General features: G+C 42.3%; 2 protein-coding genes and 1 pseudogene across 2 annotated transcripts in view; 2 read left to right on the forward strand and 1 right to left on the reverse strand.

The window, feature by feature from the left end:
* The window catches only part of LOC118666502 (GTPase IMAP family member 4-like), a 10,051-nt gene extending 7,381 nt beyond the window's left edge, over positions 1–2,670 (forward strand). The window contains exon 2 of the mRNA XM_036328942.1: positions 1,748–2,670. Coding sequence (XP_036184835.1) covers positions 1,748–2,670 — 923 coding nt within the window. The remainder of the gene's footprint in view (positions 1–1,747) is intronic.
* Positions 2,671–14,080: 11,410 nt separating this feature from the next.
* Positions 14,081–18,760, forward strand: LOC118665822 (annotated as a pseudogene).
* Positions 18,761–54,722: 35,962 nt separating this feature from the next.
* LOC118666504 (TCF3 fusion partner-like) lies at positions 54,723–55,487 on the reverse strand. The gene has a single exon (XM_036328946.1). The coding sequence runs from the start codon at positions 55,485–55,487 to the stop codon at positions 54,723–54,725; it is 765 nt and encodes a 254-aa protein (XP_036184839.1).
* Positions 55,488–72,089: the final 16,602 nt, after the last annotated feature.

The raw sequence follows: 72,089 nt of genomic DNA on the forward strand, positions 1-72,089 counted from the left end.
TGCAAATCAAAACATCAATGAGGTTCCATCTCACACCTGTCAGAATGGCTATCATCATCAAATTGACAAATGACAAGTGCTGGAGAGGATGTGGAGAAAAAGGAACACTCGTGCACTGCTGGTGGGAATGCAGACTGGTGCAGCCACTATAGAAGACAGTATGGAGTTTCCTCAAAAAACTAAAAATGCAACTCCCATTGACCCTGTGATCTCACTTCTAGGAATATATCCCAAGAAACCAGAAACACCAATCAGAAAGGATATGTGCACCCATATGTTCATTGCAGCACAATTCACAATGGCTAAGATCTGTAAACAGCCTAAGTGCCCATCAGTAGATGAATGGATTAGAAAACTGTGGTACACGATGGAATACTATGCTGCTGTAAAAAAAGAAGGAACTCTTACCATTTGCAATGGCATGGATGGAACTGGAGAGCATTATGCTAAGTGAAATAAGCCAGTCAATGAAGGAAAAACACCACATGGTCTCACTCACTCATGGATAATAAAGACCATTATAAACTTATGAACAAAAATAGATACAGAGGCAAAGCGGCCTCAAACACACTGTCAAACTACAGCGGAAAAGCTGGAGAGGGTTGAGGGGCAGGAGGGGGGGCGGGTAAGAGATCAACCGAAGGACTTGTATGCATGCATATAAGCATAACCTATGGACTTAAGACACTGGGGTTTAGGGGAGGCCGGGGGATTGTTAAGGGCGGGGAAAAAAAAGGAGACATATGTAATACTCTTTGTAATACCTTAAGCAATAAAACAATAAAAAAAAAAGAAATTATTCTTAGAGACCAAAAAAAAAAAAAATAGATGAGCAGAGACTATCTGAATAGAAGTAGGGAAAGAGCTATGTAGATGATTTGGTTTTTAAGTTAAGACATAGTTATTTTGAAAACAACTTTCACTTGATAAGCTACATATACTGTTCTGTTATCAATTTTAAGTGTTCTAAGAAGTATATATGCCTAACCAAGTGACACTAGAAAATATAACTCTATGAATGCTACCCTGTATGAGTTATTATTATTATTATTATTATTATTATTATTATTATTATTATTGATGTATCAGGGGCTTTATAGTAACTTTAGAGCACTGTCAAATCTTTCTGGCTATAAGTCTTCAACACATTAATTAAAAATAGAAAAAACTTTACTACATTTCTACACTAAGGTGGTAACTTTGAAAGTAAGGTTTTTGTTCTCCTGTGGTTCAGAATCCCTGAGGAGATGGCTGCATATGTGAAATATGAAGGAACACGTTGCCTTTCTGCACATGTGCCCTTTTCTCTCTTTCAAGGGTGGGATGGCTTGAATATAACCCACCTACCTGTCTTCTTAATGGGAAGAAGCAAGGTTCCATTTTGGATATAAATTGGGTTCTTCCCCTATGATGTCCCAAAATCAGATTTTGTATTACTTCCTACATTAGCTTATGAGGAACAGCTACCAGCAGCGGCTCAGAGTTCTCACTTGTGTGCCTTCATCCATGGGCACTTAGCTTCCCAATGTCAGAGAAAGCAGCCCAAGAGATTCCTGAGGAGTGCCCAGCATTCCTCTAGTTCTATAAGAGTGAGTTGAGGCCCAAGGGTTCTACAGACCTTCTGTGAGTTTTCAAAGGACTGGACTCTAGCAGTCAATAGAGAAGAGCACAAATTGGCACAGGCCCTCCAGGGGAAAATGTTGGAGCTAAGTCCTAACACTGTGCCTTTTGTTTCTGGATGTTCCAGGGCTTGGAAACCAAGACCCCAGAGATTCACAACTGAGACTTGTCTTAGTGGGTAAGACTGGAGCAGGCAAAAGTGCCACAGGGAACAGTATCCTTGGAAAGAAAGTGTTTAATTCAAGGCCTGCAGCAAAATCTATCACCAAGGTCTGTCAGAAAGGTAACAGCACATGCAATGGGGGAGAAATTGTCGCTGTAGACACACCTGGCATTTTCGACACTGAGGTACGGGATGCTGACATGCAAAGGGAGATTGCTAATTGCATCCTCCTGACTTCCCCTGGCCCTCATGCTGTGCTCCTGGTGGTCCTGCTGGGCCAGTACACAAAGGAAGAACAAAAGGCCATGGAGAAGATTCTGTCAATATTTGAACCCAAAGCCAAGAGATACATGATTCTCTTATTCACCCGGAAAGATGACCTGGATGGCATGGAGTTCCATGATTACTTAAAGGAAGCACCAGAAGCCTTTCAAGATCTGATGGAGCAGTTCAAGGATCATCACTGTGAATTCAACAATAAAGCAACAGGGGCTGAGCAGGAGGCTCAGAGGGCACAGCTGATGGACCTGGTCCAGCGCATAGTGATGGAGAACCAGGGAAGATGCTACACTAATAAGATTTACCAAAGGGCCGAAGTTGAGATTCAGAAACAGATTCAAGTGATACAAGAAAAATGCAGAGCTGAGCTGGAGAGAGAAAAAAGGCAGTTAAGAGAGGAGTATGAAGAGAAAATCAGAAAGCTGGAGGATAAATGGGAGCAGGAAAAGACAAAGGCAGAAATGGAGTGGGAATTGGCAAAAAGGGAGACCTACTCTGTTTTAAGGCAACAAAATGCCAGAGAAGAAGTTAAGAATCAGAAAGGGATAATCTTGAGAAGATTGAGAGAAATTTGGAGAGACATCTCATCTCTTTTCAAGGAAGATTAGGCTAATAAAAATATGTCTATTATTCCTGAGTATTTTGGGATGCCCTTCCACCATAAAACTCATTCCCCCAGTCAGAGCTCTGTTTCTGTCTCCCAGGCTCTCAGAACTAGCGAGTGTAATACTAGTAAGTTTATTGTTGGCAATTGGTAGACTTTTGCTTGATTTAACAGGGGAGAGACACAGTCTCAATTTATAAAACTCCAAAGCAGAAAGTATGAATGTTCCCTGTCTTCTGAACCCTTTCCCAAACACTCAGAGAAAAGGAGTGCAGGAAACCAATAGATGTTTACCCCAAGCTTTTTCTATATATTTCTAGTAACAATTTCTACTCTAGATTATTTCTAGATTAACACATAATCTCTGCCTGGCTTTTACTCCTTATTTTCCCTTAAGTATGACAATGGTCATTTTACCCATGTGGTTACGAAAATCAATTACTTGCATTACATAAATATATCTAGAGATGCTTATAGAATTCTTTCTATAGGAACACACATTTGTTGAATTATGTTTTTATGAAATTTTTCTTTATCATCTACCCACTGAAGAACAAAAAGTTGTCTGGAAAACAGATCTCTCAGAATGCAACTAATTAAAATGCCAGAAAGAGCAAAGGATAGAGATTCAACAGCTGAGAGAACAATGATTGGAATATTCAGATGTTTCTGTAAAAATTCTTTGACCAACCTCAACGTAAGCACTTTGGTGAATAACTAATTCATTACTTCTTTGAAACTAACTGTTGTCACCAAACCTCCGTCACCCCAACCTTGATTACTTACTGCTAGGTGGATCATCAGCATACTGCTGTCTCTACCCACATGAATCATTTGCTTATTGTTATAACAATAAAACTTTTCTATTCTCTCATATTTGTGCAAAACTGGACTCTCTTTTACCGTAGGAAACACCACTAATCCTATCTAATAATAGACAAACATGATAATTGACCATACCTTCACTACGCTTCCCATTGGCTAATCAGGGCGATATGCAAGTTAACTGCCAACAAAGATGGCGGTTAATTGGCATATATGGGCACAATGCTGGGAGGCAAAAGGGGAAGGACAGAAGAAGCCGCCTGCCACTGACAGTGATCCGAAACCCAGGCGGCAGGCAAAAGCCAGATGGGCCGCCTTTGCCCTGCCCCCCGGCCTGATTGGGGAATCGGGCTGCCTTTGCCCTGCCCCCCAGCCATGATCAGAGAACCGGGCCACCTTTGCCCGCTCCTCTGCCGTGATAGGAGAAGCAGTGCAGAGCAGGGAAGAGGTGGTGCCAGTGGCCGCCTCTTCCCTGCCCCCCCCCCCACCAGTGATCAGTGATCGGAGAAGCTGGGCAGGGCAGGGAAGAGGCAGCCCTGACCCCTATGTAGATCATGAGCACCTTTCAAACTGTGCAGGTAAAACCCGTGAGACTGGGTCCTGGCTGCTACGTGCCGCCATGTAGATCGAGAACACCTTTCAAACTGCAAACCCCATGAGACCGGGTCCTGGCCTCTATGTGCTGCCACATAGATCTTGGGCGACCAGCAGCCGCTGCTTCCCTGCCCCCACCCCCCGCCCCCGCCATTGATCGGAGAAGTACCTGTATTTTTTTTTTCAAAGTACCTGTATTTTTAATCATTTCTTGACATGGTAAAAGAATTTTACATTATGATCCAAGGGTGGTGGGGTGAGGAGAAGGAGCAGTAGAACAATCCAACAAACAAAAAGGGAAACAGAAATGCATGGTGGAAGGGATTTAAAGGGTGGGTGGGGGCATTGCCCAACTAAAATGTAATTGGTTTGTTACTGAGTACTATTCATGGGGAGACAGCATCCTGACTCCTTCTCTTTACAGCATATTGGGAGTAAATATGATGCATTCAGGTGGAAATATGATTAGGAGTTGGAAGACAGACAGAGAAAGAAGTCAGAAATAGGCACTGAGAGAGTTACTGGCTGGCTGCAAATACTGACTCTCCAGTAGTGATAGAATAAAAAAGTGGGGGATATCTCTGGAAGATTCAAGAGATAGGGGGCAACTCTTCCATGGTTTTGACTTGCCCAGCAGATTTCCACATACACACGTGTACATGCCTATGTTTGCATACACACACATGTACACATAACTGACTGCCCTCCCTGGAAGCACAGAAGAAGAAGCAGCCAGAAGAAGAAGCTGCCCACCTTTGGTCCAGGCGCCAGCGCCTGCGGCTGGCTGCAGCCCAGGAGATGGACAAGCCACCCGCCCGAGGTCCCAGGCTGCAGCCACCCAGAGAAGCTGCCAGCCTTGTGGTCCAGGGCGCCAGCGCCTGTGGCCAGAGAAATAGGTTCCTTCTTCTCCTACTGCAGTCATTACTTCAATATTCCCCTTCTGAATTTCTCTCCTGTGCTGCAACCCAACTCCACTTTTCATTGGAAGGATACGGAACGGAGAGAGCAGTGTTAAAAGCTTACATTTTTAAGCTGGTAAGGTTGCTACTTAAACATATAAATGGAAAACTAGAGTCCTTAAGGTCACAAAGGCTACAAAGGACAGGAACAGTGCATGACCTATTATATCCAGCAATCCATATGGGGACTGAAAACTTTGCAATGATGACAATTAGTGAAGATATGAATCAACTAAAATAGTTGACAGGGACAATTCTTCCATCTTTGAAAATATCTACATCAAATCTGTTTAAATAGATTTTCATCTGCCTAATATAACACATTCTGACAAGACCACACCACCACCAATGTGGTCAGTGTTGTGCCGATAAATGTTTAATAACTGAGGGGACCCCCCCCCCCGAGTGCACAAATTTTTGTGCACCGGGCTACTAGTACATCTTATAAAAGCACAGGGATAAATTTCACATTTTAGTAAAATTTTACCATTATTTTGGAGCTAGGCTATGTGTTCTGCTAAGATCTTTCTCCTTTCCTCTATAATTTTCAACCATGTTCTTAACCCCTATGCCCAGCAAATACCACAATGTTCTTGGATTCATTCATTATCTGCTGGTAGAAATTATGTGTAACCAACATTTGTGAGATATTTGTGGTTTCCTGAGAGGGGAACTCCTAAAGGATATGGATAACAATCATTGAAGTCCATCCTTTTTCTACTGGGCATTCCTACCCTAATAAGTTATAGGATTTCCCAAAACACATTTCCATGTTCTACCAAGATGTCTTGGTGTTCATATGCTACTCTCCTGCCTCCACCATGTTGAAATTGGTATTTCCATGCCCTACACCGTTTTGCCTGCAGCAGGACATATACCTCTCCCTTACTTCCCCCAAACACAAATGAGTTTAGCCTAAATTGTAATAAAAGTTAGAAAAACCTGAAGAATAAGAGAAAAGGAAAGAAGCTAATGAATCTTTCAGAAATAGGTGCTCATAAATACAGGTTTGGCTAACGGCAGAATATGGTGCACACTGTCTATTGTTTCATCATTGGAGTTTCAGAGAAAATTATGAAGTTGGAATTTAACATCCTATTGAATCTAAAGCTTCTAGAAGCAAATCTTTAACCAAAGAGCCACATATATATTGCAAGGAAAAGTAAATACAGGTTTAATATGAAAACAGACTTTAACTGCTCTGTGATTACTTTTTCTGTATAAATGCATTCAATTATCCTTACCCTTGTATTCAAATTAATGCTGTAGATGAGGCAAAGTAAAAGGTTCTGCTTTTGAGAAGCTGTGAAGAGATGAGAATCCCATGCACAAAACCCTGAGAGCAGTGTGGCCCATTTGCCTCCTGGGGCAGAAGGCAGATAGGTTTTAATAAATACCATGTATTGTGATTAATACAATAGAAGAGTGAGGCATGTTCCCTTCCCTGAGGAGTGTTGGGAGTTTATACTATTCATCTAGTCATTAACAGTCAGTGATTGTTTGAACTTGATGCAAGATTTTATATCAGACACTGAGAATGTAGGGAAAGTAAAGCAACATCCCTTTAGAGACTGACTTCCTTCACTTAGCATAATGATTTTGAGAATTATTCAAGTTGCTTAGGTCAATAGCTCTTCTCTTTTACTGAATAGTATTCTACCTTATAGATATACCACAGTTTCTTTATAACTTCTACTTTATTTATTCTTATGCCCCCAATTTATTGCTTTAATCTAATTGTATTGGCTAAAACCTCTAGTATAATGTTTAATAGTAGTAAATGGGCATACTTGCTTTGTCCCTCGTTATGCCTTCAGTGTTTTCAGTTAAGTAAGTTAGATACTGGACAACAGGAGTATATGGTATGTGTGTGTGTGTGTGTGTGTGTGTGTGTGTGTGTGTCTGTTTGTGTGTGTGTAATCATATTAAGAAAGTATTTCACAATCCTATCACTATTTTCTTGAGAGTTTTTATCATGAACAGTAATTAATTTTGCAACAGGCTTTAAAAAATCATCTATGTGAATGATCTTATTATTTCTCCTTAACTCTATTAATAAGTGAATGATATTCATTGATTTCCAAATATTGAAGCAGTTTTCCTTTTTTGTTTTGAGTTTCACTTGATCATGATGTATGACATTCTTCATGTAGTTTTGAGGTCTATTTGCTAATATTTCATTTAGTACTTTTTTATTGATATTCATGAAAAATATCGGTCTATATATTATTTTTCCTACTGACACTGTCAAGGTTAGATTATTAACATTATATTTGCTTTGAAAAGTTCATAAGAAAATTTATCTTCATTTTCCATGCTGTGAGACAATTTAAAGAACATTGAACTATCTGGACATTGAAGGTTCTAAAGTATTTCCATGCAAAACAGTATGCCCCTGGTGCTTACTTTGCAGTGTGGCTCATTAAGAGCTTTCTCTAATTCCTCCATAATTATTGTTTTATTTAAACATTATCTCTCTAAAGGAGACAATTTTGGTAATCTGTATTTCCTTAGGAAATTATCTGCTTCCTCCAGATTTCCAAATTTATTTGAAAAGATTTTTTTTTAATTTCTTCTATTTCAATGGTTAGTTCCTCTTTTCATTGTGAATATTTTATTTTTGCCCTTTCTCTTTTTTGCTTAAATAGCTAATTAGTAGTTTGCTTATTTTTTTCAATAAATTAGGACTTTGACTTAAAATTAGGACTAAAGTTTTTTAATGTCTACTGCATTGTTTTTTGTTTTGCATGCTTTTGCTTTCTTTGGTTTACTTTTTTGTACTTTTTCTAGTTGTTGTTTTTTGAATTGGGAGTTTAATTTCTTTTTATTTTTTTATTGTATCAGAAAAGCGTTTGATGCAAAGCATTTTCCTATGATAACTTATTTAAATCAATCCTATAGCTTCTGATATTAAGTGTTTTCATTATTGTGATCTTTAAGAAAGTCTAAAGTCTCAATTTCTATTTTTCTTGTCAAGAAGAGTTATTTAATAGAAGATTCTATAATTTCCAGATAGGAGAACTTTTTTCTAATGTAGTTTCTGGCATTATTACATTGTGATCAATTTGTAGTATTTCCACATTATGGAACTCACTGGTGTTTTCTAATATTTATTTATTTATATTTAAATTATTTATTGACAGAGAGAGAGAGAGAGAGAGAGAGAGAGAGATTTGTCATCCCACTCAATGATGCATGCTTTGGTTGCTTTTTGTTTGTGCTCAGATTGGGAATCAAACCAGCAACATTGGTGTATTGGGACAATGTTTTAACCAACTGGGCTACCTGGCCAAGGCCTAATATTTATTATGATGATCAATTTTTGTGGATGTCACATGTGTATCTGCAAAAAAGTATGAATTATGTTTATTATTGCAAAGAGGATGTATTTTGTATGTATCCATGAAAGATACTGTCTTCATTTTGTTGCTTAATACTTCTGTGTCTTTACACATCTCTTGCCTACACAATTTGTCTTGTTTTAAGAATAGTGTATTAAGGTCTCCTATTATTAGGATATTTTCATTAGTATCTACTTGAATTTCCTTTATTTTATGCTATATGAGTGCACTTGCTGTGTTATGTGGCTCATATATATATTCTTAACTATAAATCTCTGATATAGAATTTGTGAGAGAGGATAATGTGATAGGGAAGTTTTAATTCTATTTTTAATTCCTCTTGATGTAGTAGTTGATTTTGTAGGAACAATCATTTAAACAACTTTTGGGAATGAGTCCCCTAAACCATTAAGTAAATTATTTCTGGTGGAAGAATTTGGAACTCCCTGGAAACAACAGATATGGCGCACTTAAATTTAGGCTACATTTAGAATATACAGAAAAATATAAATTTCTAATTTTTAAAATCTTTTTTAGCCCTTGCTAGTGTGGTTCACTTGGTTGGAGTGTCATCCCTTACAACAAAAATTCGTGGGTTTGATTCCCAGTCAGATTCCCAGGGCACATACAGAGGCAACCTATCAATGTTTTCCTTTCACACCCATCTCTCTCACACACACACGCTATCTCTGTGCACACTCTCTCACTCTGTCTCTCTATCTCTCTTCCCTTCTCTCTATAATCAATACATATATTCTCAGGTGAGGAATAAATAGAAAGAAGAAAGAAAGAAAGAAAGAAAGAAAGAAAGAAAGAAAGAAAGAAAGAAAGGGAGGGAGGGAGGGAGGGAGGGAGGGAGGGAGGGAGGAAGGAAGAAAGGAAGGAAGGAAGGAAGGAAGGAAGAAAGAAAGAAAGAAAGAAAGAAAGAAAGAAAGGAAGGAAGGAAGGAGGAAGGAAGGAAGGAAGGAAGGAAGGAAGGAAGAAAGAAAGAAAGAAAGAAAGAAAGAAAGAAAGAAAGAAAGAAAGAAGAAAGAAAGAAAGAAAGAAAGAAGAAAACCTCTCCTAGTTCCCATCAATTACTTATAGGGAGAAAATACAACTAAAGTTTTAATCATATTCAAACCTGTCCAATGTGATCTGTTAAGGAGTTCCTTTGCATAGTCTTCAGTCTCTCTAATTAGGTGATTTAGAGAGCCATCCCCTCAATCATCATGTGTCTCTCCCTTGGGGCTTGTTAAAATACATAGTTTATGATTTAGGAGGAGTGGGATGGAGCCTGAGACACTGCATTTCTTGGGAGAGAAACACGATGTATACCTTATCTGACATTGTAGTTTGTGGAGAAAGATGGAGTTCTCAGACCTCAGCCTCTGTCTCTCTGCTTGTTGGTTGATGCTTCTTGCCTGCCAGGTCTCTGAAGTCCTCCTGATTCCTGACAAGGAAGGCCACAAGCTGGGTGACCCAGAGGGAATTTCTCAGTTCAGGCAGTGCCCTCTGGGGTGCTCTTTGGTTGACTTCACCACATATCGGCTCCTGCTGGTCTGAAATGCTCTGTGGCTTGTCTGATGGTGACTTTCCTTCAGTCCTGGAATGTGACCTTGAGAGTCAGGCTGCATGTAAGAGAGTCTTCACTGAAGCGCCTTAACACAAAGTTTCAATTTTCATACAACAAAGAGTTTACAGTGGTAAGTTCAGAGCTAAGGTAACTATCCAAAGAACTTTGTTTTCTTTCCCTATCTGCTCCGCCATTCTTGACATGTACTTTTCTCATCTATGTGACAAGATGCCTGCTTCACCTTCAGCCTCATGTCTGAATTACAGATAGAAAGAAGATGGAAATAATGAGACAGAATGACACTTATTACAAAGGCAAAATCAACCGAGAAATCTCCATAGTACTTGGGCTGATCTCTCCTGGGGCTATGGTTATCCCAGCTTCAAAGCAAAGTGTATTTTACATGGGCATTTCACCTTTATAAGCAAGATTGAAGTTTTTTAGGAAGGGGGTAATGGTTAGTCAGCAGATGACTGGCAGCAGGTGCCTTGTGCAACCTAGGGAATTTGCTCCATCCCTCAATCAAGAGCTATCTCACTCTTATACCTATGATGAATGCCTTTGACAATCTCTAAAACAAACTTTTACATAAGTCTCAATTCTTGTTCAGTTTACACATGAGCCAAGGAACGGACAAAAAAATAACCTTAGAGCTTGTGTCCAGTTTAAAAATAATAGTAGTTGCCCTGAGCAGTGTTCTCAGTGGTTAGAACATTGCCTGTGCACTGAAGGGTCACAGGTTTGATTCCAGGTCAAGGACATGTACATGGGTTGCAGGTTTGATCCCAGCCCCAGTTGTGGCCCATGTGGGAGGCAGCTAATTGATGTGTTTCTCACAGCAATGTTTATCTCTCTCCCTTTCTCCCTTCCCCTTTTCCTTCTACTCTCTCTAAAAAATTAATGGAGAAAATATCCTCAGGTGAGGACTAACAAAAATAGATAAATAAATTACAGCAGCCTATAACCAACTATATATTTCACAGAAAACAAAAACTGTTGAGCATCAAATACTGGAAAGAAAGGAAAAGCAACCAAAACCAGATAGAATCTAAAGATGTTCCCATCCTTGAAACAAGAACCGTATAAGGTAACATACTTCTTTTTTCTTGAATCTAGAGCATCGGTTCTCAACCTGTGGGTCGCGACCCCTTTGGCGGTTGAACGACCCTTTCACAGGGGTCGCCTAAGACCATCTTGCATATCAGATATTTACATTATGATTCATAACAGTAGCAACATTACAGTTATGACGTAGCAACGAAAATAATTTTATGGTTGGGTCACTACATGAGGAACTGTATTTAAAGGGCCAGAAGGTTGAGAATCACTGCTCTAAAGTGACAAAAGTTTGGGGAGACATCTGATTTCTCTATTTCCCTGTCTTCCTTTCTTTTTAATTTCTATCCTAAGAAGAGGAAGTGTTCCCATATTTTATGATCTGGACTTCTATTGAATAAAATGTTGTTGCCTATTGTATGAAACCATGGCCTTATTCTGCAAATTAGAGAAGTGATAGAATATAGAGAATCCATTCTACAGAAATACCCAACACTACAAGGCTATTGTACTGGAAAAAAAATCCTATGGATAGCTTTTTAATATTAGAATCTGATTCCTCAGTTTTTTCTCTGTAATTTGTGAAGTATCAGTGTGCATCAGAGCCACCTGGGAGGCTTGTTGTTAAAATACATAGTTTATGATTTAGGAGGAGTGGGATGGAGTTTGAGACACTGCATTCCTAAGTGCTCTTACTGCTCAGGGACCACACTTTGAGGGTGACTACACTGGAGCTAATATCCTGCATATAAAAAGAACAAAGAGGAAATCATGTCTCTAGAGTTCAAGGAATTTTCAAGTGTTACCAGCTACTCCATGGGCACCAAAAACCCTTCTTTTCTTAAGAATTTTGAAGGGAAAGTAGACACACAAAAGTCCAAAATTAAGTAGTAAAGACTGATTGCAAACTCAGGTTCAGCTGCCTTCCACTTCGAAAGCCAATGCTCCAGAGATAGGTGCTGATGTAAGGAAAGATGGTTCATTCAAGTGAAAACATCCTGAGATTGATTATGGAGGACTCACATCCAAAGATCATGTTAGCAATTGGACATGGGCAGGGATTTTTGTAAGGCAGTAGAAGAAGGGAAGAAAAGCAGAACAAAGAAATTGAAAGATAGGTTTTTGAGAGATCTTTTTTGAGTTATTTATTGAGCAAGCCAACACAGTCTTTATAGATTACTGGTTGAAAATCAACAAATACCCCAGAGCTGGCACTTGTGATGGTCAGAGTATGTTTCTTTTAAAGTCAGTTCCTATAATTCTTAAATAAGCAAGCTGTTTATTTGTGATCACATATTAGTTACCAGGTCATCATATACAGAAAAAATGTTACAAGAATGATGGGTGAGTTACAATTCCCCAGTCAATGTAGCATTCTATTTCCATGGAAGTTTCCCTGACTATTCTGTATCAGAGCCTTGGAGAATGAATTTAGTATGAAATGCATGAACTTGTTATGAGATAAAACTTTTAGTTTTATTAGGAGAAGAAGCCTCATGGTGGCAGAATCCTGGTCCCTTTAGTCCTGCCTTTGAAATTTTAAATAATAAAATTTTACATCCTAGAAACTAAGTAGGTAGATTGTTCCATTTCATTTATTCAATCATTCAGTCCTGAGTATAAGTCAGTTCAGTTGAATTGTTGAGTTTCATTTCAGGAGGCAATAATAAAGTTCAAATAAGAAAGGACTCTCAAATTAATTCTCTGATCTCAGAGAGGAGTGAGATTATAATCTTATCTTAAACCAACCGATACTATTAACGTCCTTTACAAGCACCAAATTGCACACAGCCCAAATGGAGGAGATAGAGTATTCCTGGTGTGCACACCTGTTCAATTTTATCCAGTCTTGGGTTTTATTGACTCCCCTAATGACCGTCTCCTTCCTCCAATAAAGTGTTTATGAGAGAGACCCTAGGGAGTTTCCTTCAGATAAGAAACACTCTTGGCAGCTGCTATCAGCAATTATCCAGGAGCCAGAATGTCTAAAGCTCAGAGTCTGCTTTTTTTGACATTAGTGTCTAGAATTATTAAGCAATCAGGATGTTTCCCTGAAGTCACATATTAGTTAACAGCTAATGATTTACAGTAATAATCCTATCTAATAAAAGACAAAAAGGGTAATTAACCATACCTCTGCTACACTTCCCATTGGCTAATCAGGGTGCTATGCAAATTAACCACCAACAAAGATGGCGGTTAATTTGCATATACCAGCTCTGAGTGAAGCCTGAAGACAACATGGAAGCCAAGCGCTACAGAAGGGAGCAAAGTAGAGGCCACTGACACAGTAAAGGAGCCAAGGCTGCGGAGGTGGGAAGTGGGAGGTGAAACCCAGCTGGGTTCCAGCCACAGGAAGCCCTATTCCTGCAGGAATCTTCCTGCAATGGGCCTCTAGTGTTAAAATAATTGTGAGGTGGGTTACAAGTTGAATGGAGACCATGGAAGGAATCAGAGGGCTAATTAAGGAGATTTTATTCTTCTCTCTGGATGGAAAGGAGACCGTTGCACATTAGGGCCACCTGACAACCAAAGAGTCACAGTCTGAGAAGATGACACCAAATGAGTCTGAATCAGCTGGATCCGCCCAAAGAGAGTTTCTTGCTCTGTCTAGAGAATGAAAGAAGGAACCAAAGTGCAGGTCAGATGTGGTCTCCCCTGGCCTGACGGGAGAGAAAACAGTATGATTCCTATGTTTCAAAAGTTAAAAATGATAGCAGAAAGTGCTCAATAGTCCTAAAAGGAGAGAGAATTGTCTGCCTCTATTTTTTGAAAAGCAAAAATAGTAAGGAGTGGTCTCACATCCTGAAAGAGACAAAGCCCTTTGCCTTTTGTGAGAACAGAATTTATGAAGTGTCACCCAGAATTTCTCCCTTCTGGGTGTGGGACAATAAACTCTTTCTTTTTTCCAGATGAACAACAGTCAGCTTGGTGCAGCAATGCACAGGGCTGTCTTTGGGACCCTCCCTGTGACTTTCAAAATCTCCAGTAAAGAAGATAAAGGGTACAGAATGTTTGGTACATGTTGGTATTGTGGAAACCAACTAAAGAAGTGAATGTCAAGTTTACATGACATGGGGTATAATGGACAGAGGACATGATTGGGAACATAGAAGGAAACAAGAGGAAGTGAGCTCAGAAATTTCTCCAAAAGAGCAAGAAAGACTGGGTACTCTCTATGCTGTGGAAATGTACCTTAATCTAAGTTCAGCAAAACTCCAAAAGATAGGGTCACAAACATTTAGTGAGTACCTCATGCACACCAAAAATTTGGTACACAATGGTGAGCAAGGAGGAACCCCATGGCACCCACTATAATGGCAACATACGTTAGTCCATTGAGGCAGCAAGTAATTCAAAGTACAAGTTAATAAATTAATACTTTGTCCCAGACATACCCAGCATCAAATTGTTATAAGTCCTATTGCCCTGTTGGATGAGATAGAAACATTTCCACAAGAAGGTCTTACAAGGTGAATTTCACATGGATTATTCAACTGCGCTGAATCCTCCATTGTAAACAGGGCACCATGGATTGTCCTGTTGAGTTCTCTATATCACAGGGAAAGAAAGGCCTAGAGACATTTTTATTGTGTCTTCTCATATAGGTCCAGGTTAGGGTCTACTGATGGGAGGCACGCCCATGAGATTAAGAACATGGATCAGGAGGAGTATTATCATCAGGCAGTTATTGCAAACAGACAACAGCTGTATGCCGGGGTTCTTGTTCCAGCATCTAGAAGGGTTCAGGAAATCTGGAGAAGGCTGTGCATAGATTAAATAGGAGTCCTGAGACGAAATATAATTTTGAAAGGCATTTGGGGGTCAGAGGAGCTTAGCTAAAGGAGCTAAGTTCTAAGTTCTAAGGTCTAAGGTCTTAAAGTCTAAGTCTCCTTGTCCCAGGACCCCATGTGTTTTATTAACACAACTTGTCCTGAGGCAAGGCAGAGGAGTGGGGGAATTAGCCTATGGCTGTTCAGGTGTTTGACCAGTAGGAGGCAATAACATGTAGATTAAGATGCCCTTTAGCTGTCTGGCAGCCAAACAATTATCCCTTTTCAGGTTTGGGGAAATGCCATCAGCCATTCCCAGATGCAGCCCTGCTGTCATGCTGGAATTGATCTCAGGCAGCTGTGCTTCACTATCTGAGTTTTAATAGCTACATTGACTTCAGTTTTCCTAATCAAGTACTCTGTGTAAGTAGAGGGAGATGAAATGTTTCTAGAAAAAAATGGAGACAAAATTGAAACAGCATCCAGAATAGGAGAAAACATGGTCCAAAAATTCTGGGGCAAAAAGTCGAAGTGACTGGAGTCTTAAGCAGATTTTTCCATTATGAAAGATTTGTGCCATATATCTATTAAAATTATTATCTGGTATATTCAAAATATTTAAAAATATCTATACCATCAATATGAATCCCACCTGAGTTTATAACATTTCTTCTTAGCTTTGAGAAATTTGTTTTGTTTGTTAATCCTCACTTGAGGATATTTTTTCATTGATTTCCAGAGAGAGTGGAAGGAAGGAAGAGATGAGGGAGCGTAGAAGGGAGATTATATATATGAGAGAGACATCAAGTGGTTGCCTCCCAAAGGTGCCTAAACATTGGGGGTAGAGAGAACCTGCAACTTGACCAGGAATTAAGCCCGGGACTCTTCTGTGCAGGGGCCAACGCTCCAACCACTGAGAAACACCAGCCATGGCAATTTGGGTATTAAGGCATATAATATTATTTGGGCTGTGTCTTATATGACATTTCTCACATACCTATAAATAACTATTGCAATTTTTAAAATTTTAAATCAATTACTCTCATATTATTTTTTAAATATAATTTTATTGTAGATAGTATAATAGATATCTCCCATCCTCGCCCCTTTACCTCCCTCCTCCTAGGGCCTGTCCACCTCCCCCCCCCCGCCCCCACACCAGGTCTTCACTATACTATTGCCTGTGTCCATGGGCTATTCATATAAGTATATTACTTCTTTGGTTTATCTCTTCTCGTCCTCCCAACCCCACATCAAATGAAGTATATCAGTCTGTCCCATGCCTCCCTGATTCCATTCTTATTTTGTTGGTCAATATATTTTGTTCATTAGATTACATAAATGAGATCACGTGAAATGTATCTTTCTCCCTTTGGGTTATTTCACTTAGCATAATATTTTTCAGGTCCATCCATGTTGTCCCAAAGGGTAAGAGATCCCTCTTTTTTATAGCTGCATAGTATTCCGTATGGATAATATATCACAGCTTTTTAATCCATTCATCTACTGATGGGCTCTTGCGCTGTTTTGAAATCTTAGCTATTGTAAAATAACACTAGTGTGGATAGAGGAGCACATATATTCTTTCTGATTGATTTTTTGGTTTTTATTTTAGGATATATATCCCAGAAGTGGGATCACTGGTTCAAATGGAAGCTCAATTTTTAATTTTTTGATGAAACTCCATATTGTTTTCCACAGTGGCTGCATCAGTCTGCATTCCCACCAGCAGTGAACTAGTGTTCCCTTTTCTCCATATCCTTGCTAACACTTGTTGTTTGTTGATTTTTTTTATGACAGCCAATCTGACAGGTGTGAGGTGATATCTCATTGTGGTTTTTATTTGCATTTCTCTGATGATGAGTGACTTTGAACATTTTTTCATGTGTCTCTTGGCCATTTGTATGTCCTCTTTAAAGAAATGTCTAGTCAGATCTTCTTCCCAATTTTTTTTTAATTGTATTGCTTGTCTTCCTTTTGTTGACTTGTGTGAGTAATTTATATATTTTACATATTAACCCCTTATCAGATGTATCATTGGCAAATGTGTTTTCCTATTCAGTTGGTTACCTTTCCAATATTCTGGTTGTTTCTTTTGATATGCAGAAGCTTTTTATTTTGATGTAGTCCCATTTATTTATTTTCTCCTTAGTTTCCTTTGCTCTAGGAGATGTATCTGTAAACATATTGTTATATAAGATGTCTGATATTTGATTGCCTATGTTATCCTCTAAGATTTTTATGAATTCATGCCTTACAGTTAAGTCTCTTATCGAAATTTAGTTTATTCGTGTGTATGATGTAAGTTGGTAGTCTAGTTTCATATTTTTGCATTTGTCTGTCCAGTTTTCTCAGCACCATTTTTTGAAAAGACTGCCTTTACTCCATTGTATGTCCTTGCCTCCTACATAAGCTATTAACTCTTAGTAAAGTGAGAATAGAGGGATTATACCTCAATGTAATAAAGGCCATATATGAAAAATCTACAACCAACATAATACTCAATGGGCAGAAACTAAAATCTTTTCCCTTAAGAACAGGAACAAGACAAGTATGTCCACTCTCACCACTCTTATTTAGCATAGTACTGGAAGTCCTTGCCACAGGAATCAGATAAGGAGGAAGTAAAACTGTCATTTTTTACAGATGACATGATATTATACATAGTATATCCTAAAAAACTCCATGAGGAAACTATTAGACTTAATAAATGAATTTGGCTAGGAAGCAGGATACAAAATCAATATCCACCAATCAATGGCATTTTTATACAAAAGTAATGACCTCTCAGAAAGAGAAACTAAACAAACAATCCCCTTTGCCATTGCAACAACAACAAAAATAAGATATCTAGAAATAAACTTAACCAAGGAGGTAAAAGACCTGTACTTGGAAAACTATGGGACACTGAAAAAAGAAATAGAGGAAGATACAAACAAATAGAAGTGTATACCATGTTCATGGGTTGGAAGAATTAAATCATTAAAATGTCTATACTACCCAAAGTGATCTACAGATTCAACCCTGTCCCTATTAAAATACTAATTGCATACTTCACAGAGCTAGAAAAAATACTCCAAAAATTTATATGGAACCATAAAAGACCCCAAATAGCTGCAGCAATCCTGAGAAAGAACAAAGTTGGAAGGATCACAATACCAGATGTCAAACTATACTACAAAGACAAAACATACTGTACTCAAAACATCCTGGTACTGGCACAAGAACAGGCATATAGACCAATGGATCAAAACAGAGACACCAGAAATTGACCCACACCTTTATGGTCAATTAATCATTGATATTATTAAAAGGTCTTGCCTTCTATGGGAAATTGTTTGGTGCCTTCATGGGAGGTTTCATGGTCTTTAAAATTAAAAAAAATAATTTTAGTCTTTCCTAAAAGTTTTCCAACAAAATTTTCCATGAACAATATTTTGTCACCCTTGATAAGGGCTCCTGGGAAGCCATCGTCTTCTCCTCCCTAGGGCCACATGTGGTGCTCCTGGTGACAGAGCTGGGCAGGTTCACAAAGGAAGATGAGTTGGTGGTCAGGCACCTCCAGAAGGTCTTTGGAGTGGGACTCCTGGCATACACCATCCTGGTGTTCACCAGGAAGGAAAACCTTGATGGTGGCTCTCTGGATGAGTATGTGCAAGAGACTGACAACTGGGAGGTTGCCCAGCTGGAATGATTTTTGCCAGGTGCCACTGTGGCTTCAACAACAGGTCAGAGAAGGGGAGCATGAGGCCTAGCTGAAGGAGCTCATGGACAAAGTCTGTGGGAAAATGAAGGCCATCATTCTAGCAATGAGGTTTACCAATTCTCCCAACAAATCCTTCTGCTCACAGAAGTGCAGGGAAGGCAGATAATCAAGGAGTGAAGTTCTGAGGAAGAGCCCAGTGGGGAGTCCTTGGTGGAGGGACTGTGCTGAATCCAGAAGGCATTTGAGGAAACTCACGAAGGTCTCCTGAAGTGGGCACCCTTCTGAGCATATGCTGGACTCTAGAGAGGTTCAGCTGCCTCCTGAGAGCCTCTTTCAGCCCTGTGTCCAGCTTCCAGCCAGTTACTTGTCCTCTCCATTGCATGGGTCATTGACCATTCCAGTCTCCAGGTGGGTGTCTGCTGTAGTAAGAGGATGTGGGTTCCTGAGTTCTCAGCTCCTATCCAGGTCCTTCATCACATCTTTCAGTGCACGTGGACCCTCCCTCCTCTCTAACCCCCACCCCCAGTGTGCTTTCTTATATGGAACCTCACATTGCATTAGCATGGCATTTCTTGAGGTTCTTATCTTTACCCTGATGGAACCAAAGCTTTCTTAGAGCAGATCATGCCTCATTCTTCCATGTGACCCAACAGCTTCCTGGTCACTGAAGTGACTCCTTAAATTATGATAACAAATCAGTGGGATGTGGTTTAAGGAATTTCAAACCTCTTTAGCTAGGTCTATGTCATAAAAGGTACAGACATAGTGAAGTTTAAGATACCTACTGTGTGGGGTGGGTCAGGACATAGCTATGGCTCTGTGGCATGTAGCAAAGAACAGCTTCTGGGCTGGGGACAAGATAGCAAGCAGAAAGAGTGATGGTAGGAACACCCCTTTTACTCACCCCTGAAAGAGGACATTGAATCACAACAAATGGACCTCACAGGAACTTCCTGGTGGGAATGATGAGCAAAATGAACCAGCGTATCCAAGGAACCAGGCCTGGTGAGGAAGGCATACCCTAGACCTGGTTACAGAACATGGAGACCCAAGGGGCTTGGGCAGAGGAGGAGCACTTCCTTAAAGTTGACTTACATTAGAAATGTTCTTATTAGGGCCCCCTCTCATTAATATGTCTTCTGCTAATAATAAAAAAAAATAAAGGTAAATTTCAACCCTGTCTTAGCCTTACTTGCAAACCATTCCCTTTTTACTTGACAGTAGGGAGAATGCATGCATGGGGTCAGTGTCTTTCCTCCGAATGTGGCTCCCAAGTAAGATATTTGTGTCAGAGAGTCTCCACCTACCTTCTTCAGGGAGGGGTGAAAAGTGGAGGTGGGGGTGATAGTGTTGGAAGACATTGAGTAATCAGAGATGCAGCCTCAGTGTTTTCTGGATGTTCACCTGCTGGTTAGAGACCCTCTTCTGTCAAAGGCCCTATCAAGTCCCTGGTCTCCCAGTCAGGAGGCCTTGTCACCCACTTTCCCAATACACAGGGAACCCATAAGAAAGCTGGAACATTTCTTTTGTTGAAAGATTCAGAAAAGTGTCTCAAAGCAGAACAGAGACTTATTTTGGTTTATGTGTAAGAGAGCCTTCATGCTAGAACCGTTCACTTCCCATGGACCAAAACACAGTCCTCATCACCGTTAAGTCTTCATGTTCCCCAAGACCTATGGCAGCATTTTTCAGTTCTGTTCCCATCTTTTACTTTTCTACTCTTTATGAATCAAAGTTTGATTTGATGACTGTGGCTTTGATTTCCTCAATTATATACTTCCTTTGTTATTCTCAGGCATTTATTCTTCTATGTGAAAGTTAAAAACACTTGTTTAATTTTCAGAAAAGAACGTTATTGGCATTCCGGTTGGAATTGTGTCACATCTCTGTATTATGTTTGGGAGAATTGGTAAATACTTCAGGACACTTGAACCGAGGTCATCTTGCTTCTAAGTGAGCAGACTGGCAATTTCAGAGCTATGAAGTAAAAGTTACAACCATCTGCCTTTTTTCTTTTAATGTTTAATAAAATTTACCTGTGAAGCCATGAGGTGCAGAACTTTTGTTTGCTGGAAATTTTTTGATTATTGATTTAATTTTGTTAGTAGTTATTAGTAAGTTTAGATTTTCTGTTTCTTCTTGATGCAGTCTTGGAAAATCACATATTTCTAGGAATTATCTGCTTCATCCAGATTGTCCAATTTTGAGGGATAAAACTGTTCATAGAATTTTCTTAAAATCTTTTGTATTTCTGTGGTGGCAGTTGTCACTTTGCTTCTTTCATTTCTGATTTTATTTATTCACTAGAGGCCCAGTGCACAAAAATTTGTGCACTCGGGTTGGGGGGAGGTCCCTCAGCCCGGCCTGTGCCCTCTCGCAGTCTGGAACCCCTCAGGGGATGACCAACTGCTGGCTTAGGCCTGGTCCCTGGGGGATTGGGCCTAAGCTGTCAATGAGACATCCCTCTGGCAGCCCAGCAGCCCTCGGGGGATGTCCACTTGCCAGCGGGGAGCAGACCTAAGCTGCAGTCGGACATCCTTAGCACTGCTGAGGAGGCAGGAGAGGCTCCCACCACCACCACTGTACTGGCAGCCATCAGCCTTGCTTGTGGCTGAGCAGAGCTCCCCCATATGGGAGCTCACTGACCACCAGAAAGCAGCTCCTGCATTGAGTGTCTGCCCCCTGGTGATCAGTGTGTGTCATAGTGACCAGTCATTCCCAGTCTTTCTGCTGTTAGGGTCAGTTTGCATATTATCCTTTTCCTATATAGAATTGAGGCCTGGTGCATGGGTGGGGGCTGGCTGGTTTGCCCTGAAGGGTGTCCTGGATCAGGGTGGGGGTCCCCACTGGGGTTTCTGGCCAGTCTGGATGAGGGGATGAGGGTTTTCAGGCTGGCCAAGCCCGCTGGCAACTGAAGCTCCCAACCTCTCCTTTTTTTTTTTTTTTTATTCTGGGATTTATTTACCTATAATTGAAACTTTTTATTCTGGGATTTATTTACCTACTAGACACCCGGTGCACAAAAATTTGTGCACTCGGGGGGGTGGGGGGGTCCCTCAGCTCGGCCTGTGCCCTCTACTAGTCTGGGACCCCTCAGGAGATAACCCCATGCTGGCTTAGGCCTGCTCCCGGGTGGCAGAGGGCAGGCCCAATCCCTAGGTGCAGCCCCTGGTCGGGCTCAGAGCAGGGCCGATTGGGGAGTTGGGGCGCGGCCCCCTGTCATGAACAGAGCAGGGCGGATTGGGAGGTTGTGATGCCACCCTTAGTCACACTCAGGGTAGGGCCGATTAGGGGGTTGGGGAACCCCCCCCTGTCACACTCAAGGCAGGGTCCATGGGGAGGTTGCAGCGCCACCCCCTGTCATGCACAGGGCAGGGCCCATCAGGGGGGTTGGGGCTCCGTACCCTGTCATGCACAGAGCAGGGCCCATCAGGGGGTTGGTGAGCTCCCCCCTGTCACACACAGAGCAGGGCGGATCAGCGGGTTGGGACGCCGCCCTCTATCACCCACAGAGCAGGGCCAATCAGGGGGTTGGGGGGCTGCCACTCTCACACTCAGGGCAGGGCCGATGGGGAAGTTATGGCTCTACCCCGTCACACACAGAACAGGGCCTGGGGGGGTGGGGTGGGGGTTGGGGTGCCGCACCCTGTCACACACAGAGCTGCAGGGCGATCAGGGGATTTGGGCGCTGCCCCCTGTCACGCTGATCCCAGTGCCGGGAGGCCTCACGGCTCCCCGGATCCCGGTCCTGGGAGGCATATTACCCTTTTACTATATAGGGCAGAGGCCTGGTGCATGAGTGGGGTGTCTCGTTTGCCCTGAAGGGTGTCCTGGGTCAGGGTGGGGGTCCCCACAGCGGTGCCTGGCCAGCCTGGGTGAGGGGATGATGGCTGTTTGCAGCTGGTCACACACCCTTCAGGGTGGGGGTCCCCACTGGGGTGCCTGGCTTGTCTGGGTGAGGGGCTAAGGGCTGTTTACAGGCTGGGGGTGACTGAAGCTTCCAACCGCTCCTTTTTTCCTTTTTTTTTTTTTTATTCTGGGCCAGCTTTAGCTTGAGGCTGGACTCCAGCTCTTAGGCCTTCGTGGCTGAAAGTAGGTTTCTGGCCTTTGCATACAATGTTTTGAATCTGCTGGCTGAAGTCTGGCCGTATTTGTTAAAATGTTTCAAACTGCAGGCTCAGAGGCCTGCAGCAGCAGGTGGGGAACGTTGGAGTCCTCCGTCACTGAGGCAAGCAAGCCTCATGTTAGTTTCAAGCTTCCTGGCTGCCAGCCGCCATCTTGGCTGACAGTTAATTTGCATATCTCGCTGATTAGCCAATGAAAAGGGTAGCGGTCGTACACCAATTACCATGTTTCTCTTTTATTAGTGTAGATAATTGAAAGTTTGTTGCCGCTCCAGCTCTGAGGCCACGGCCTGCTGAAAGCAGATATCGGGGGTTTGTTTAGCTTCTATAATTGCAACTTAGTTGCTTTCGGAGCTCAGAGCCGGTTTGTCGCAAGCTGGGAACCTTGGCTTCCTCCATCACTGGAGCAAGCAAGCCTCCTGTCCGCTTCAGCTGCGTGGCTGCCGGCTGCCATCTTTGTTGGTGGTTAATTTGCATATCTTGCTGATTAGCCAATGGGAAGCGTAGCAGAGGTATGGTTAATTTCAATCTTTGTCTATTATTAGATAGGATTCTTCTCTATTTTTCCTTGATGAGTTTGGTTAAAGATTTACCAATTCTGTTTACCTTTTCAAAGAATCAGCTTTTGGTTTCATTGATTTTTTTTGTATTGTGGTTTTAGGGTGTATTTTGTTTATTTGCATTCTGATCTTTATTTTTTTCTTCCTTCTACCAATTTTGGCTTTGTTTGTTATAATTTTTCTCATTCCTTCAGGTATAAGGTTAGATTGCTGGAGGTTTTCCTGTTCTTAAATGAGTCCTGTATTGTTATGAATTTCCCTTATGACTATTTTTACTGTGTCCCATAGATTTTGGGTTGTTGTGTGTTCATTTTCTTTTGGCACAAGGTATCTTTTGATTTATTCCTTGATTTTGTTAACGCATTCATTTTTCCACTGTCATGTTATTTAATCTCTATGTGTTTTTGTATTTTTCATCTTGTAATTGATTTCTAGTTTCATATCATTGTGATCAAAGAAGACACCTAATCTGATTTCTATTTTCTTGAATTTATTGAGACTTATTTTACTGCCTAATGTGTGGTCTATTATGAAAAATGTATCATGTGCACTTGAAAAAATGTATATTCTGCTGCTATGGCATCAAATTCTCTAAAAATATCACATATATGTGGTCGAATGTGCCATTCAAAGCCACTTGTTGATTTTAGCTCTAGATGATCTATCCATTGATGTCAATGGGTGTTAAAGTCCCCATACAATTACTGCATTAACTTTTATCTCTACTTTTATATCCATGAATATTTGTTTCAAAAATGTATGTGTCCCTATGTTGGGGGAATAAATGTTTACAAAGGTTACATGCCCTTGTTGGACTGATGCCTTCACCATTATGTAGCATCCTTATCTGTCTCTATTATAGCCTTTCTTTTAAAGTCTATTTTGTCTAAGCATTGCTACTGAAGCTTTGTTTCCATTTGCATAAAACATCTTTTTCCATTCTTTATTTTCATTATTTGCATTTATTTCAATCTAAGAGACCCATATATATGGGTCTTGTTTTCTTATCCATTCTGCCATGATATGTCTTGTGATTGGAACATTTAATCCACTTACATTAAAAGTGATTACTGATAGGTATATAGTTATTGTAATTTTATGTTCTTTTATTTTCCTTCTTCCTGAAAAAAACCCTTTAACATTCTTGTTATACTCTTTATCTTGATTTTGATTCTAAATGTTAGCCTTGCTGGGTAAAGTAGTTGTGGTTGTATGTCCTTGGTTTTCATCACTTTGAATATTTCATGCTAGTTCCTTTTTGGCCTGCAAAGTTTCTATTGAGAAATCAGCTTATGAAAACTTCCTTGACTTTTCTCTTGCTGCCTTGAGCTAAGGGTTGAGGGTAAATTTAATGTAGCAAGGTCTCAGGGAGTCACCAGGAGGCAGTGAGTGGTATTCACTGGGTTAATGCAGTTCAGATTTTGCATCTGCCTGATCCTGCAGGCTGGATGGGGAGAGGGCTCAACAAAAGCACAATGGCAGCTGTTTCTCTATTTCTCACCCTGAAGCCATAAACTAAGGTTCTCCTCATATGTCTCTGGTGCCTTTTGAGCTACTGTCCCTATACTGGATCTTAGGGTGTGTGTTTGTGAGTGAGTGTGTGGATCGGCCCTTTAAGAGAACTCCTGGATTTGCAGCAGCCCTCTACCTCACTGGGCCAGAATTCTCACTGATTTTCACAACCAGATATTGTGGGGACTCTTCTTCCCAGTATTAGAGCCATTGGCTAAACAACCTGGTGTGAGGCTAGGACCCCTAGCTCCTTGGAGGGACCTGTGCAGCCAGTATATCCCTCCTGATTCTTACACCACCACATTTCCCATTTCTACCCCTCTTATCAGTCTTTTATTCTTTACTAGTGACCTGGTGCATGGATTCATGCACATTGAAAGGAAATTAATTAGAAGGTGGATGGTAGGGCAGGACTGGGCAAGATGGGCCAGACACATCCTGGAGCCAACATCATGCAGTCCCTTCCCCGCATCTGTGGAGTGAGTGGGGTCCCTCTGGCAGGTGGGGTCTCTTGTCCTGGCCTGCAGGGATCAGGCCAAAACCAGCTTTCCGACATCCCCCAAGAGGTCCCAGAGTGTGAGAGGGCACTCTGCAAAGTTGCTGTCCTACAGGATGTGGAACACAAATGCAAGTGTTCAGTAAACCAGATTTGGGCCCACAGTGCCCCAGCAACAACATAACCCACAGCTGAAGGTGGAATTGCATGGCCCTGTGAGGAATTGAGCTCCCTCCTCTCTGGTTTCGGGTGCATCACCCAAGAACCGCTGTTGCCAAGTCACTGCAGCTCAGCAGCTCCTGTGTTGAGCATCTGGCCCCTGGTAGTCAGTGTGTGTCAGAGAGACTGGTTGGACAGTGGGAAGGACACTTAGCATATTAGTCTTTTATATATATAATAGAGGCCTAGTTCACAAAATTTGTGCATGGGGGGGGTGGGGGGTGGGGGGCGTGTTCCTCAGTTCGGCCTGCACCCTCTCCAATCTGGGAATCCTTAGGAGATGTCAGACTAAACCGGCAGTTGGACAACCCTCTCACAATCCGGGACCATTGGCTCCTAACTGCTCACCTGCCTGCCTGCCTGATAGCCCCTAACTGCTTGCTCCCCTGCCAGCCTGATTGCCCCTAAATACCTCTGCTTCGGCTGCCGCCACTGTGGCTTTGTCCGGAAGGAAGTTGGACATCTGGAAGATGTCAGGTCTAATTAGCATATTACCCTTTTATTAGTATAGATAGATAGCCTTAGTTATAGGAGTTCTATTTAGGTAGTCTTAAGATGCTGCTTCATGTTGGTTGATCTATACCTTATTTTTTATTTTGATGTGGTCATGGGGAGGGTAAGTACAGAGTTTACCTATCTCATAACCTTGATTGAAACTCTTTCATTATTTCTTACCTAAACATTACCTTTCTGTCTCTAGTGTTTCCCACCTTCAAACTATCCTCTATTGAACAATAATTTTCTCATAATGGAAATATGAGCATGATACTCTCTCTTTGGTTTTATGGTTGTTAATCATCACCAACAGATACATTCTCAAATGGGGTTTGGGGTTAGGTGGGGTGAATGCATATGAAGATGAGCAAGAGCTAGCCAAACCCACCAAATCAAAAGGTTCTTATCCCTGGAGTCATTTTTACCCAATTGAAAATAACCTAAGACTAGAATATCAAATTCATCAGAAATTTTAAAATATAAAATTAGAAAGAAAAGTTTATTTTCCTTCTGAAAGGGTCTGCACTTACTGACTTCTAATATTTCCAAAAGTAAACTGAGATTTATTGGTACCAATAAAGTATAGATACACACATTAGGATCCAGAAGTATTTATGATGTGAGCCCTAGGCACATCAAGACCAGTCTCCTGTGATTGTTTAGCAGGCAATCTCTGTTCCAAATCAAACAGGATGTAATTCCTAAACAAGACTTCCACATCTCACGCCTTTCTATATGTATTTACCTTGTTCAGAAAACACTCTTGCCTTCTCTGCCTAATAAATTTATTTTTTATGATTCACTCCAGGCATAACACATATTCCTCTATAAAACCTTGTCTAATCTCTTCTTCCTTCTTTCAGGAAGGGTTCAATGCATGCCTCCCCCTCTCTATTCCATAGCACCTTGTACATGGCAATCTTATCCCATTTTGTTAACTATATTTTTTCTGTCTTCCCAGTCACACTGTGGTTCTCCAGAGGTTTATAATGATTGTTTACATTTCCTTCCCTTTAACTAATATTCAACCACTGCATCTGACTTCTGTCTCTTCCTTCCACTACAACAGGTCACTAAAATCCAGAGATATTTTTCAGTCCTCTGAACCACCAACATCTTAGCAATGTCTGACACTGCTGCCACTCTTTGCTTACAAACTCATTTTCTCTTGGTTTCCAGGACAAAATACTGTCCTGGATTTCCTCTGCAATATTTCAAAATATGAGAAATATATTTTGGTCATGGAACCATGTGATTTTCTGTGAGAGGACAAGGGTTGAATGTAAAATTAATCCCAATTGTCACTGATTTAATCGATCATGCCTATGTAATGCATCCATAAAAACCCAAAAGGACTGTGTTTGGAGAGCTTTCAGGTTGGTGAACACGTGGAGGTGTGAGAAGAGTAGCCACTTGGAGAGGGCATAGAAACTCCACACTTGTTCCCACATATCTTTCTCAATGCATCTCTTCCAATTGGCTGTTCTGAGTTATATGTTTTTATAATAAACTGATGATCCAGTAAGTAAAATACTTCTGAGTTCTGTGAGTTGCTTTAGCAAATTAATCAAACCCTAGGACAAGGTCCTGGGTGTTGGAACCTCCAATCTCTAGTAGGTTGGTCAGAAGCACATTTAATAGCCCATCTTGTGACTGGATTTGAAGTATGTGTGTGTGGGGAAGGAGGCAATTTTGTAGACTTAACTCATAACCTGTGAAATCTGATGCTACCTCTAGGTAGACATTTTCAGAATTAAGTTGAATTTTTAGATACCCTGTTAGTGCCTGAGAATTGTTTGTTGATGTAGGGAACCATCCCCATGTTCTAAACAGTTTCAGAACACCAAAAATATTTTCCTAACTCTCTGGCTGATTCTTCTATCTCTTTTGCTGGTTCATCTTCCTTTATCTGGCCCATTAAGTGATGGATTTCTCACAGCTTGATCTTAAGGTTCTTTTCTCTTCTTATTCCACTCTCTCACCTTGAATAATCTATCTGCACCCATGGCTTAATTTCCACCTATACCTTTGGAGTCATAAATGTTTATCATCTGAACTGCATCCAGCATGGCCAGGGGTGAATCTGAGGAGGGGCAGTGAAGGATTAAAGAAAACAGAGAAGAGATTGCAGTTGGGGCTAGGTAAGATCACTATGCCTGGATGAGGAAACAGTGACACAGCTTGTAAGCCAAAGCTTTATTTTATAGTCAGATCACACAAAGCAAAACAAGAGGAGTAGTCAACATGTTTACAATGTTCTTGCAAGTTTCAAATCTATTTCGTTACCCAAGCTAGTTTTGGCAGCACTTTCTGAATCTCTCACAGCCCATTAGCTACCTGGGAACAAGGGAGGACTATAAAGTCAAGCTTAATTGTGCTAGGAGGGCTCTTCCCTGCAAGCTGGGACTTGTATGTGGCTCTGACACAGGTCAGTCCGAGGCTTGACCCTGAGCCGCTCCCTACAATCACCTATAATTTATGTCACAATTTTTTAAATCTCTGGGTCTACTCAAGTCTCTTGACCCCTTTAACCAACTGCTTACCTAATTTCTCCTCTTTGATTCCTCAAAGGCACCTCAAATTCAACATACCTAAAACAGATTCATATTTTCACCTCTAAAACCATGTTCTCCTTATGCCAATGATAGGCATTTCAGTGAATGCTACTCTCATTTATCAGGATGGGAAGAACATAAATAATAATCTTTGTCATTCTTCTCTCCCCCGTACTCCTCCATTTAGCTAATGTGTCACCGTAACATGATTTTAATTTGCAAATTTAAGCATTTCTAGACTTTGTCTACTTCTCTCTAAACACAGCACATTAGTTCGAGCTACCAGCATTTTTTGCTCAAATGTAAGTCGCAACATGCAAACTCTATTCTGCCCATGTTGCAGGCAGAAAGATGGTTTGTGCTATATAAATCTGATCTGTTATCCTCCTGCTGAAACCCTTAAGTACTTTCCCATTACTTTTATGATGATCTACCAACTGCTTAATGTGATATCTCTGGTGGAGCCCCAGAGTCATCATATACTTGTCTGTTCTCTTTGGCTTAAAGAAGTTGACTCTCACTGAATATTGCTCAATCTCTCATACTATATATGCTCTGTCTCACAGCAGCATATTTGTGTATGGTATTCCCTATACCTGTTTATTTCTGTTTGTGTGGGTTTTTTTCTGCATAGTGTCAACATAGTGAGAAGACTTAGGTGGGCAGTGAGGCATATGATAACAATTTTCAACAATGTGAAAGTCTGCACTATGAAAATAGTAATTGTAGATGGCCTCTCTCTTTAAAATGTTCTTATTGTTGAAAATGGTGGTGGAGTAAGTGGAAGGTACACTGACATGCTTCTAGGAAGAAACTTTAATTGCAATTAAAATACAGAAAAACCATCCTGAAGAATTAACTGAAGACTAGCTGGAGAGAACCATGATAACCAAGGATGTAAAGTGGAGACTGTATAGAGACTGGTAGGAACTGAGGAGGCATGAAAAGGCTGGCTGGGCTCCTACAGACAGCAGCTGAAGATCCAGAGGGAAATCTTAGCTGTGAGGGATTCCCAAACTCTGGGATCTAAGCCCAAATTTTGGCTCCCCAGCTCAAAGCATCATAACTGAGAAAGATGCCCACAAAATATCTGAATCTGAAAAGCATCAGGGTTACTATCTGCCAGGGAGAGATGGCTGAAAATGCAGGCACCTTCTTAAAAGTCTAAAGGACAAAATTTAGTGTGAAGCCACTCACCTTGGGTTCCAGCAGAGGGAAGATAGTGTATTGGAGCTGTGTGAGAAAAAATCACAGTTGGGGCTCTGGAGTAAGACCTTCGAAGGCTGTCATTCATTCATGCTGCCAAGGACATCTTTCTCTGGTGGACCTTTGAAATCCAGGCAATTTTTGCCTTGCGGGAATTCAGTTGACCCACCTTATTGGAAATCTCCTTGCCCCACTCTGTAGAGTTTCTGAGGCCCACTAAGAGACTGAGAATAACTGTCAGTATGCAGGGAGAAGCAATTGCTATACCCTGTTGGAAAACTTCTTGCCCCACCCTGTGGTTGATAGTCTGAGGCTAATCAAGACTGATACAATCAGATTGCAGCTAGAGGCGGGTCTCTGGAAGCTTTGAGTCTTTGCCTAATCTAGTTTGGGGCCCAGAACTAGGAAAAGTAGAACTTGGTGTACATCTTGATCCTTTCCAAAAGCTCCCAGCCTGAGCAAAGGAAGCCAAAAACTGTGGATTGGATTTCTGATAGCTCCAAACAGGATCCTCAGGGACATTCAGAAACAGTGTATGACACTTTCCTTCACTAGAGATTGGAAGGTGTAGAAGATCTATTTAAAACATAGACAGAAACTCAAACAGGCAGCCAAAACGGGGGACAAAAAACAAGCATCAAATGAAAAAACAAGAGAATTCTCCAGAAGAGGAGCTAAATGGAATGGAGATTATAAATTTATCAGAATTGAGAATGATGATGACAAAAATGCTCAACAGCATGAGAAGACATATAGTAACTAAGAAAAATTACATAGCACTAATAAAGAACATAGTTGAAGGAATACACAGCAGAGTATCAAATCAGTGAATTGGAAAACAGGGTAGAAAAAAATCACTCAATCAGAGAATCAAAGAGAGAAAAAACAAAATCAGGAATACAGTTTAAGGGAGCTGTGGAACAACATGAAAAAATAACAGTATTCACATTAGAGAGTGCCAGAAGGGAAAGAAAGTGAAAAAAGGATAGAGGAGATGTTTGAAGAAATAATAGCAGAAAAGTTCACTAACCTGGTGAAGGAAAAAGTCACACAGTTCAGAAGGCACAGAGAGTCCCAAGCAAGAACTCAAATAGGCCCATGCCCAGACACATAATAAAGAAAATGCCAAAAATTGAAAACAAAGACAGAGTCTTAAAGGTAACAAGAGAAAAGCAATTTTTTACCTGAAAGGAACTCATGTAGGGCTGTCAGCTGATTTTTCATCAGAAACTCTACAGGCCAGAAGGGAATGGAATAAAGTATTCAAAATAATGAAAAGCAAGGATCTGAAACCAAGATTATTATATCCAGCAAGGCTATCATTCAAAATAGATGGTGAAATAAAGAGCTTCCTAGACACCAAAAATGCTAAAGGAGTTTGTCACTGCCAAACTATCACTGCAAGAATGCTGAAGGGAATGCTGTAATGAGAAGAGAGGGAAAAAAATACAAACACACACATAGGCCTAAAGAATAAAAATGGCAATAAATAAGTACTTATTAATAATAACCTTAAATGTAAATGGATTAAATGTTCCAATCAAAAGACACACAGTAGCTGAATGGATACAAAAACATGACCAAATATATTCTGTCTACAAAAAACACACCTAAGAACAAAAGACACACAAGATGAGAGTGGAGGAATGGAAAAAAAATTTCCATGAAAATGCAAATGCAAAAAAACAAAAGACACCAAAAGCTGAGGTAACAATGCTCATTTCTTAAAAAAAATAAAGTTCAAAATGAAGGTCATCACAAGAGACAACAAATGTCACTACATAATATTACAGAGCTCAATCCAACAGGAGGATACAACACTGGTAAACATATATGCACTCACTATAGGAGCACATAAATATATTAAAAAAAACTTCTGGAGGACTTTAAGGGAAAGATTGACAGCAATACAATCATATTAGGGGATTTTAATACCCATTGACTTCACTGGATAGATCTTCCAAACAAACAAACAAAAAATAACAAGGAAACAGTGACTAAATGATGCACTGGATCAAATGGATGTAATTGACATTTATAGAACATTTCACCCAAAGCTGCATAATATACATTCTTCTCAAATGCACATGGGTCATTCTCAAAGGTAGACCCCCTGTTAGGACACAAAACAAATCTCTACAAATTCAAGAAGATCAAAATTATATCAACCATCATCTCAGCTCATAATGGAATGCAATCAGAAATGAACTACAGTAAAAACACTCAAAAATATTCAAGCATGGAGGCAAAATAGCATGTTATTAAACAACAAATGGGGTACCAATGAGATAAAAAAAAAAAGACAAAAATTCTTCCTGGAAACAAAAATGAATGCAGAACAACCCAAAATTTCTTGGATACAGAAAAATCAATTCTGAGAGGGAATTTCATAGCATTACAGGCCTACCTCAAAAAACCAAACAAAACAAAAATTAATATACCATTTAACACTAAAACTTAAAAAATTAGAAAGAGACAAGAAAAGCACAGAGTGAGTAGAAAGAAGGAAAAAATGAAGATTAGAGTAGAAATAATTTTCCATGCACAAGGAAAAATGCAACATGGAAGCCAGCAGGACTGGAGTAAGGGAGAGAGTGTGAGTGAGTAAGGGAGTGAGAGGGGAGTGTGCAACATGTGTGGTGTGTGTGTGTGAGTATGTGTGTGTGTGTGTGTGAGAGAGAGAGAGAGAGAGAGAGAGAGAGAGAGAGAGAGAGAGAGAGAGAAAGAGACTTTTAGATCTTGCAGGAGTTTCAGGGACTGGAGTATCAGGCTCTACTGAACAAATAGTGCCTGTTATGGCCACAGGCACTCCCCAGTGGGCATGGCTCTGGCATGGAAAACATGCTATCTTGGAGGGGGGAGTAGCTGCAACTAAGAGCGCAGCCTCACAACTACCCAGACTGGTCTTAGGTACCTGCCTGGACCCATGCAGTGAGCTGCATGCCACCAGAACTTTGCAAGGGATCCCCCTCCCACTCCATAGGCACATGGACCCTTGCACTCCTGCCACAATCTCCAAGTCACAGAGTTGCACGCCACCACAGCCATGGGCCCCTGGATCCTGCAGTGAATAGCTGAGTTGCATGCCACACCATCCAGGGCTCTGGAATTCCTCAGTGAGTTACAGAGTCGCAAGATACACCTGCCGTAGTGTTGCAAATAAGTAGTACCTCATAGGTGACCCACACCACTGGATCTGGGAGAGTGAGCACATCTACAATAGCTGGCATGATGATGTTGGGAGTGAGCCACATAGACAGAAAATATGTGAGGAGACTCCATCAACAAATGGTATAATAACATTCAAGACCCAACTACACCAGAAGAACCAAAATAACTCAAGTAGGGGTCTTTCCTAGAACACCCAGCTCATGAGATCTGAGAGACTGCACCACTGGGTCCCACAAAACGCCTACTACATAGGACCACCCTCAAAATTCTGGGTGACATATAACTTTGATATAACACATAGAAACAAATACAAAGAGGCAGCAAAAATGAGGAGACAAAAAAATAATACCAAATGAAAGAAAAGGAGGGATTGCCAGAAAAGGAACTAAATGAAATGGAGGCAAGTAATTTGTTTGATAAAGAATTCAAAGAAAAAAGAGGACCTATGTAATACTTTCAACAATAATGATTTTAAAAAAAAAAATAAAAAATAAATAAAAGGAAAAACCGTCTCAGTCACATGTTTGAGCATCCTGGTTATAAGGGTGATCAAACATCTCACTGAGAATTAAAAGCTACTCAATGATAATTATAAGGATCTGAATGAGAATTTCACCAACATAAGTAAGAATCAAGAGAAAATGAAGAATAAGAAAGCTGCAATAAAGATTACCCTGGAAGGTTTCAACAATAGACTAGAAGCTGAGAACTGAATCAGTTAGAAGACAGGGTAGAAAAAAATACCCTACCTGAGCAGCAATGGGAAAAATATTTAAAAACAGGAGAAGAGTTTAAAGGAGCTTTGGAACAACATGAAACAAAGCAAGGTCCACATATTAGGGGGTTCCAGAAGTAGAAGAAGCTGAGTGAGGAAGAAACCAGCAAAACATTAAAAAGATCATACATCTTGATCAAGTGGGATTTATCCCAGGATGTGAGAGTGGTACAATATCAGCAAATCAATAAATGTGATACAGCACATTAACAGATTGCAAGACAAAGATCACATAATCATAGCAATTGATGAAGAAAAAGTCTTTTACAAAGTCCAACACCATCCTATATAATAAAGAGGTAATATGCAAATTGACCATCACTCCAACACCCATGATAGCTGCCCCCATGTAGTCAAAGATGGCCTCCACAAGATGGCCAGCAGGGGAGGGCAGTTAGGGGAACCAGGCCTGCAGGAGAAGACAGTTGGGGGCAACTCGACTTGCAGGGGAGGGCAGTTGGGGGTGATTGGGCCATTAGGGGAGCAGTTAGGTGTCAATCAGGCTGTCAGGGGAGTGGTTAGTGGGTGATCAGGCTGTCAGGCAGAAGCAGTTGGGGCAATCAGATAGGCAGGCAGGTGAGCGGTTAGGAGCAAGCAGTCCTGGATTGTGAAGGGGATGTCTGACTGCCAGTTTAGACCCGATACCACAGGGACCGGGTCTAAACTGGCAGTCGGACATCCCTTGAGGTGTCTCAGATTAGAGAGGGTGCAGGCTGGGATGAGGGACACCCACCCCTGTGCCAAAATTTCATGCACCAGACCTCTAGTCTATATGTATAAAGAGGTAACATGGTAATTTGTCTGTGACATTGTCACTGTCATGACCAGTCTGTGGGCGGGGATGGGGGCAGGGACTTCCAACCCCAGCACTAATGTCAGGCTGCCTGCATGTGTCCCTGCCCAGCCCTGAGGTGAAGCTGCCTGCTTCATACCCAGCTACGTATGTGACACTGCCTGCATGCATCCCATTCAGTCTGTGGGGGCTGGGCTTGACTCTGCTGGAGGAGGCTGGGCTTGATGGGGGACCTCACCCCATGCCCCCAGCCCCAGCTTCAGGCCACGCCTCAGGTCACACCCCGAGCTGGGAGGCTTAAGGCCATGCCCCCTGCCCTGGGCGCTTGACAGGGGACCTCAGGCTGCGCCCCTTGCCCCAGGACTGGGCCAGGAGACGTCAGGCTGCACCCCCAAACTGCGCTATTAGGTCAGGATACCTCTGGCTGTGCACCCTGGCCCCAGCACCAGGCCAGGAGACCTCAGATTATGCCCCTTGCCCAGCAGGGCTTGACGGGAGACCTCAGACCACAACCTCCACCTCAGTGCTGGGTCTGGACTCCTCAGGCCACACCTCCTGCCCAGCGGATCTTGAAATGGGACCTCAGGCCACACCCCTACCTCGGCCTCAGGCCAAAAGACCTCAGGCAGCACTCCCTGCTCCCGCTCCAAGCCTGGAGATCTCAGGCTGAACCCCACCTCCTGGGGCCAGGCCGAGTAACCTCAGGCCATTCCCCCCACCCCAGGGCCAGGCCAGGGGACGTCAGGCTGTGTCTCCCACCCGGCAGGGCTTGACAGGATACCTCAGGCCGCACACACCCCCACCCCAGCGCTGGACCAGGGGACCTGAGGCTGAGCCCCTACCACCTGGAGGTATTTTAAGGGGGTGGGGTTGGCTGAGTCTGAGTCTCACCCAATAAGGGTAGGGCCAGCTGGGTCTAAGTCTTCTATATTTTCAAAGTGCCTGAGGGTGGTGTGTTTGGACTTGACTCTAGGTCCCATGGCATGCCCCAGACTCTCACAAGAGGGAGATTTTATATACATTTTACTAATTTTCTTTCATCTCTGACACTTCTATTATAGAGAAAGGGCAAATAGCAATATTAAAATATTTTTTTCTAATTAATTCCCTTTTAATGTGCATGAATTTTGTGCACCGGGCCCCTAGTTTTTTAACAAAAACTCTCAGCAAAGTGACTATAGAGGGATCATATTTCAACATAATAAAAGACTTATATGACAAAACTACAGGCAACATCATACTCAATGAGAAAAACTAAATCCATTTTCCATAAAAACGGGAGCAAGACAGGGATGTCCACTTTCACCACTCCTGTTCAACATAACAATGAAAGTCCTAGCCACAGTGATCAGACAAGAAGAAATAAAATGCATCCAAATTGGAAAGAAGGAAGTAAAACTCTCATTATTCACCAATCACATGATATTGTACATGGAAAACCCTAAACACTCCATCAAAAAACTAATAGACTTAATAAATGAATTTGGCAATGTAGCAGGATATAAAATTATCACCCAGAAATCTATGGCATTTTAATAACCCAATAATGAGTTCTCAGAAAGAGAAACCAAAACAAAAAAAATCCCATTTACCATTGCAACCAAAAAATTAAGATATTTAGGAATAAACTTAACCAAGGTGGTGAATGACCTGTATTTGAAAAACTGCAGGACATTTAAAAAAGAGATAGAGGAACATATACACAAGTGGAAGAATATACCATGTTCATGGATTACTAGAATTAATATAATTAAAATGTCCATATTGCCCTAAGTAATCTATAGATTCTATGTAATCCTTATTAAAATACTAACGGCATATTTCAGAAACCTAGAACAAACTCTCTAAAAATGTATATGGAATAAAAAAAAAATCCCAAATAGCTGCAGTAATCTCAAGAAAGAGCAACAAATTTGGAAGGTCACCATAAAAGGTACCAAGATATACTACAAAACCACTGTAATAAAGAGAGCCTGGTACTAGCACAGGAACAAGCATATAGACCAATGGAAAAGAACAGAGAACTTAGAAATCAACCCAAGCCACTATGCTTAATTGATATTTGACAAAGGAGGCAAGGGCGTACAATGGAGTCAAGACAGCCTCTTCAATAAATGATATTGGGGAAATTGGACAACTATATTTTAAAAAATGAAACTAGACCACCAACTTACACCTTACACAAAAATGAAGTCAAAATGGATAAAAGACTTAAAGGTAAGGCATGAAATCATAAAAATCTTAAGAGAAAACATAGGCAGCAAAGTCTCAAACATCTCTCATAGCAACATGTTTACAGATACATCTCGCAGGACAATGGAAATTAAGGAGAAAATCAAATGGGATTACATCAAAATAAAATACTTCTGCACATCAAAAGGAGCTAAAAACTTCATGGGAGAACATATTTGCCAATGATGCATCTGATAAGGTATTAATCTCCAAAATTTATAGGGAGCTCATATAACATAACAAAAGGAAGATAAAGAATTCAATTATAGAATGGAAAAAGGAACTAAATAGACACTTCTGCAAAGTAGACATACAGAAGGACACAATACATTAAAAAATACTCAAAGGCACTTATCATCCAAGAGATGAAGTTAAACAGACAATGAGGTATCACCTTACCCCTGCCAGAATAGCTACCATCAACAAAACATCAAACAAGTGCTGGCGAAGATGTGAAGAAAAGGGAACCCTCATACATTGCTGAAGGGAATACAGACTGGAGCAGCCTCCATGGAAAACAATACAGAGCTTCCTCAAAAAATTAAAAATGGAACTTCTATGTGACCCAGTGATCTCACTTCTAAGAACATATACTAAGAAATCAGGAACATCAATCAGAAAGAATATATACACTCCTATGTTCATAGCAGCGCAATTTACAATAGCTAACAATGAGAAATAGCCTAAGAGCCCATCAACAGATGAGTGGATTAAAAAAATTGGTACATCTACACAATGGAATACTATGCAGGTGTAAAAAAGAAAGACCTCTTACCATTTGCAAAAGCATGGGTAGACCTGAGAGTATTATGCTGTGAAAAATAAGCCAGTCAGAAAAAGACAAGTATCACATGATCTCACTAATATGTGGAATCTAATGAACAACATAAACTGATGAACAAAAATAGATCCAGAGACAGAGAATCATCCAATAGACTATCAATCCACAGAGGGAAGTCAGGGGAGCGTGGGTGGGAAGATATCAACCAATGAACTTGTATGCATATATGCATAACATATGGACATAGACATTAGGGTGGTGAAGGCCTGGGGTGGGAGCCAAAGGGGCGGATTTGAAGAGACCAATGGGGGAAAAACAGGGCTTATATAATACTTTCAACAATAAAGATTCGAAAAAGAAATAAATGACATAGAGACTAAAAAATACAATCCATAAGATCAATGAAACCAAGACCTGCTTCTTTGAAAAGATAAACAAGGTTTATGAACCTTTAGCCAGACTCCTCAAGAAACAAAGAAAGAAAACCCAAATAAATAAATTCAGAAATGAAAGTGGTGAAGTATCAACTGACATCATAGCAATACAATGGGTTGTAAGAAAATACTATGTGCAACTATATTCTAACAGGTTGGAAAATGTGGATTAAATGGACAAATTCCTATGAAAATACAACCTAACAAAACTGAATCAGGAAGAATAAAAAAACTGGAATAGGCCAGTAACAATTGAGGAACTTTCAGCAGTGATAAAAAACAAAAAAACAAAAACTTCAAGTAAGCAAAAGCCCTGGTCCAAATGGCTTCACAGGGAACTTTTACCAAACATTCAAAGAATTAACGCCCGTACACCTCAAACTATTCCAAAAAATCCAAGAGGAAGAAACTTTACCAGTCTCCCTTTTATGAGGTAAGAATTACCCTAATGGCAAAACCAGATAAAGACATTACAAAGAAAGTGAATTTCTGGGTAAATATCCCTGATGAACATATATCTAAAATCCTCAACAAAATATTAGCAAATCAGATCCAGCAATATGTTAACAAGATCATACATCATGACCCAGTGGGATTTTTTCCAGGGATTCAAGGCTAGCATAATATTTAAAATCAATAAACATGATAAATCACATAAATAAATTGAAAGACAAAAATCCCATGATTATATCAATAGATGCAGGAAAACAGTTGACAAAATCAAACACCTACTTTTGATGAAAACTCTCAGTAAAGTGGGAACAGAGGGATCATACCTCAATATAATAAAAAGCCTTATATGACAAACCTATAGTCAACATCATACTCAATGGGTAAAAGCTAAAACCATTTCCCCTAAAAATAAGAACAAGACAGGGATATCTGCTTTCACTACTCTTAGGAATACTGTAAGTCCTAGCCATAGTGTCCAGAGAAGAAGAAAAAAATAAAAGGCATACAAATTTAAAAAGAGGCAGTAAAACTCTCATTATTTGCAGATGATGTGATATTGTACATAAAAAATCCTAAAAACCCCACCACATATGTTCTAGCCTATATAATAAAGAGGTAATATGCAAATTGACCCTCAGTCCTTCATGCCATCACAAGATGGCTGCTCCCACAGCAGAGGCGGGGTTCCCATAACCAGCTGCAATGAGCCATAATGACCGATCAGCAGGGGTCTGAGGCTGCGCCCCCTGGCCTGGCACATGATGGGGGACCTGAGGCCACGCCCCTTTCCCTGGCAGGGCTTGAAGGGGGACCTCAGGCTGTGACTCTCACCCTGCGGGGCTTGACAGGGGTGGGGCCGGCCAGATCTGGATCTTGCTCAATGGGGGTGGGGCCAGCCGGGTCTGGGTCTCACATGATTTCGAGGTACATGCGGGTGGGCAGGGACTTCATTCTGGGTCCCACTGCATGCCTCAGATTCTGACAGGAGGAAGATTTTCATATACATTTTACTAATTTTCTTTCATCTCTGACACTTCTATTATAGAGAAAGGGCAAATAGCGATATTAAAATATTTTCTCTAATTAATTTCCTTTTAATGTGCACACATTTCCTGCACCAGGCCACTAGTATTTTAATAAAGGAATCCAGCAAGTTAGCAGGATACAAATTATCATCCAGAAATCAATGGCATTTTTATACACCAATAATATATTCTCTGAAAGAGAAACTGAGCAAGCAATTCCATTTACCCTAGCACTAACAACAAAAATTAAGGTACCTAGGAATAAACTTAAATGAGGAAGTAAAAGATTTGTACTTGGAAAGCAACAGGACATTGAAGAAAGAAATAGAGAAGAAGATATAAACAAGTAAAAAAATATACTGTGTTCATGGATAGGTAGAAATAACATAATTAAAATGTCCACGCTACCCAAAGCAATCTATAGATTCAATGCAAGTCCTATTAATTTGTCAACAACATACTTCATAGATCTAGAACAAATACTCCAAAGTTTTATATGGAACTGAAAAATGCCCTGAATAGCTGCACCAATCTTGAGGAAAAAGAACAAAGTTGGAGGGATAACAGTATCAGATATCAAAGTATGCTACAAAGCCACTGTAATCAAAAGAGCCTGGAACTGGATAAGAACAAGCATATAGATCAATGGAACAGAACAGAGACACCAGTAATTGATCCAAGCCATTATGCTCAATTAATATTTGACAAAAAAGGCAAGAGCATACGATGGAGTAAAGACAGTCTCTTCAATAAAAGGTGTTAGGGAAATTGGAAAGGTATATGCAAAAAATGAAACTAGACTATGAACTTACACCAGACACAAGAATAAACTCAAAATGGATAAAAGACCTAAATGAAACCATAAAAATCTTAGAAGAAACCATAGGCAGCACAATCTCAGGAATTTCACATAACAATATGTTTATCAATACATCTCCTAGGGCAAAAGAAACTAAAAGAAAATAAACAAAGGGAACTATATCAAAATAAAAAGCTCCTGCACAGCAAAAGAAACCATCAACAAAACAAGAGAGCCCACTGTATGGTAGAACATATTTGCCAATGATACATATGATAAGGACTTAATATCCAAAACACAGGGCATTCATACACCTTAACAAAAGGAAGATAAACAATCCAATTGAAAAATTGGCAAAGTATCTAAATAGACCCTTTTCCAAAGTAGACATACAGAAGCCTAAGAGACACATGAAAAAATGCTCAAAGTCACTCATCACCTTGGAACTGCAAATTAGACAATGAGGTATCACCTCACATCTGCCACAATGGCAATCATCAACAAAACAGCAAACAACAAGTGCTGGTGAAGATGTGAAGAAAAGGGAACCCTCATACACTGCTGAAGGGAATACAGGCTGGAACAGCCTCCATGGAAAACAATACGGAGTTACCTCAAAATATTAAAAATGGAACTGCCATTTGACCCAGTGATCCCACTTCTAAGAGTCTATAAAATAAAAGCCAAGTGACTGGAACGACAGAACAACCAGAACTACTGGTTACTATGACACACACTATGGTGGCAAATCAGCAGATTGGGGCCCCAATCGCCCCCTCCACCTCTTGTGGCCCCTCCCCCCAGCTGGCTCAGCCCCCTATTGTCCCTCCACTCCAATCGGGGTGGGGCTAGCCGGCCAACTGCCTGTGGCCTCTACCCCACGGTTCCCCCACCCCCAACTGGCCACCTTATCAGGGGAGGGGCTGGCTGACCTCCTACAGCCCTTCCCCCCCTGCCGGCCCAGACTGATTGGCTCCCATTGGGGCGGGCTGGCCGGACCCCACCCATGCATGAATTCATGCACCAGGGCTCTAGTATATATATTAAGAAATCAGAAACACCAATCAGAACAATATATATATACACTCCTATGTTCATAGCAGTGCAATTTACAATAACTAACAAGAAATAGTTTAAGTGTCCATCAGCAGATGAGTGTATAAAAAAACTGTGGTACATTTATACTAAGAAATACCTTTTTACAGCTGCAAAAAAGGAGACTGCATGGAAGGATCTGCAGAGTATTATTTTAAATGAAATAAACCTGTCAGAGAAAGAAAAGTATTATATTACCTCATCATATTTGGAATCCAATGAAAAAATGAACTGTTGAACAAAATAGGTCCAGAGACATAAGCATTTAACAGACTGTTGAATCTCAATTGGAAGACATGGGTGGATGGGTGGTTGGGATGAGCTCAACCAAAGAACTTGTATGCATATATACATCACTCATGGACACAGACAATAGGATAGCGGAGGCTTGGGGCAGGGGTTGGGGAGGCTTTAAGGGGTCAATGCAAGAAAAAGGAGACATATGTAATACTTTTAATAATAAAGATTAAAAAATGACAATAAAAATTCTAAAAAAAATAAGTGTTACTGTTCACCCAACAACCCACCTTACCCTTTTATATTGTGAAAATGTTTGTAGGTTTATCAAAATTTGGATTCAGGAACAGAATGGTAAGTGTCTACAGTTCCATGAGAACAGGAGTAACAGTGCTGGTCATTCTGATGTCACAATGATATGTGCCTGGCATGTAGTAGGCACATATTATTTGCTGAACAAATGAAAGGAAGAAATGTAGCTAGCTATTACAAAAGATCCAAGAGTGTCTATTTTGTGTCAGGAACAGTGGTACTATCAATATGAGTAATAACGAGTCCCTACTGTCAAAGAGTTCGTAATCAGAAGAGAAAACAGGTGGACCTGTGCTGTGGGAAACAAAGTGCTCAGGCAAACAAGCAATCTTATATAATAAAGAGACAGGGTTGTATGACCACCTACAACCAAATGCTCGACCAGACCGGAAGACATTGCTGGGTCAGGTGACCCAGCACTGACTGGGGCCGCTGCTGGCACCCAGAACCAGTTCTGACTGACTAGGGGGCTTTAGGTCAGGCTGAGAGAGAGGCCTGCAGAGAGGGAGGCAGGGTCTGATCTGTAGCCTCTGTAGCAGCTATTGATCAGAACATGCCTCTCTTTCTCTCTGGTCTGGCCAACAGCCGGGCCTGCATTTCTCTCCAGGCCTCCACCTGGCTGCTGATTAGCACCACCTTTCTGATCAGGCCCCGTTGATAACCCAGAGAGGTTGACTGCCATAGAAACTGACCAATCAGAACCAAATCTGGGTGAATGTAAAGAGATAATGGCTGCCTACGAGGCGGAGCTTTTGACACTGACTGGCATAAAAACTGACCCATCAGAACCAAATTGGCCAGCAGAGGAGGAAAGTTGGGGGCAACAAGGCCTGCAGGTAAGGGCAGTTGGGGGTACCAGGCCTTCAGTGGAGGGCAGTTGGGAGGGACCAGGCCTTCAGGGGATGGCAGTTGGGGGTGACTGGGCTGGCAGGGGAGGGCCGTTGAGGGCAATCGGGCTGGCAGGGGAGTGGTTAGGGGGTGATCAGGCTGTCAGGCAGAAGCAGTTAGAGGCAATCAGGCATGCCGGCAGGCAAGCGGTTGGAAGACAGCAGTCCTGGATTGTGAGAGGGATGTCCGACTGCCAGTTGAGGCCCAAACTAAACCAGCAGTCAGACATTCCCCGAGAGGTCCCAGATTGGAGAGGGCACAGGCTGGGCTGAGGGGACCCTTCCCACCCCCCCCGTGCATGAATTTTGTGTGTCAGGCCTCTAGTAAGTAAATAAATGAGAATAATTCTGCTGTGGAGAAATAGAAGAGATAAGTGAGCAGACCCTAAAGTAAAAGAAAGGATTTGATAATTTATAAAAATTTTGTAATGACTACCTACTGAGCTATGACTGGGGAAATATAAAACAAGACATGAGTCCTGTTGTTTAGAGCTTTGTATTCAAACTAGAGGTCTGTTGCACGAAGAGATTCATGCAATAGGCCTTCCCTTCTCTTGGCTGCCGGCACCGGTTTTCCTCTGCCACCCAGGACCCAGGCCTTTGTTCCACCTTCAGTCTTCCGTGTTTGCTGCTCTGGCCAGAGCCACCTTCAGTCTTCACCTTCAGTCTTCTGTCTTCACTACTCCGGTTCGCCTTCTTCCCTCCACCGCTTGGAGCCTATGTATACAAATTAATAGCCATCTTTGTTGGAGGTTAATTTGCATATCACATTGATTATCCAGTGGGAGGCGTAGTGAAAGTATGGTAAATTACCATGTTTGTCTATTATTAGATAGGACAAGGAAAAAAAATTACAAATCAAATAAAATCATATAACCTCAGGTATTTTTTAAATCCTCATCCGAAGATATGTTTTTACTGGTTTGAGAGAGAAAGAAAGAAAGAGAGAGAGAGAGAGAGAGAGAGAGAGAGAGAGAGAGAGAGAGAACATTCACGTAAGAAACATTGGTTGCTTCCTGCAACATGCCCAGACCATGCAGCCTAGGTATGTGCCCTGATTGAGAATCAAACCCACAACCTTTGGTAAACCAGAAGACTCTCCAACCAATGGATCTACCTGGCGGGGTAACTTCAGGTAGTTTTCAGCACTTTGGAGAACTCAAAGTAGGGTAATAGATGAGAGAATACCTGCTGAACAAGTATGTGTGTGTGGGTGGATGCTCTTTTTGGTTTAGTCATGGAAGGTTTTGGCGAGAAGGCAATATTTGAGAAGAGAACGATGTTAAAAAGGAGCCATTGTGGCAAATATCTTGGAGGTTGGGTAGGTAGGAAGCATTCCAGGCAGAGGAAAGAGTAAGGACAAGCTTCTAGTGGAGAACTACAAACTGGAAAGTAGTGGTGAAAGGTAGGCATGTGATGGTAGGCATGACATTGGAAAGCAAATGAGGGTGCAAGGTTAGGAATCCATGAGTTTGGTAGGCCATCTGGAGTCAGTGGCAGCAGGCTGACCTCAGGGGAGGGAAAGAGGATATTCCAGGGAAAAAAGTTGTCATATGTCAAAGTACACAGGTGAGCTAGGTAATAGAATGATGTGTGCAAGGTATTATTGAATTCAAGAATGTGGCTGGAAATATCTTTCTGAAAAGTGTGCCTTTATCCTGTTTTTAAAAGTCTTAAGAGGGAGAGAGACAAAATGAGAAAAATATGATGAAGCATGAAATGGAAAAAAAAAAAAAAGAAATTTTACACATTGCAGTGTTTGTTTGTTTGGTGTGTGTGTGTGTGTGTGTGTGTGTGTGTGTGTGTGTGTGTGTGTGTGTTTTCAATGTCTTATAAATTTTCAAAGTATAGGTCTTATACCTTTTTGGTTAAATTTATTCCAAGGAATTTTTATAGGTAATTATAAAGGAAACTGTTTTCTTAGTTTCCCTTTCTGATAGTTCATTATTGGTGTGTAAAAATGGAACTGATTTCTATTTTGTGTCTTGCTATTTTACTGAATTAATTTATCAGTTTTTGTAGTATTTTGATGGAATTTTTTAGGGTTCTCTACATACAACATCATTGCATCTGAAAATAATGACAATTTTACTTTCTTTTATAACTTGGATGCCTTTTATTTCTTCTTGTTTGATCATTGTGGCTAGGACTTCCAGTACTACCTACATAATAAAAGCCTAAGCGACCGTTATGGTGGAACAACCGGAACGACCAGTCACTATGATGCACACTGACACCAGAGGACTAATGCTCATCGCATGAGCTGCCCCCTGGTGGTCACTGCATTCCCACAGGGGGAGTGCCACTCAGCCAGAACCTGGGCTCATGACTCTGGAGCACAGTGGCGATTGGGGGAGCCTCTTTCACCTCCACAAAGTGCTAAGGAGCAGCGAGCTGAGTGGTAAGGATCATGCAAGCAGGTGGTCAGGAGTGAGAGTTCCTGGACTGTGAGAGGGATGTCTGACTGACAGCTTAGGCTGAGATAGGGCCTAAGCTGGCCAGCTGACATCCCCCGAGGGGTCCAGGACTGTGAGAGTGTACAGGCCAGGCTGAGTGGACAACCCCCACAGTGCACAAATATTGTGCACCGGGCCTCTAGTGTTGAATAAGCGTGGTGAAAGTAGACAGCCTTGTCTTTTCCTGATCTTAAGGGAAATCGCTTTTAGTTTTCCCCATTGAACATGATGTTAGCTGTGGGTTTGTCTTAAATGGCCTTTATTATGTTAAGATTTTTCCCTCTACTCCCACTTTGTTGAGAGTTGTTATCATAAATGGGTGACTGATTTTGTCAAATACTTTTTCAAATATTTCTATTGATATGATCACATTTTTTCCTTTATTTTGTTTATGTAATAGTTCATTTTAATTGATTAGCAAATATAGTGCTACTGGAAGCCAGTCCATCCTTGCTGCTTGACACAGTCGCTGCAGGGAAGAAACATCTGCACAGCATATGTTTCAAGGGAACTGGCATGTATGGCATACTGTTCTTAATATGTTTGCTCCCCTTCTTGGTGCTATGTGTTCTAACTAAGGTCACCTCTCCGAGAAAGGTTGGGATTTTTCCCTGAAGTTAGGGAGGGAATAAAACCCCTTAACTAAGTGCCAGGTGGGTCGTTAATCACTTTAACTATGAACAATCACGCTTAAGCTACATAATCTTTACTCCCTGGAATGGAGATAAGAAATGCCCTAACCTTTGGAATATAAATTGATAGGATTAAAATCAACTGGTATAAACAGATGTAACAAGACAGTAAAAACAGAACCTGGCTGGAGAACCTGGACAGAACCTGGCAAGAGAACCCGGCTATGATGATCACCTGAATGCTGCCTCTGTGTTATTCTTTCTTCCCTGACTCTGTCCACACCTTTGGGAAGCTCTGGACCTGCTGGGGCTGGACTCCAATGTAAGAGGCCATGAACTTGGCTTACACCTCAGTTCTTGTGATCTAGGCAAGCAGACATTTTGTCATAGCAACTGTTTGTCATAGCAACTGTCAAACATAGATGGAACTAGACAAAGCTTGCCCAGTCTTGCCCAGCTTGTAATGATCTGCTACTTCCCTATGATAGGCCAAGCCCTAGCAGTGATCTATGAAGCACGACCAGCCACAGCTTAGCTATAAAACAGTGTGTGTAAAAAATAAAGTTGCTGGTGCTTTGTGCCGGTCCTCCTAACCCCGGTCTCTGGTGCTTCAATCCCACGCCACCTCTACCCTGGGGGACCCTTGGGAGCGGGCCTCCACACCCCAACATAGTACCAACCTTTCATCCCAGGAATAAATTCCACTTGATCATGGTGTATGTTTTTTTTAATGTATTGCTGAGTTCAGTTTCCTAGTATTTTGTTGAGACTTTTGCAGCTGTGTTCATCTTGGATATTGGCCTATAATTTTCTTTTTTGTAGTACACCTTTTTTGGGGGTTTGGAATTAGGATAATGCTTGCCACATAAAATGAACTTGGAAGTCTTCCCTCCTCTTGAATATTTTTGGAATAGTTTTATAAGGATAGGTGTTAATCTTTGAACTTTTGATAAAATTTACCTGTGAAGCCATCCAGTCCATGACTTTTCTTTGTTGGGAGATTTCTTAATTGGTAGATTTCTTTATTTTTAATTGGGAGATTTCTTAATTCTATTATTACTTATTTGATTTTGTTAGTTGTAATCAATCTCTTCAGATTTCCTGTTTGTTCTTAATTCAGTTTTGGGATATTGAATGTCTCTAGGAATTTATCCATTTCTTCTACATTTTCCAATATGTTGGCACATAGTTGTTTCTAATCTATATATATAAAAGCCAAGCAACTGAAACGCTGGAATGACCGGTCACTATTATGCACACTGCAGTGGCCAACCAGCCAGATCTGGGCCCTGATTGCCCCCCCCCCCACCTTCCGTAGCCCCTGCTCCCTGCCGGCCCTACCTCAGATTGGCCTCCCAAAACCCAGCCCCACGGGCCAACCTCCCATGGCCCCTCCCCCCACTGGCCCAGCCCCCAATTGGACCAGCATCGGGGGGTGCTGGCTGGACCTCACCTGTACATGAATTCATGCATCAGGTTTCTAGCAGTTTTTATCATCCTTTTTATTTGTGTGATATCAGCAGTTACTTCTCCTTTTTCATTTCTGACTTCACTTATTTGGTTCCTCTCTCTTTTTTCCTTGATGAATCTGGTTAGAGGTCTATTAATCTTATTTATCTTTTCAAAAGAACCAGCTCTTTGTTTCTTTTGAACTTCTGTATTGTTTTGTGTTTTCTTTTTTCTATTATATTTATTCCCACTCTAATCTTTATTATTTCCTTCCTTCTGCTCACTTCAGGCTTTGTTTGTTGTTTATTTCTAGTTCTTTTATGTGTATGATTAGACTATTTATTTGAGATTTTTCTTGTTTTTTTCAGGTAAGGCTGTAATGCTATGATTTTTCCCTTGGGATTGTTTTTTTTTGTTGTGTCCCTGAGACTTTGGGTTGTTGTGTATTCATTTTCATTTGTCTCAAGGTGCTTTTAATTTCTTCCTTGATCTCACTGCTAACCCATTCATTGTTTAGTAGCATGTTAAATAGCCTCCATGTGTTTGTGTGTTTTTCCACTTTTTCTTGTAATTGATTCTAGTGGCCAGAGCATATGTTTGATGTAATTTTAATTTTCTTCAATTTATTGGGACTTGTTTTGTGTTCTAATATGTGTACTATCCTAGAAAAACAGTTCATGTGCTTTTAAAAAGACTGTATATTCTGTTGCTTTGTGGTGAATACTCTGAAAACATCAATTAAATCCATCTGTGTCATTTAAGGACACAGTTTCCTTACTGATATTCCATCTGAAAGACATATTTATTTATGTCAATAGAGTGTTAAAATCCCCTAATATGACTGGATTACTGTCATCCTCTCCCTTTATGCCCACCAATATTTGCTTTATATATTTGGGTGCTCCTATATTGAGTGCATAAATTATTATAAGAATGATATCCTCTTGTTGAATTGATTTCATTATTATCATGTGATATTCTTCTTTGTCTCTTATTTTAGACTTTGTTTTAAAGTCTATATTGTCTACCTGGCTCACCTGCATAACTGGAGGGAGCTGTCCTCCTGAAACCCTGCTCCCTGGTATTTTCTTGGGCCAACTTTATGCCTGGTCCTATGCCTTCCCTGGAGAGAGGATGAGCTCACCCATTGTCTACTGGAGGACATCAAGGCTGGCACATCCCAATCCAAAGTCATCACCCTCCTCTGTTCAGCCCACTCTCCTTCTGGGGGCCCAGGGCAGTGAAGGGAGCCACATATAGGAGATGGTCACCAGATACAAACCGGTTCCCTTCCCAATATTGCCATCAGTGGCCATATTTTGTTGATTCCACCTCCTTAGTGTCTCCCATTTGTGTCTTCATTCATTTTGTTATGGATCAGACCCTGATCCCTGCGATGGAATTCCTTCTAAATGTTCTCTTGTCCCCTAGGTTTACACTCACACAGTTCAGCCACCATATTGCTGCCTGGTGATCTTCCTAAAACTGCTACTCTGCTCTGACATGCAGACAATATCCAATGACTTCCTGTTCTCTGTTCATAGCCCTCAAGTCCTAAGAGTGACACACAGACCCTGGTAATCATTTACCCACCCAGTCACAGGCTGCTTGAGACAACTGCAGGTCTCCTGAACAGGGTTCAAATAAGCAGAGAAGGGGATCGGTTACCAAAAGAAGGAGAGGGGATACCTGGGGACTTCATCTGACTTCCCATTTTCACTGATTTCATGACCTCTGCCCAGATGTCACCCTAATGTCTGTCCTCTTCCCTTTGCTGCCATGGAAGTGTGGAACACAACTTCCTCCCTGACTTCCCAGGCATCACACATGATTGTGCTGACTTTGGGGCTAAAGAGGCTGCTTTACAACACAGCTTCACCAACAACAGAAATTTACTGTAAATGGGGGTGAAACCACATTGGCCTGCCCCCAGTTCACATAGCCTGAAGGGCTTTTACATTTTTAAAAGGTTGCATAAATAAAAAGAATAATGTTTCATCACCACATACAAAAGTTACATGAGATTCAAATTTCAGTGTTCACAAAATGTTATGGAATGCAGCCTCACACATCACTTACATATTGTCCATGCACCATTTCTTCTGTAAGTGACTGAGATCGTGTAGTCTGCTGAGCCTAATCCACTATCTGGCTCTGCTCTATGAAACCTCAGTTCCTTTATTTACCAGCCACTGTCTCTGCTATCCCCAAGGCTGTACCCATCCCACCTCTGTGGCCTGTTTTCTCTTCTCCCTTCATGTCCATGTCCTCTTCCACCTTCCTTCCTGGCCCATTCAAGCCTCCAAAATTCCCCCTAGAACATCCTCATCAACATCTCTTAGGTGGGGATGGGGATGGGTGTCATCCCTTACAACTTAAGATGAAATCAGAGCACATTTCTGAATAAAATAAGGAATTCTAGGTCCAGCTGCTAATATAACATATTTCTTTCCTCAACATGTAATATCACAGTCCACTCACCTTCCTTCCTGAAACCCTCCCTCCCTCCAAAGATTTCAGAATGGTAGCCAGTTGGTTTATTGTTTACATCCATGATTTTTAACAAAACAACTAAAAATATTTTCTCTCTGTGGGTTTTATTTATCTACAAGCACTTGGATAACATGAATGATATGTCTGTGCTGGAAACCAAGATCAACAGTAATTAACATAAATGTGAGGAGACTGGCAGAAGGCTAGCCAGTGCTCCTTTTGATATTCACAGGGTGAATATTGACACTTTATTACTTGCTGCTGACTCAATGGCCTAAAGCAAACTCCCCCCAAACCTGACAATCTTACTGTTTACTAAACATTACTATTGATATGTCTGTTTGCATTCCTAAAAGGCAATTGTGTATTCTAGTAAATATAAGTAGCTGGGAACGAGACTCAGCAGAGAACTGGACTACATGGTCTAGTTTTCCTCTGGTTTTCCCCAGTATCAAAATTAATATTTCGTCTTGTGTGCCAATTTGTGCTCAGCTCTTCCTCCAAGCCTTTGAACCCTGAAAGCCACGCTGGCCATGAACTTAAACAATTGGTGCCTGAAACAAGATCTTGGAGGAAAAGTATTTGCCAGAGCAGAAAATATCACAGGACCCAGTGGTGGAAGTTTGCGTGCAAAACTTATGTCAGCTGTGGAAGCCTGCAGATCCGTAAGTGCTCGAGTGATTTCTTTTGTTTCAACCAGATCAAAATGGGGCAGAATTTGTTGAGAGAAGAGAGACTTTCCTGTAGATTCTGACTTGATTATTAAAAGATAAGGGAGTTGCAGTTTCAAAAGGTCTTCTTTTACAGTTTCTACAGATTATTATATAATATAATCCATGGTTTTCTGATGAGGGTACATTGAATATTGAATGTTGAGATTGGATAGGTAGGAACTTGAAAGAAGCTCAGCAGCAGGAGAAAAATTTGCCTCCAAATTGTTTCTCTTTGTGGAAAACGATATTGCATTTGCTAGAGCCTTTCAAAGAAGAAAGACGTCCTCCCCTTGCACCCTCCGCTCGTAAAGAGAAGCAGAAAGATAAATTGGAGGAGTGGCCTTCATGTCCTGATTCTGAAACATTTAAATCGCCACTAGCAGAATCACCTATGCAAAAAGCCATCAGAAAAGGATTAAAGGACATGACAGTAGAAGATAGACTTGCTTTTCCTATTACACAGGTAGCTAATCCACAATTCCCAAATCAAATAATAAGACAGCATGAAATATTTGACTTTAAAATGATAAAGGCCTTGGGTGATAGTGTAATACAGAATGGTGCAAATGCTCCATTTGCTGGAGAAATTATAACTAACATTTCTGAAGCATTCCTAGCTCCTTATGATTGGTATTCTCTAGCCTGTGCAAGTCTGGATGGAGGAGATTATTTGCTATGGAAAGTAGAATTTTTAAAGAAATGTCAAGAGCAAGCTTCTTCAAATCTCAGGCAGAATATTCTCATAACTTTTGAGACGCTTGCAGGACAGGGACAATTTAGTGACGTCCAAAATCAGCTTCAATATGTCCAACAGGCGTATGAGCATATTAGACTTTGTGGACGAAAAGCCTGGTGGACTTTACCAGCAAAAGGGGAACCTGAAGGGGCCTTTAGTAAGTGCATGCAGGGGCCCACTGAGTCATTCTCTGATTTTGTAGTTGGCCTCCCTCCTGCAGTGAGAAGGCAGATTCAACATGAGACAGCAGGAGACATTTTGACTCAGCAATTAGCTTATGAAAATGCAAAGGCTGATTGTAAGAAATGTCTAATGCCTCTAAGGAAAAATAGTACCATTACAGAAATGATTCGAGCATGTCAGAATGTGGGGTCAGGCATTTTTCAGGCAAGCTTACTAGTTGCTGCAATTACAACAAGAAACAAATTATGTTTCAATTGTGGACAAGGACATTTTAAAAAGGAATGTAAGCAACCAAAAGGTGATGCTGAGGGAGAAGGCATAAACATCCCACCTCCCAACTCAGGTAATTCAGGTCTATGTCTCAGATGTAAGAAGGGGAGTCATTGGGCCAATCAATGTAGATCTAAATTTAATAGAAATGTCCAGCTATTAAATCAAGACATAGGAAATGGTCAGCCACAGGGAAACGGCCAGAGGGGCTCCCCCCAGCCCCGTTATTAAATAAGGGTGTTGGAATTCCTGATAACACACAACGCAGCACTGCAGTTTTAAAGTGGAAAGATGAGGAAGGACAAACAGGATGGTTTCACCCTCATATAGTCTCTGTAATTGCAGTCAACTTATGGGGCCAAGACATTTTAGAAGGTTTACAAGCTTTTATTATTACCAGTAAAAGACAACAGTTAATAACTCAAATAGGATATCAAACTGGTCAAGGTTTAGGGAAAGAAAATCAGGAGATTAAAGAACCCATTCAGGCCAAAGAATATACAGGAAAACAAGAATTAGAATATCAGCCTTTTTAGGAGTGGTCACTGCTCAATCTCCTCACCTCCATCCTGAGCCTATACAGTGGAAAGATGATAGGCCTATATGGGTGGATCAGTGGCCATTAACCAAGGAGAAATTAAATCATATTCATGAATTAATACAGAAACAAGTACAGGCTGGTCATATAGAACCTTCCAATAGTCCTTGGAATACTCCTATATTTACTATACCTAAGAAAGGAAACTGGCGATTGTTACATGATCTTAGAGCCGTTAATGCCACTATGCATACCATGGGAGCTTTACAGCCTGGACTCCCAGCGCCTTCACAAATACCTCTAGATTGGTCTCTTATAGTAGTAGATCTTAAGGATTGTTTTTTCACCTTTCCCTTGGCACCGCAAGATAAACAAAGATTTGCCTTTTCAGTGCCATCTATTAATAATATAGAGCCTATGAAAAGATATCAATGGAAAGTTTTGCCTCAAGGAATGGCCAATAGCCCTACTTTATGTCAAGAATATGTTGCTCAAGCTTTTCAACCTTTAAGGGACAAATATTCCCAGTGTTATATTGTCCATTACATGGATGACTTGCTCCTAGCGAGTCCACGGGAAGAACAGACTTTAGCAATGTTTTCTCAATTAGAAAAGGAACTTCCTAAATGGGGCTTAAAAATTGTTCCAGAAAAAGTACAGAAAGAAATGCTTTTTAAATATCTAGGTACCATAATTAAAAACCAATATATTAAATCTCAGAAAGTAGAAATAAAAAAAGATTGCCTTAAAACCTTAAATGTCTTTCAAAAATTATTAGGGGACATAAATTGGTTAAGACCTTATCTAAAAATATCACTGGAGAAACAACAAATTTATTTAATACTAGAGGACTAGTGCACAGCCCGGCCTGTGCCCTCTCACAGTCTGGGACCCCTCGGAGGATGACTACCTGCTGGCTCAGGCCTGCTCCCCAGGGGATTGGGCCTAAGATGGTAATCAGACATCCCTCTGGGGGATGCCCTCAGGGGATGTCCACTTGCCAGTGGGGAGCAGACCTAAGCTGCAGTCAGACATCGTTAGCGCTGTTGAGGAGGCAAGAGAGGCTCCCACCACCACCGCTGTACTGGCAACCATCAGCCTGGCTTGTGGCTGAGCAGAGCTTCCCCATGTGGGAGTGCACTGACCACCAGAGGGCAGTTCCTGCATTGAGGGTCTGCCCCCTGGTGCTCAGTGTGTGTCATAGTGACCAGTCATTCCTGGTCTTTCTGCTGTTAGGGTCAGTTTGCATATTACCCTTTTACTACATAGGATAGAGGCCTGGTACATGGGTGGGGGCCGGCTGGTTTGCCCTGAAGGGTGTCCCGGATGAGGGTGGGGTCCCCGCTGTGGTGCCTGGCCTGCCTGGGTGAGGGGCTGATGGCTGTTTGCAGCTGGTCACACCCCCTTCAGGGTGGTGGTCCCCACTGGGGTGCCTGGCCAGCCTGGATGAGGGGAGGGGCTGATGGGTATTTTAAGGCTGTCCACACCCCCTTTAGGATGGGGGTCCCCACTGGGGTGCCTGGCCAGTCTGGATGAGGGGAGGGGCTGTTTTCAGGCTGGCAGGCGACTGAAGCTCCCAGCCTCTCCTTTTTTTCTTTTTTTCTTTTTATTCTGGGATTTATTTACCTTCTATAATTAAAAAATTGTTGCTGCCCTGCTCGCTCCAGCTCTGAGGCCGTGGCTGGCTGAAAGCAGGCATCTGGGGTTTGTTTAGCTTTTATAATTAAAACTCCGTTACTTTTGGAGCTGTTGCTTTCAGGCTCAGAGCCGGGCCACGGCAGACGGGGAACCTTGGCTTCCTCCATCACTGGAGCAAGCAAACCTCCTGCTCACTTCAGCTGCATGGCTGCCTGCTGCCATATTTGTTGGCAGTTAATTTGCATATTGCCCTGATTAGCTAATGGGAAGCGTAGCAAAGATACGGTTAATTACCCTTTTTGTCTTTTATTAGATAGGATTAGAGGCCCGGTGCACAAAAATTTGTGCACTTGGGTGGGTCCTTCAGCCCAGCCTGTGCCCTCTCACAATCTGAGGCCCTTTGGGGGCCCCTTCCCCTGGCTGCTGGTACCAGTTTTCCTTTGGTGCCCGGAACCCAGGCCTTCGCTCTTCACCGGGAGGGGCCCATGCATTGAGTGAGGGGCTTAGCTCTTTTAAAAATACTTCTGAATGTTTGGTAAATAACGCTGTAGGAATCTACTTTCTGAAACATGCTGGTTGTTAAGGGTCGATTTGGGTAATCAACAAAATGTATGTTAGAATCCTAATCCCCAGAACCTCAAAATGTACCTGTATATGGAGATAAGATCTTTAAAGAGGGGATTACATTAAATTGAGGCAATTCCAGTGGGACCTTTAGCCCATCTCACTGAAGTCCTTATATGAAGAGGAATGTTGGGGTCCTGCCCCAGCAGGTCCAGGGGTTCCCAAAGGTGTGGATGGAGTCAGCGAAGAAGGAATCACACAGAGGCAGCATTCAGGTGATTAACATAGCCAGGTTCTCTTTTTATTGTCCTGTTACATCTATATTTATACTATTTGCTCCTATAAGCATGCCTCTATAAGCATTTTTTTTTTTTTTTTGGCCGAGGAGAGCATGGGGTCCGTTTATTAGGGGGGTCAGTCAAAGGGGGAGCTAGCAAGGGTGGGGTAGGGCAGCAGCTTGTCTGGCCCCCAAGAAACCCAACTTGAGTCCAGAGCCTTGAATGCTTTGAAGCCAAAGTCTTCCTCCCCCTTTATCTGCACGGGGGCCAGCTCCAGAGTCAGCAGAACTCCTGCCCTGTGCCCTTCCCGTGGCACTCGCCACCCCTTCCAACTGCTGGGCCCCTCACCAGGGGCCGGGCTGCTGGTTTCTGCAGGTGCTGGTGTCCTCCTGGGCAGGGACAGCCCCTCTTTCTCTGGAGGCTTATTCTCAGCGTTGCCTGGGGTGCAGGCGTCTGTGCCCTGGCTGCCCTTGTCCTCCAGTAAGATGGTGAACTGGCTGGCCCAGTAGTCGTCACCGTAGGAGTCCAGAACCCTCATGAGGAACCTCCGCTCCTGCTGGAGTCTCTGTGTTATCCTCTGTATCTGATGGAGCCTGTTCAGGACCCGCTCCTTCACCTGCTTGATCTCCCTGCAGTGCAGATACAGTGCCCAATACTTCCTGCGATTGAGTTCCCATTGGCGCCACCGCTGCAGGCCCTGGGCTGCCTCCTCCTCTTCATCTCGCTCCTGGAGGCTGGAGCTGCCCAGACCCCCAGACACGAACTCCACTTCGGTCTCAAGATCGCTCTCCAGGATGTGACCACCGAACAGTGGAGGCAGCGCCAGCTCCGAGCCAGGAGGTGCTGAGAACTCCTCAAAGCCCACAGCTGCCATGGACCCCTCTCTCTGCTCCAGCTCCATTTCTCCCGGCTCCCGGCGCAGAACTTTCAACCTTGCAAACCTCTAGGTTAAAGTGGCTAACAAAACCACAAGCCCCATCCGATTTCACAGCCAGGCACCCATGCCCCCGCCGTTAAACCTCCTGGGAGTTGTAGTTCTCTATTTCCCTCGCCCCACCCCGACTCCGAGTCCCAGCTGAAAGGCCCTGCTCACTGGTCTAACACTGCAGCCAGGCATCTGAGTCACCTCCATCTTTATTCCTGCCCTGACACCGCGCTGTCTGACCATGGAGATTCTCCGCTTGGGAGGCCCCTGGGTCTCCTGGGGCCAGGGCTGCACCGCTGCCCGGGCACCGGATCACGTGCTCCGGTGGCGAAGCAGCCCCCAGCCCCTGAGTCTCCTTCTGGGGCCTGGCTGCGTCACCCCCCAGGGACCAGATCACGTCCACAGGCAGCGATGCAGCCCGGCCTCTGGCCACACCTCTGGGTCTTCTCTGATCACTGGTAATAGGTGATCTGAGAATACAGGCAGGGCCGGGAAGAGGCGGACATCCGCCTCTTCCCTGCCCCACCCAGCTTCTTCGATTACTGGCCCAGGGCCAGCAAAGGTGGCCCAGTTCTCTGATCACAAAGGCGGCCCAGTTCTCCGGCTCTTGGCTGCCACCTGGGTTTCCAATCGCCATCAGCAGCAGGTGGCTTTTTCCATCCTTCCCCTTTTGCCTCACATCATTGTGCCTACATATGCAAATTAACCACCATCTTTGTTGGCGGTTAACCGCCATCTTTCTTGGCAGTTAATTTGCATATTGCCCTGATTAGCCAATGGGAAGCATAGCAGAGGTATGGTTAATTACCCTTTTTGTCTTTTATTAGATAGGATACTTAGAGGTGACTCTAATCTTTCCTCACCCCGAGTATTGACAGATGAAGCTAGAAAGGAGTTACTGAGGAGGAAACTGGTCTTGCAAGGTGTGTCAGGCCATAAAGACTGTAAACAATGCACTGCCCTGGGGGGAGGGTTGTTATGCTGGCTCCAGCATGTGGCCTGACACCTGGGGGCCTTCCTGCAGGGCCACAAATGGTGCAGTGGGCATATCTGCAAGACAAAGACCCCAGTGGGATATATATATATAGACAGGCTCTCTGCATGTTTCTTCACTCTGATTTGGAAATTAGTCCCAGAGTCCACTAGTGTTAATAAATGGGGCCCCTCCCTTTCTCTAGGAAGCATGCTTGGTATTTCTTTGCTCTTCTGTAACATATGGTTCCCTGAATCATGAAGCTAACTGCGTTTGGCTCTTGCCTTTGGTGAGTGGATGGTGTTTGGGGCCCGTGGGCACGGGACAGGCCTCCAGAAGGCACATGCTGCTGATTTTAGCAGAATTGAACCGGGGGGAACTCCAGGCACTCCCGGACCTCAGCCCAGGACTCAGCCGGCATCTGGAGAAAGTGGATGGACACCTCTGGACCTGTCGACAGAATCTGTAAGGTAGGGGCCCCAGTCAGTCAGGCCCATTCCAAATGAGTGGAAGGGGGAGCTTGATCACCTCCCCAAAAGTCATAGGACTTTGTCAGGTAATCAGGAATCAGGACTCCAGAGGTGAGTGAATTCAGATTCTATTAAGGATTTATGGGTTCACTCTTCTGTTTCTTTGCTGTGTGGGGCTAGCCAATTTGCTACCGAGAAGAGGGGGGCTGGACGCAGCCTTAACTCCTCCGGTAGGCTCTCACCAAGATGTCGGTCGAGAATTCTGGTCTGGGGCATGGGTGCCGGGAGTGCACCCATGCCCAGCTGGGGATTTGGGCATTATCTGCTCAGCTCCAGTCTGGGCTAGTCTACTGAGAGAGTGTGAGTACAGATGTTTGCCTGTCTTGGCATAATTATCTGTGAGTAACAGATAATGAGAGAGAGAGAGAGAGAGAGAGAGAGAGAGAGGGGCTCTCTGCATGTTTCTTCACTCTGATTTGGAAATTATTCCCAGAGTTCACTAGTGTTACTAAATGGGGTCCCTCCCTTTCTCTAGGAAGTGTGCTTGGTACTTCTTTGCTCTTCTGTAACATTACAAAGAATTGAGCAGGCAATCTCCTTAGCCCAAGTGGCATGAATACTGCCTGAATTGCCTTTATTGGGACAAATTAATCCTACTGCAAATAGTACCACTGGAGTCATCTTCCAAAATAAAAACTCTCTTGCTATTATTGAATGGGTCCACCTAGGACATCAATCCTCTAAAACTGCAGTTACATATATATAGCTTATGGCTCAATTAATATTACGGCTTAGAAAATGCAGCAGACAGCTTAGAGGACAAGAACCCCAATGCATTTACCTTCCCCTCACTGGGAAGCAATTAGAAATGTTATTTCAGACTGATTTAAATTGGCAAATTGGACTGAGTGGATATTCAGGGGAACTTAGTTGTCACCTACTAAAAGACAAATTATTACAATTTTTATATTATACTCCTATTATTATACCAAAAAATACTAGGCAGGAACCTATTCCTGAAGCATTAACTGTTTTTACTGATGGATCATCAAATGGCAAGTCTACTTATCATACAATTAATTTAGACTGAGTCATCCAAACTAGTCATACTTCTGTACAAAGAATCGAGTTAGGAGCTATTGAGGCTGCATTAAAAGAATTGCAAGAACCTCTTAATATTATCTCTGATTCATTTTACACTGCAGGTTTATTAAATAGAATTGAAACTGCTCGTTTAAAATGGCTCAGTGACCAAAGTTTGTTTTACTATTTAAACAAGTCCAGCAGATTGTGTAACAAAGACAATATCCTTTCTATATTACTCACATAAGGGCTCACAGTTTATTACCTGGCCCTTTGGCAAAAGAAAATGCACATGTTGATCAATTGGTTGCTTTATTAAAATAGGCCTCAGAATATCATCAGCTTTTACATCAGCCTGGCAAAATGTTGTCTAGATAATTCTCAATCTCTTGCCAGCAGGCAAAACAGATTCTCAGACAATGTCCCACTTGCATGTTACATCTACTCAAGGGCCTAACACAGGAGTCAACCTTAGAGATTTGCTAAGGGACCATATCTGGCAAATGGATGTGATACATTATACTTCCTTTGGATTCCTTGGGGCATTGCATGTCTCTGTAGACACCTTTTCAAAAGTCCTTTGGGCTACTGCATCTACAGGGGAAACGGCAAAACAGGTTATTAATCATTGCCTAACTCAGTGGTTCTCAACCTCCTAATGCTGTGACCCTTTAATACAGTTCCTCATGTTGTGGTGACCCCCAACCATAAAATTATTTTCGTTGCTACTTCATAACTGTAGCAACAGTTCTCTATTTCCCTTGCCCCACCCCCACCTCGAGTCACAGCTGAAGTGGGACTAAATTCATAATTTTGCTACTGTTATGAATCATAATGTAACTATTTGATATGCAGGATGTATTTAGGCGACCCCTGTGAAAGGGTCGTTCAACCCCCAAAGGGGTCACGACCCACAGGTTGAGAACCACTGGCCTAGCTGCTTTTGCTGTCATGGGAATTCCAAAAATTATTAAAACTGATAATGGGCCTGCTTACAAAAGCTGTCATTTCCAGCAATTTTGTAAAAAGTGGAAAATTCAGCACATTACAGGAATACCATATAATTACCAAGGACAGGACATTATTGAATGACAACATCAGCGGCTAAAATACCAACTTGAAAAACAAAAAGGGGGGATAATAACGGAGAAATCACTTGTGGGAAGGCTGCACCAAGTCTTAATTACTTTAAATTTTTTCACTTGTGATGCTGATGGCAAGACACCAATGGAGTTACACTGGTGTCAAAATAAAACAAAGGAAAATGGTCTAGTTAAAAGGAAAGATCCTGACTCTGATTTATGGAAAGGACCCGATCCATTATTAACATATGGCCGAGGATATGCTTGTATATTTCCAGAGAATTTCTCCAAACCTGTGTGAATTCCTGCTAGAAATATTAAACTGCAACATGGATCTGAGAGAGGAACTAGCCAGATTAATGAGGACCTTTTTCCTGGAGCCACACCATGCAGCTGTAGACAATCGACTACCCCAGCCACAAAGAGCAGCCCTAGGTAACACACTGAAGATAAGGAGTGGAAGAACACTGCAGATGATGAACAGCCCAGAGATGACTTGGGGAGTGATAAAAAAGACAGTCCAGAAGCTCAATGAATTTGTGAAGAGACCAAAACCCCAAGAACGCCTGAAAATGTCTTTCTTGCCATGCTGGTAGTAACCAGCTGTGCTGTAATCTCACCAAGGGCTAATGGGGATGTCCTCCCTGGGTAAAATCCCTTATGTGGACTGATCCCCCGCCGAGTATGGGCAAAGTATAATTACCTTGGTGTCCCCACCCGGCTTCCCTTTTTTATATGACATAAGAATCAAACTACTGCTCCTTTGTGTGTAGAATTAAAGCTGGCTAGCATCACACCAAAGGAAGGAGAAGCAAAAACCTAATTAATTACTATCATTGCTTACTTCTGGGAGAGGCAAAGAGAATTTAACATTACTAAGACCTCCCCCCACTAAGCCATTATATAAAAAATCTTATGAATGGCACCCACTAGCAGCAAAGTTGAGAAGTTTTTTCTTTTGTGGATTGAAGCCCCTATAGGTCTGCATATAGTAATAATCAATGAAAATCAGCTACTTCAATTGCACCAGTAAAATGATATAGTTTAAAATAATAACTTCAATGAAAAATCACCTTCTTAAGAAGACAAAATGACAGCAGTATAGACGGACATGTCCTGTGCCTTGTCCCAGAGCAGATAGAGTGAGCAGCTGAAACGAGTAACATCCAGCCAGAATTGGTAGAGGAAATTCAGCTGGGAGACAGTTTGCAGCTGGGAAAAGCAGAGGACTCCCAGAGAAAGGTAAAGTCAAGGCTCTGGGAAAGATAATCCGCCAGAATTCTGAGCCCTGAGGATCAGAAGGAATCCACATGGCACAGGCTTGGGCTGCTTCCATTGGGATGGGCGCAATGGAAAAAAAGGTACGCAGAACTGCTGGTCGGCAGGGGATTCTAGATCTGGGTCCACAATCAGGAAAGACTGAGGAGTGCCAGCAGGAGAAGAGTGCACACAGAGGCACAGCCTTTACCCCCTCGCAGGGGATTCTAGATCTGGGTCCACAATCAGGAAAGACTGAGGAGTGCCAGCAGGAGAAGAGTGCACACAGAGGCACAGCCTTTACCCCCTCGCAGGGGATTCTAGATCTGGGTCCACAGTCAGTAAAGGCTGAAGAGTGCCGGCAGGAGAGTGAGCAGAGGTGCAGCCTCTCCAGCCTCTGTGGCTTGTGCTTTCTTCATAGAGCCTAGTTCATAGGACCATTCAGATACAGACACTTACCCTTGGCTGGAGTGAGGGAGAAGGTGCGGAATTGTGGAATGTGGGGAGAGAGGGGGATCCAGGAGAAGTGGCAGTGAGTTTGGTGCTGAGTCATGCCTGAGCCTAGAACCTGGGCAGCCATTTTTCCTTGAAGCAATAGCCCCTCCCTCCAGTATCCAGGCAACTAATACAGCCACAACCAGATTCCGGCCTGAATGGTAAAAGGATTAAAAAAATAAAAACAACTAAATAGTCCCTGAAAGCACAAAGGGGCTGAACTAAAGAGAGAGTTTCAGTCCCAGCAATCAGAACCTGAGAAACACTACAGTACAGAAGACTGTGATCTTAAGCCAGCCAAAGGAACACTTCACTTTTTTCATTTTTATTTTATTTTATTTTTTACTAGAGGCCCGGTCCACAAAAATTTGTGCACTCCGGGGAAGGGGGGGTCCCTCAGACCGGCCTGTGCCCTCTTGCAGTCTGGGACCCCTGGGGAGATAACGACCTGCTGGCTTAGGCCTGCTCCCAGGTGGCAGAGGGCAGGCCCAATCCTTAGGTGCAGCCCCTGGTCGGGCTCAGAGCAGGGCTGACTGGGGAGTTGGGGCTCCTTCCCCTGTCATGCACAGAGCAGGGCAGATTGGGAGGTTGCGATGCCACCCTCAGTCACGCTCAGGGTAGGGCCGATTGGGGGATTGGGGCACCGCCCCTTGTCACACTCAAGGCAGGGTCAATGGGGAGGTTGCGGCTCCACCCCCTGTCACACACAGAGCAGGGCCCATCAGGGGGTTGGGGCTCCATACCCTGTCATGCACAGAGCAGGGTCAATCAGGGGGTTGGGGAGCTCCCCCGTCATGCACAGAGCAGGGCTGATAGGGGAGTTGGGGCACCGACCCCTGTCACACTCAGGGCAGGGTGGATCAGGTGGTTGGGGTGCTGCCCTCTATCACCCACAGAGCAGGGCCAATCAGGGGGTTGGGGTGCTGCCACTGTCACACTCAGGGCAGGGCAGATGGGGAGGTTATGACTCTACCCCATCACACACAGAGCAGGGCCCATAAGGTGGGGGGGGGGGTTGGGGCGCCGCCCTCTATCACCCACAGAGCAGGGCCGATCAGGTGGTTGGGGCGCCGCCACTGTCACACTCAGGGAGGTTATGGCTCTACACCGTCACACACAGAGCAGGGCCCGTGGGGGGCGGGGGTGGGGGGTTGGGGCCCCACCCCCTGTCACACACAGAGCTGCAGGGCGATCAGGGGGTTTGGGCGCTGCCCCCTGTCACGCTGATCCCGGCGCCGGGAGGCCTCGAGGCTTCGCTGATCCCGGTGCTGGGAGGCATATTACCCTTTTACTATATAGAACAGAGGCCTGGTGCATGGGTGGGGCTGGCTAGTTTGCCCTGAAGGGTGTCCTGGATCAGGGTGGGGGTCCCCACTGGGGTGCCTGGCCAGTCTGGCTGAGGGGCTGAGGACTGTTTTCAGGCTGGGACTGAAGCTCCCAACCGCTCCTTTTTTCTTTTTTATTCTGGGCCAGCTTTAGCTCTGAGGCCTTGGCTTCTGAAAACAGGTTTCTGGCCTTTGTTTACCGTCTGTATTTGATACAATGTTGCGGTCCAGCTGGCTGAAGCTCTGCTGAGTAAAGCAGGTTTCTGGGGTTTTTTTAGCTTCTTTATTCGCAACGTAGTTGCTGAGAGTTGCAGCTGAGAGGCCGGCAAGTCAGGCGGGGAACATTGGAGTTCTCCGTCACTAAAGCAAGCAAGCCTCCCTGTTCGCAACAGCTGCCTGGCTGCCGGCCGCCATCTTGGCTGCCAGTTAATTTGCATATCTCGGCCCTACTCTGTGAGTGACAGGGGGATTAGCCAATGGGAAGGGTAGCGGAGTGACACTAATTACCATGTTTCTCTTTTATTAGTGTAGATTTTGTATTTGTTTTTATTACAGTGGGGCATTGACTTACGAGTGTCCCAACTAACAAGTTTTTTGAGATATGAGCCATCTCTTGGCCGATTTTTGCTTTGAGTTGTGAGCTAAAATTCGGATTACATACGAGCCAGCTTCAGATACCCCACCGCTAGTTGGCGCAGCGAACGTCACAGTGATTTGACATATGAGTAATTTGAGTTCCGAGCTCCGTCACGGAACGAATTAAACTCATAAGTCAAGGCCCCACTGTACTTTGTTATCGCTCTTTTTTCTTTGTTTTCCTGTTTCTGTTTGCTGCTTTTTTTTTTCTATTTCTTTTCACATTATTTTTCCATCACTCTATTTTATTTAATTTTTATTTGCTGTTTTTATACCATTTTTTAAAAATATATTTTATTGATTTTTTTACCGAGAGGAAGGGAGAGAGACAGGGAGTTAGAAACATTGATAAGAGAGAAACATTGATCAGCTGCCTCCTGCACATCTCCAACTGGGGATGTGCTCGCAACCCAGGTACATGCCCTTGATCAGAATCGAACCTGGGACCCCTCAGTCTGCAGGCCGATGCTCTATCCACTGAGCCAAACCAGTTTCGGCTATACCATTTTTGAAATCCAATTTTTTGTAAGTTTATTATTATTATTTTCTCATTCTCTTTCCTCTTATCCACCCATCCCTTTTCTACTTCTACTATACTGAATTGAGATCCTCCCCATAGTCATCCAATCCTTAACCTTATCTTCTGTATATAAGCTCAGCATCTACAGATTCTGCCCCACACTCTTTGCTGGGGGTTTGGTGTTTGTATTTTTACTTTTTTAAATTTTATTGTTATTATTATTTTTTGTTCGTTTGTTTTGTTTGTTTGTTTATGTATCGATTCTGTGGTATTTTCCCCATATACATATAATTTCCTTTTCTTCCTTCTTCTTTTCTCTCTTATCTCTTTCGCTCTCTTTGATATTACTTATGCTCTCTTTTCCCGCCCCTAATTCTCTTTTCTCAGGTGGTCACTTATAGTAGGATTATTGTTGTTGTGAGTACATTCGTGCTTTGATCCCTTTATGTTGTGTCTTGTCAAGGTGAATTATATCCTGTATGGCCAGATGCTAGAGAGTGAGCCTCATAACCAGACACCTGGAGAGGAAACTCCATCCACAAACTGGTCAATAACACCCCAGACCCAACTACAGAGGCAGGAAGGAGGCAGCAGTGAGGAAGAGAACGTCAGTGAGGGACCAAAAGAGGAGTGTGTGTGGTCATGTGGGATGTGTGTGTGTGTATGTGAGTGAGGCACAGATAGTTCCCACAGGGCCTTCAGGGTCAGACTAAATGGGCTCGCCTAACTAGGCAGTCTCTGCTACTGTGTAAGCAGTTACAGGAGACCGACTCATCCCCAGAATCCTAGCATTTGTAAGGGGAGAGCTGCTGTAATTGGGAGCCAGGCCTTATCCCCACCCAGGGTGCCCTCAGATAACACCTGGGACTCTACAGACACCCCTGCCAGGGACCTGCTACTTTGGCTGTGGTCCCATGGTCAATGAGTCTCCAGCCACCCTGGGCGCAGGCTTCTGTGAGTTCTGAAGCATGCTCCCCTCTGACCAGCCCAACATCTTAGCCCGGGGCACTGCAACCACACAAGCAGCAGACATGTGAGCAGCCCACTCCTGTCCAAAAATCAGCAGCCCCATGACCAGCCTGCCCCAGGCCTAAGAGCAGAAACCTCACATGGCCTGACTCTGTCCAAGGAGCAGCAGCTGTCAGCTGTGTGAGCAGCCCGCTTCCTCATCCAAGGAGCAGCAACCATGTGAGCAGCCTGCCCCAGCTGAGGAGCAGCAGCCACATGAGCCGCCTGCCCACAATTGAGGAGCGGCAGCCCCATGAAAGCCCGCCTTCATCTGAGGAGCAGCAGCTGTGCAGCCCACACCCTCCTCCTGTCTTAGGAGCAGTAGGTGTGCGAGAAACCTGCCCCCATCCAAGGAGCAGCAGCTGCACGAGCAGCCTGCCCCCATACTAGGAGCAGCAGCGGTGTGAGCAGCCCATAGCCATATGAGAAACAGCATTGCCGCACGCAGCCTGCTCCCATTTAAAGAGCAGTAGCCGCCCGAGCAGCCTCTCCCAGTCCGCGGAGCAGCAGCCACATGAGCAGACCACCCACATATGAGGAATGGTAGCCCTGTGCACTCCACACTGGTCTGAGGAGCAGCAGACAAATGCAGCCTGCACCTGTCCGATGAGCAGCAGCTGGGTGAGCGGCCTGCCCCCATCTGAGGAGAAGCAGACACACGTGCAGCTCACTCCCATCTGAAGAGAAGCAGCTATGCAAACAGCCCACCCCCCATCTGAGGAGCAGCAGCCACGTGAGCAGACAGCCCCTGTATGAGGAGCAGTAGCCACACGAACAGATAGACCAACCACATCTGAGGAGCTGCAACCCTGTGCAGCTCACTCTGGCCCAAGGAGCTGTAGCACCTGAGCAGCTCGCCCCTGTCCGAGGAGTAGCAGCCACACGAACAGATAGACCAACCACATCTGAGGAGCATCAACCCTGTGCAGCCCACACTGGTCCAAGGAGCAGCAGCCACACGCAGTATGCACCTGTCCGATGAGTAGCAGCTGGGAGATCATCCAGATCATCCTGCCCCCATTTGAGGAGCAGCAGCTCACTCCCGCCCAAGGAGCAGCAGCCACACAAGCAGCCCATCTCCCATCTGAGGAGCAGCAGCGGCACAAGCATCTTGCACCCGTACAAGGAGCAGTAGCCTTGTAAGTAACCTGCCCCTGTCCAAAGAGCGGCAGCCCCAGGAGAAGCCTGCCCCATCTGAGGAACAGCAGCAATGTGCAGCCAGCCCCGATCCAAGGAGAAGAAGCCACGTGAACAGCCTGCTCCTATGCAAGGAACAGCAGTCACTCTCAGCCCACCTCCACCTGAAGAGTAGAAGCCTTGTGATCAGCCCACCCCTGTCCAAGGAAAAGCATCTGGACGAGCAGCCTCACCTACCAGCCAGAGGAGACACCACTGCTGAGAACAGCACCCACCAGACGAGCAGCTGCCAACTGAGGAACAGCCACTACTGTGACCACTTGAGGGGCAACTGCAGCCCGAGGAACCACTGCCACCCAAGGAGGAGCCCCTGCACAACTCGACATCTAGATCAGTTGGTGAGACCAAAAATGGGTAGACAAAAAAAAAAAAAAGAAAAAAAAAACGAAGGAAAGAAAAAGATGATTCACCAGAAAAGTGGGTAAGTGAAACAGTGGCATACACTATGTCAGAAAAAGAATTCAGACTAAGGGTCCTAGAGTGCATAAACCAGATAGAGGAAAAAATCAACAACTTATGCAAGAATCAAGAAGAAATGGGTCAAAAAATCAACAACTTATGTAAGAATCAAGAAGAAATTAAGAGTAATATAGCTGCAATAAAAAACACCATGGAAAGTTTCAAAAGTAGACTAGGAGAAGCGGAGAACCAAATTAGCAAATTAGAAGACAGGGAAGCAAAATACACCCAAACTGAACTGCAATTGGAGAAAAAAATGGAAATCCAGGAGGAGAACCTAAGGGAGCTATGGGACAACATGAAACGAAGCAACGTATGAATAATAGGGGTGCCAGAACAACAGGAAGAAGAACAAGGCTTAGAAAACCTACTCTAAAAAATACTGTCAGAAAACTTCCCTAATGTGAGGAATAAAAAAGTCACACAAGCACAGAGAGTCCCAAACAAGATGAACCCGAAAAGACCCACACCAAGACACATCATAATTACCATGGAAAATGTTCAAGACAAGGAGAGAATCTTAAAGTCTACAAGAGAGAGACAGAAAGTTATGTACAAGGGATCTCCCATTAGGTTATTAAATGATTTCTCAACAGAAACACATCAGGCAAGAAAAGAATCGAAGGACATTTACAAAGTGATGAAAAGCAAGGGACTGAATCCAAGAATACTCTATCCAGCAAGGCTATCATTCAAAATTGAAGGGGAAATAAGGAGCTTCACAGACAAAAAAGAAAGGCTAAGGGAGTTTATCACCACCAAGCCAGCAATACAAGAAATGCTAAAGGAAATGCTGTAAAAAGAAGAAATAAAAAGGTAAGAAAGAACACAGGCACAAAAAATAACAATGGCTACAAACAAGTATTTTACAATAACAACTGTAAACGTAAATGGACTAAATGCTCCAATTAAAAGACATTGAGTGGCTGCATGGATAAAAAAAAAAAAAACATGACCAATACATTTGCTGTCCTCAAGAGACCCACCTCAGAAGAAGGGACTCACCCAGACTGAAAGTGAAGGGATGGAACAATATCTTATAGGCAAATGGAAAAGAAAAAATAAGCTGGGGTAGGAATACTTATATTGGATAAAATAGACCTCAAAGTGAAGGCCATAATAAGAGATAAGGAAGGCCACTTCATAATACTAAAGGTATCTATACAACAAGAGGATATAACCCTGATAAACATACATGCTCCCAATGTAGGAGCACCAAAATACATTAAAAAAAAACTCCTGGAAGATATCAAGGGAGAGATCTACAACAATACAATCATGGTAGGGGACTTTAATGCACCACTGACATCACTGGATAAATCCTCTAGACAAAAAATCAGCAAAGAAACAGCAATCCTAAATGACTTACTAGATCAGATGGACTTAATTGACATCTTCAGAAAATTTCACACAAAAGCCACAAAATATACGTTCTTCTCAAGTGCTCATGGGACATCTTCAAAAATAGACCACATATTGGGTCACAAACAAAGTCTTCTCAAATTCAAGAAGATTGAAATCATACCAATCATCATCTCAGACCACAATGGCATAATATTAGAAATAATCTAAAATAAAAACAATCCAAAACACTCAAACACTTGGAAGCTGAATAGCATGTTATTAAATATTGATTGGGTTACCAATGAGATCAAAGAAGAAATTACAAACATCCTGGAAAGTAATGACAATGAAAACACAACAACCCCAAACCTATGGGACACAATGAAAGCAGTCCTGAGAGAGAAGTTTATAGCTCTACAGGTCTACATCAAAAAGCAAGAAAAAAATGTAGTAAATCATCTAACTCTAGAACTCAAAGAATAAGAAAGAGAATGACAAGAAAAGCCGAGAATGAGCAGAAGGAAAGAGATAATAAAGATCATAGAAGAAATTAATGACATAGAGACAAAAAAAAAAAAAAACACACAGAAACAATACATAAGATCAAGGAAACCAAGAGCTGGTTCTTTGAAAGGATAAGCAAGATTGATGAACCTCTAGCCAGGCTCACACGATGCAAAGAGAGAAGACCCAAATAAACAAAATCAGAAATGATAAAGGTGCCGAAACCAGTTTGGCTCAGTGGGTAGAGCGTCGGCCTGCAGACTGAAAGGTCCCAGGTTCAATTCCGGTCAAGGGCATGTACCTGGGTTGCGGGCATATCCCCAATTGGAGATGTGCAGGAGGCAGCTGATCGATGTTTCTCTCTCATCAATGTTTCTAACTCTCTATCTCTCTCCCTTCCTCTCTGTAAAAAATCAAGAAAATATATTTTAAAAAAAAAGAAATGATAGAGGTGAAACAACAACAAACCCCACAGAAATACAAATGATTGTTAAAAAATACTATGAACAATTATACTCCAACAAACTAGACAACCTGGAGGAAATGGACATATTCCTGGAAAAAATAACCTTCCCAAACTCAATCATGAAGAATCTAAAAATATCAATAGGCCAATAACTGTGGAAGAAATTGAAGCAGTCATCCAAAAGCTTCCAGCAAACAAAAGCCCAGGGCCAGATGGCTTCACAGAGAAGTTTTACCAAACATTCAAGGAATAACTAAAACCTATTCTCCTCAGACTACTACAAAAAATTCAAGAGGAAGGAGCACTTCCAAGCTCATTCTATGAAGCCAGCATCAACCTAATACCAAAACCAGATAAAGACAACACAATGAAAGAGAATTACAGGCCAATATCCCTCATGAACATAGATGCCAAAATCCTCAACAAAATATTAGCAAATCAGAACAAGCAGTACATGAGAAAGATCATACACCATGACCAAGTAGGATTTATCCCATGGATGCAAGGATGGTACACTATCTGAAAATCAATAAACGTGATACATCACATAAACAAATTGAGAGAGAAAAACCACATAGTCATATCAATTGATGCAGAAAAAGCATTTGACAAAATCCAACTCCCATTTTTGGTATAAACTCTCAGAAAGGTGGGAATAGAAGGATCATGCCTCAACATAATAAAAGCCATATATGACAAACCCACAGTCAACATCACACTCAATGGGCAAAAACTAAAACCATTTCCCTTAAGAACAGGAACAAGACAAGGATGCTCACTCTCACCACTCCTGTTCGACATACTACTGGAAGTACTAGCCATAGCGATCAGACAAGAAGAAGAAATAAAAGGCATCCAAATTGGAAAAGAAGAAGTAAAACTGTCCTTATTCGCAAATGAAATAATATTGTACATAAAAACCCTAAAGACTCCATCAAAAAACTATTAGACTTAATAAATGAATTCGGCAATGTAGCAGGATACGAAATCAGCATCAATAAATATATGGCATTTCTATACACCAATAATGAACTTACAGAAAGAGAAATTAAAAAAGCAATTTCATTTATCATCACACCAAAAAATTTAAGATACCTAAGAATAAACCTAACTAAAGAGGTAAAAGATCTCTATTCAGAAAACTACAGGACATTGAAAAAAGAGATAGAGGAAGACGTAAACAGATGGAAGAACATACCTTGTTCATGGATTGGTAGAATCAACATCATTAAAATGTCCATACTACCCAAAGCAATCTATAAATTCAACGCACTTCCCATTAAAATACCAATAGCATATTTCACAGACCTAGAACAAACTCTCCAAAAATTCATCTGGAATAAAAAAAGTCCCCGAATAGCTGCAGCAATCCTGAGAAAGATGAACAAAGTAGGTGGGATCTCAATACCTGATATCAAGCTGTGTTACAAAGCCACTGTTCTTAAAACTGCCTGGTACTGGCACAAAAACAGACATATAGATCACCATATTAGAATAGAGAATCCAGAAATCAACTCGAACTAATATGCTCAATTAATATTTGACAAAAGAGGCAAGAACATACAATGGAGACAGTCTCTTCAATAAAAGCTGTTGGGAAAATGGGACAGATACATGCAAAAAATGAAACTAGACTACCAACTTACACCATACACAAAAATAAACTCAAAATGGATAAAGGACTTAAATGTAAGACAAGAAACCATAAAAATACTAGATGAATCCAAAGGCAATAAAATATCAGACATATGCCAAAGCAATTTCTTCACTGATACAGCTCCTAGGGCACTTGAAACTAAAGAGAAAATTAGCAAATGGGACTACATAAAAAGAAAAAGCTTCTGCACAGCAAAAGAAACCATCAACAAAACAATAATAAAGCCCACTGCATGGGAGAACATATTTGCCCATGTTATATCTGATAAGGGTTTAATCTCCAACATTTATAGGGAACTCATGCAACTTAACAAAAGGAAGATAAACAATTCAATCAAAAAATGGGCAAAGGACCTAAATAGACACTTTTCAAAAGAGGACATTCAGAAAGCCAAGAGACATATGAAAACATGCCCAAAGTCACTAATCATCTGAGAGATGCAAATCAAAACAACAATGACGTATCATCTCATACCTGGCAGAATGGCTATCATCAACAAATCAACAAACGACAAGTGCTGGAGCATTGGGAACACTCATGCACTGCTGATTGGAATGCAGACTGGTGCAGCCACTATGAAAGACAGTATGGAGTTTCCTCAAAAAGTTAAAAATGGAACTCCCATTTGACCTAGTGATCCCACTTCTAGGAATATATCCCAAGAACCAGAAACACCAATAAGAAAGGATATATGCACCCCTATGTTCATAGCAGCACAATTTACCATAGCTAAGATCTGGAAACAGTCTAAGTGCCCATCTGCAGATGAATGCATTAGAAAACTGTGGTACATCTACACAATGGAATACTATGCTGCTGTAAAAAAGAAGGAATTCTTACCATTTGCAACAGCATGGATGGAACTGGAGAGCATTATGCTAAGAGAAGCCAGTCAATGAAAGAAAAATACCACATGATCTCACTCATTTATGCATAATAAAGACCATTATAAACTGATGATGAAAAATAGATACAGAGGCAGAGCAGCATCGAACAGACTATCAAACTACAGCGGGAAGGCTGGGGAGTGTTGGGGGGGGCGGGAGGGGCATTAAGAGATCAACCAAAGGACTTGTATGTGTGAGTATAAGCATAAGGAATGGACATAAGATACTGGGGGTTAGGGGAGGCCGAGGGAATGTCAAGGGGGGGGGGAAGGAGACATATGTAATACTCTTTCTAATACTTTAAGCAATAAAACAAAATTAAAAAAGAAAAGAAAAATCACCTTCTTGGTGCTTAAAGTAAAAATAACACCACCCTTGATATTTTGGAATTACAGCAGTATATTGCATAATTTTCTCAGGTAAACTTACTTTAGATGCCTGGCAGCAATTTAAAGAAAGAATTTACTTCTTTACTTTTGCCTTTTAGCATAACCACTATTACCTGTCTCATCTTGTTCTTATTTGTTTAATTTTAGTTTGCAGATGTGGAATAAAAATCTTAAAAGAATTGAAACTCTGCAAGCGACATATCAACCTCTATTAAAAAATTAAATACGGGGGAAATGCTTGAAACCAAGATCAACAGTAATTAATATAAATGTGAGGAGTCTGGCAGAAGGCTAGCCAGTGCTCCTTTTGATATTCACAGGGTGAATATTGACATTTTATTACTTACTGCTAACTCAATGGCCTAAAGCAAACTCCCCCCAAACCCGACAATCTTACTGTTTCCTAACATTATTATTGATATATCTGTTTGCATTCCTAAAAGGCAATTGTTAATTATTTGATAATTAATTAAAAAATTAATTATTTATTAATTCTAGTAAATAAAAGTAGCTGGGAAAGAGACTCAGCAGAGACCTGGACTGCATGGTCTAGTTTTCCTCTGGTTTCCCCTGGTATCATAATTAATATTTCATCTTGTGTGTTAATTTGTGCTCAGCTCTTCCTCCAAACCTTTGAACCCCGAAAGCCACGCTGGCCGTGGACTTTCACCTGTCCAAAACTAGGAAAAGAAATAAAAATTGAAAGTAAGTGAAAAGCATATCAAGTTGAGGTGTGGTGGGGTGGGGAGTGAAGAGGACCTATTATATGGTGAAGGAAGATGATTTGATTTTGGTGGTGGGCACACAGTGCAGTATACAGATCTTG

Source organism: Myotis myotis, unplaced genomic scaffold (assembly GCF_014108235.1).
Source record: "Myotis myotis isolate mMyoMyo1 unplaced genomic scaffold, mMyoMyo1.p scaffold_m19_p_11, whole genome shotgun sequence".
NCBI lineage: Eukaryota > Metazoa > Chordata > Mammalia > Chiroptera > Vespertilionidae > Myotis > Myotis myotis.

Coding starts and splice junctions, on each gene's coding strand:
- LOC118666504 (XM_036328946.1), bottom strand. CDS start 55,487: ATGGAGCTGGAGCAGAGAGAGGGGTCCATGGCAGCTGTGGGCTTTGAG.